The sequence below is a fragment of the Heteronotia binoei genome, chromosome 4 (assembly GCF_032191835.1).
Source record: "Heteronotia binoei isolate CCM8104 ecotype False Entrance Well chromosome 4, APGP_CSIRO_Hbin_v1, whole genome shotgun sequence".
Classification (NCBI taxonomy): Eukaryota; Metazoa; Chordata; class Lepidosauria; order Squamata; family Gekkonidae; genus Heteronotia; species Heteronotia binoei.
The window spans coordinates 118,079,440-118,151,528 of NC_083226.1; the positions used below are offsets into that span (position 1 = coordinate 118,079,440).

Below are 72,089 nucleotides of genomic sequence, written 5' to 3' on the forward strand. Positions count from 1 at the left end.
TGATATTCTTTAACTGCAGAGTACACCCAGTTCTGCAGGCTATTGCTGTTTAGCCATCTTTAGTACTAACAATTCTTCATTTTTAATCACCCTCTGTACCTTGTGTCATCATTGTCACAAAATATAAACAGTCTTTTATCCTAAGAAGTTAGTGGAGCACACTTTATCCAGCTATCAGGGATTGTTTAAGTCTACATTAAAAACCAGCAAGGAGAAACTGTACCTGACCCTGGAAGAATGGAGACAAACAGGATTATGCAACCATCTGTTCCAGCCTGCCACCAGATCATATCCTCTCTTTCTCAGCATGTGTATCAAATGCTGCTATGCACTGAATTTGTACTCAATAGAGTAGCTGGTCCTCCAGCTGTACTTATTGGTAGCTAAATATCTGCTTCCTTGCTTTGACTTTGGCCAGTATGCCTTGGTTTGTAAAACACAAGTATTGAAAAATATGGGAGTTGGAATAATGTAACACACTGAAAAATAATACTAGTTTCTGGAAGTCAAGTGTAGGAATGCCCAAATAACAAGTTAATACGCTAACCACTGGAAATCATAGAAGCAGCTTATTCACACTACTTGTTTCCAGATTTAAGGAACAAGTGTTTTTTTTTAAAAAAACATAGAGTACCCAATTCTGCAGGTTATCAGACATTTTTATTACCAATTTCTTTTTGCATTTTGATAATCATCTATGTCATTACTGTACCAAAAAATGTATGTTTTATTCAAGTGAATGCTAGAGAGTCTGCCATCTGGAGAGAGGATTTTAAAGTGTATACGAAATTTGGGATTTGGTCCATAACACCCATTCTGGCTTTATCCCAGATCGAAGGCAGAAGACAGAGCATTTTGTTTGCTTTTGATAACAAAAAAGAGTAGACCAGCTGTTAAGAGTAGACCAGTAACATCCTGCTAATAAAACTTAACTTGCAAGAGAGAGGAGATCAGTGAAAAGCATTTCAAAGTGACTGCAAACGAACTGGGCAAGAAGGAGATAGAGGGATTTGGAAATGTTCACATTTGTGAATAGTCTTAATACAGGAGAGAAAATGCAATTGCACAAATTGATTTAATTAATACTTGTGAAACAGTGTATGTAGAAGGAAGGGCAAAAGTACACACTTGTGGTAATATTTGCTTAACACTATTTAAATACCCTATCACATATGAAGTAATCAATGAAATACTTGTAAAACAGTGAAATAGTCAATTTACAATAAAAACAAAGTAATTGAGGAACTCAAAGCAGCTTCAAAAAGGTAAAAGATACTGATGAGCAATTTTAAAAAAGAACTGTAAAGCAATTTATGTTCAAATATGGTGATAATAAATAGTAAAATACATTATTTATTGCAGACGTTCCAAGACATGATCTTGAATGGAAGCTTCAAGCAAGCATATGGACAAAGAAGGAAACAGCTTCATGGAGGCACTTCGGAAGGGGGTGTAAGGAGAAGCACAAAAGGAAACATTAAAGACAGGAAGATGCCAAGCGACAGTCACGGAGAATGACACTCCGGAGGATCTGCAAGAACGGGATATGGAAACATTGATACCAGTGAGCAGACAAGGAAGCAGGAGGAGGATGCGGCAGCACCCATTAGGGCCGTTAACGGCCAAGGGTACATAATGACCCCACAGGTGACTCAATCCCGAGCGTCAATAATGATATAAACACGATTAAAAACCATCTGCGCTGACGTCAACCGACAACTCCACCCCCCCCTACTCTCTCGCTGACCTCGAGTAAGTCGCTTTCGCATTCACACTGGCTGGAAGGCTGGCCAATGAGGGAGGTCGGTAGGCGTGTCGTCTTCGCGTGGGGCGGCTTGGCCGGGTGTCTGTCGCGTGGGGAAAGGGGCGTGGCGGGGGTGTGCGAAGTGGGGCAAGGAAGGACGTTGTGCCCAGTGGGCGGGGTGTCGCGGCGGCTGCGCGGTGACGAAGCTGGCTGGTACGTCAGCGCCAGGATGGCTGTAGCTGCTGAAGCAGCGCTAGCAGCAGGAGCAGCCTCCGGTGGCGGCTTCGCGGCCCCAGCGGTGGCAGTGGTGGCTGTGGGGTGGAGGGCGGCGGCGTAAGATGGCGGCGCTGCAGGAAGGGAGAAGGTATGGAGTGTCTTGCGGCAGAATCACCCAGGACAACATCACGGTGCTGCATGTCAAGCTGACCGAAACTGCCTTCCGAGCGCTGGAAAACTACCAGGGCAGTAAGGTGAGGGGCGACCCACAAACCCCGGTTCTCCCACAGCAAAGGGGGGCGACACGCCGGTTGAGTGGCAGAGACTCACGGTGGGTCTCCCTGAGGGACAAGGGGAGGTCGTTCTCACGATGTCCCTCCTTATTCCTGCACTCGAGTAGCGAATGTCGCCCCTTCCTCCCTGCCAGAACTTGCTGCAAGGGTAGTTGATGAAGCTCGGTTGGGATCCAGCTGAGGTGAATGGGCAGCTTCTTCCCTTCTGGTATCGTCACTCTTTATGGTCTGCCTATTCATAGGATCACTTTAAATCAAAATTCTTACTAGACTCACCCCCCCCCCCCCATTTCCCGCTGAAGCTTTCTACCTCCCCCCCCCCCTCGGTTATATTTAAAAGTTTTAGATTTTGAAAAATGCCTAGCTACAGTTGGCTCTTGTTCCCCACTTAAAGGGAAGAGAGTGGCCGATGCCGATTCCTTTAAAATCGCATTCACAGTAGAAAGTCGTTTCTCTCGGTGTCCGTGCCAGCTAGTCTCTCCGGAACTGGCGGTGACCGAAGCCAGCAGCTCCCAGATGAGGCAGATTCTGCTGAGCTGTCATTTATTTATGAGCTTAGTTCTTCTCTTTGCTGATCTCTCTCTTTTTTTCCTCCTGGATGGGATAGTGTATTAGGCCTCACTTCTCAAGGTCTCTTTCCTGAAAGTGTTATTTTAAGTGACAGTGGCAACTATGACATTTTTATTGCACGTCTTTATAATGTGGCTAAGAAAATTGTTTCTTCTATCTTGACCAGATGCCCTGTATCAGAGTTAATTGTAAAAATTAACATTTAGGAGGGTGAAAGGAAAGCTTGTTGCTTTTGGTTAAGAGGAAAAGTTTTGTGAGTTTTATTCCCTTATGGGTTTCCCCCTTAAGCTTGCTAATGTTAAAAGAGGGGGTTACATCCCGGTTGAATAGAACTGGGAAAAGGTATATATTCTGTGCCAGGAAATGGAGGAATGATAGTCCTTGTTTCAATTTTTTTCTTGCTTTAGCTTTCCAGTAACTTGAGCCTTCACTTGTGTCTGTTCAGCGGACACTAGAAGCGGCCGTGTACTGCTCTCGCTCAGTGAAGATTATTAAGGTCTAATTGGCTAGTTCTTAACAAGGAATTTCAAATTAATTATGCTTTAATTAAAACGACTATTTTTGTTTGAGAAATCTAGAATAGCTGTTGTATTAGACTGCAGAAAGCCTGGAAAGATGAAAAGGTGCTGATGAAGCTTTAAAAAAAAAAAAAAGTAATAGTGTATGCCTTCCATAGTGCCAGCAGGCTTTCTTCCAAAAGTCTTCCTTTGACATGGTTTAAGTAGTAGTTCTGAAGATAAGCTAGGAATATACCAAAACCAAACAGAATTTAAATAACAGGTTCTTGACAGAAAGCAGACTCTATTTTCTGAGCCTCAGTGCTTTTCTCCTTTTGCAAATTTTCATGCAGAAAGATGACTCAGACGTGGTTTTCCCAGAATTGACCTCCAAATTGTGCCTTTTCCTATGACTAATGGTTGTTTCGCTTCTCTTCATAATAAGCAGTTGACTCTAAAATAGAGTATGTGAATAAGCCTCCTTCAGTGATCTTGCTTCTTCTGTGTGCTAACATGTCTGGCTCAGCATTCCCCCTGCCTCCACAGCCATTCAACAGTGTAGTCTCTGGATTTTACACTGCATAATTATATGTTTAGGAGCTCTTTCCCTTGTTAAACCGGAGTTAAAATCATTGCTTCTGCCAGATGATCCACAAAAGTCAACTTTATTTTCAGCAGTATATGCAGAAGAAAGCTGAAACTCTATGAAAGCTATAGTTGTTAACTACTGTGAGAACTTTTAAGCTTTATCAGGTGCTGCTTTAACCATTCTTTGTTCTCTCCTCCTGCTTATAATTAACAGAGGTTAGAACTCAGACGGAACAATGCATGGTTGGATGTGCAAGTGTTTCTTATTCTTCTTTGCTTTCAGAAGGTCATTAATTTCTGAACAAATTATAAAAATTCATCCGTGAAGTTTAGAGTGAATATTTTTTAAGAGTGGCTTTAGGTCACCTAAATTAAATGAAACATAATAATGTTACTTATGTATATGACATTGGAATTCTATGATTTGCTTATGATACTAAAGAATTTTCTAACCTATCTTGAAACTTACTTTGTGTATTATTATGGGAAAGGGTTTATTAAAAAAGAAAATGCAGTTATGCAGTGGTGCTATTCTATATACATGTTTAAAGAGACTATGAAGATTTTTTTGAGGTTGAAAGTGCATGTTTGTAAACTTCCATAATGCATTTTCAGTTTAAATAACGTATGACATTCTGCTTTGTGATACAGAAGAAAAGAAGCTTTTAAATATTGTTGAACTTGCAACATTCTCAAAATTAACTAAACATGAAATGCAAAATCCACACAATTATAACATTATACTTACCGCAATTTAAAAAGTTATTCTGAAGTTTCTTTGTCAATACTAATCCAAACATCATGATACTGTTGCATGTTATAGTACATCATTATTTAAAGTTTCTGCTGATTTCTGCTAAGCTGCTTTTGCAAGTAAATGTTTCTTAGAGGAAGACTTTAACTTTTTAAAATTAGATGTGATTAACAATGTCATTTTAACTCCAAAGATAGCTTTAAAATCAAAGATGTCTCATAATGCTCTGAAAAATATTTTATTAGAGCTAAATAATCACATTGTGTAAATGAATAAAAAGTAATAAAATTTCAAAAGATCATATGTTATTCATAACAAAACTGTGCTGTGTACTCCTGCAGCCTGTAACACACTTAAGAATTTTTGAAGAAAAAAATTTGGCCACCGTTTGAGCAGCTAGTTACAAAGCCATAAAGTAAGGTGTGTGGGGTGGGGTTTGTTTGTTTTTTTAGAAGGAATGCAGTTCGGGCTGACTTGGCATCAGGGGGTGTGGCCTAATATGCAAATGAGTTCCTGCTGGGCTTTTTCTATTTAAAAAAAGTCCTGTATAAACAATGGTGATGTTGGGGTGTGTGGTCTAATATGCAAATATGTTCCTGCTGGGCCTTTTCTACAAAAAAGGCTTGCATAAAGTAGATATTAAAGTTGGAATATTGTTTGATAAAGATTATCATCATCAACAACATCCAAGGCATCGGGGTTCATTTGACTTGTGAAATCTTAAAAAAAAAAGTGGTTTACCCATTTAAAGCTTTATATGGACACCAAACTTCTGTTATGCTTTCTCCCCAGTGAACTGCAGTGCTCTAAGTCACACTCTTCCATTCCCCCTCAGCCTTTTTTTTTAAAGTTTTTAGTTTATCAAAAGGGAAAGCAGGATCATTCTACCCCAATAGACTTGGCTTGAAAGTGAAAGTACTATACATAATGATAAATTGTGGCTTCTAGCAACCACAACAACTCCTGAAAATTGATTTCAGCACTGTTTCCATGTTCAAATAGATGAACCAACACTTATTATTTCTATTTTATAGGAAGGTGAAGTAAATAGTGAAAACTAAAATTTTCTCCATAATAGATATAAATAGATATAGACATTTGTTGGCTTTGGGGTTTTTACACCACTTTTGTATTTAGGGGTTGAAATTACCCCCAGGGAAACCAGTGTTTGCAACCTGAATTGTAAAGCATATAAAAGCCCTGTGTTTGTGCTCTATCAAAGCTTCCCTTATATTTCTAGCCACATGGAAAGGCTGAAATTGAATTGTCTTGCAGTTTTGGAAAATGGGGTTATTCTATCCCCCTGCAAGACAAGCCAGGGACCTGCCTTGCAAGCATCTTTTCATCCTCACATTTTCCAGAATTGATGGAGCCATTCAGCCTCAAACTTTAGATAACCTCTAGCCATCTGATTATTTCCCTTTGCTGTGCTAGATCAAAGTTCAAATTGAACTGCATTGCAGTTTTAGAAAATGGGGACATTCTGTCCCTCTGCAAGACACTTTTTTGTTACCTGTTTTTCCAGATTGTATTATTATTACATTAAGTTCCAATATTGTAATAGCTAAAATGATTGTTTTCTTATAAATAAACAGTTTGTAATTTTGTTGGATCTATCACTGGAAGCCGCCCTGAGCCACTTGTGGGAAGGGCGGGATATAAATCCCAAATAAATAAATAAATAAATAAATAAAATAAACAGTTTTACAGATTCCCTGTTGTGCCTTATGCTTTAAAACAGGAGTGTCAAACATGCAGTTTGGGGGCCGAATCATACTCCCAAGCAACTGGCTGTCATCTGTTTTCTTCTCCCTATGTCTTGCTTCCTTCTGCATAACAGCTTGGTTTGCCAGGCTTGCTCAATCTCATAGGAGCTTCAGAGAAAACCTGTATTTTCTCCATTGGTTGAGGCTCCTCCCTTGGGGAGGAAGGGGGGAGGAATAGCTTGCTTTGGCAGGCTCTCTCAATTGCACAGTGGAGCTACTGAGCCAAGCCTCTCTTCCTTCTATTGGCTGAGGCTCCCCTCCCCCGGTCCCCTGGGGGAAGGAAGGAAAACGCCAGAGCATCCTTTGCCCAGTTCCCTGTATCCCATAGGAGAAATACAAAGAAAGCATCTTTAAGACCAATGAGTGTTAACATTTTAAGCATGTTTTAAGTTTTTTAAAATATATATATTTGTGTTTGTCTATGTTCTTTATAAAATGTGTATCTCTGCTACCTAATCTTAAATAGGTAAACACATGGCCCGGCCCAACATGGCTCAGCCCAACCCGACATGGCACGGCCCAACAAGGTCTCATTTATGTCAGATCCGGCCCTCATAACAAATGACACCCCTGCTTTAAAAGCTGTGGGGTCAGTTTGACCCTATTTACATTTTTGTGTAGTTTTGATGTTTTCAATGAGGGGTATTTTGGACCCTGACTCCAATTTTTGTTCTTCTTTGTCCTTCATTACTGGAGAAAGTGGAAACGCCGCATAAATACGTTTTAAATAGAATTTTTGGTTGATTTCATTAGAGGTAGTTGGTTTTATTATGTGAGCCTTTAACCAGAATAAGGCATATAGGGTATGTTCACCTCAAGATAAGATGTTGAGAACAAGGGAGGTCTTAAAACCATCTTCTGAGTACTTCAGTAAGTGAGCAAATGCAAACATCACAAACCATAATTCATTGTGATGTGAACAAATTCAAAATCCTGAGCCTTCTGCACTCCTTCCCTCCACTAAGATTGATGGCTTCTAAATCAGTCTTTTCTGAGTACACAAGGGAAGTGGGTAGGGAGTGCATAAACTGAGGATTTCCATCTCATTCACATCACAAGCAAACTGTGGTTTGTTCATGACATCTGAATGCAGATGCCGTTACTATTAATCTAAACATCTTTATCCTTCAAAATACTTATGGTGTTAAGCTAGACGGACGTGCAAAGGTCACACTTTATATTTCTGGTGTTTCTTGTGAAATACCATGTTTTAAAATAAAAATGAACCTAATATAATCTATGTACCTTTACAGTTGGTCAAATTTGCAACCTGTTCTTTCCTTGCCTGTAAACTTTTCTAAAGGGAAGAATGTTTTTTCCCCTTCTATTTCATTAGTGATCTCAGGATAGTTTAATTGGGCGGGGGAGGGGGGAGTGGAAGCAGGGTGTTCACAGTGGGCCAGGTTGCCTCCTACTATGGATCTGTTCTAAATATGATTACACTCCTAACGGTTGGCTTCATAACTAATACTGCTGGAAGTGTGTGTGTGTCAAGGCTAGCTTTTTATGTGCCCATAAATAGCCAGTAAGAACATTAGGGTCAGGGTGGGTGTTCATATTTCTACTACTGATATTATATCAACAGTTTGATTTCCTTTCTCTTCTCCTACTGACATTTAAGAAATTTAAAAATTGCTTCAGAGTCTGAGCACTGGTGCTGATATCAGTCCATTCTTGTTTTGGGTTAAAATGTGGACAGCCTTTGAAGTTAAGCTGCGCCAAGCATGTTAGTGGGTAACCGTCACATACCATATTAAGTAAACCTCAAATCTAGGGTATGCATGGGCACTCTATATGCAATATTGGAATATGCTTTTTAAGTTTGCTTATATAACATCTATAGTATGATTGAAATTTTGCAAAAGACAAAATACGTCTGTGCCCAAAGCAGCTTAAAATCTAAGAATAAATGGAAACGGAGTAATAGAAAACTGAAAAAACAATAGTTGGCTGATAGGTGACATTTAGTCTGAATTGTTGTTCTTTCTGTCTTTTTACCATTGGTTGGACTCTTAATAGCTCTGTGTCCAGATATGTGTAGTTTAAACTACACTTTGTTTTGCAGTATGTAAAATAGCTAAATTTTGTCCAGCAGCACCTTAGAAACCAGCAAGATGTTCATGGTATGAGCTCCCTTTGTCAGACACCTTTGACTCTCAAAAGCTCATATCCTGAAAAAGCTTGTTGGTCTCTAAGGTGCTGCTGGATGCAAATTTAGATGTTCTGCTGCAGACCTGCACAGCTATTCTATGAAAATATATAAACATTTGTCTCTTAAGTATATCTCATACTCACACACACATGCACAAAGTTTTTCCTCCTGAAGTTTTTTCTTTTAAGATTTTTTTTCCAGAATCAAGTTACTAGAGATTGCAAGCAACTGCAGATATGTATCTTAAATGTTCATTATATATTGTCTAACATTAGCACTTTCTAATGTTTGTAATGCTTCACATTAATTATACACCAAAGATATTTTATTTTAGCTTATATTTGTATACACAACAAATTTGAAAAAGTTTTGTTGTTGTTCAGTTGCACAGTCGAGTCTGACTCTTTGCGTCCCATGGACAAATTCACGCCAGACCCTCCTGTCTTCTACCATCCTCCGAAGTCTGCTCAAATTCGTGTTTGTTGGAAAAGTACAAGTTCATTATTGCAAACATTTTGTGCCTACTGAGCATTACTTTGATTCACAAATATCCATATGATTTTTGGTCCCTTTCTCTTTATTTTTGGTCCCTTTTCTCATTATAAAATGCGTTAGTATTACAGTGTTACTTATGTGAGATACAAACAATATTGTTCTTAACCTTTCTTTGTGTTGAGAGATGGGTGGGGGTATGGAAAGAAAAAATGAAGATGGAAGCAGGTAGCTTCTTTTGGTGTATACAATGGTTTTCATCAGCTACCTTAATAAGATCTACATTTCTGAAGACTAATTTCAAATCACTGTGAGACTTATGCAGAAATTTAATATTAAATGAAAAGCACACATACTGGATGGGGACAGACTTCTAGTTAGCAGTATATGTGAACAAGATCTTGGGGTATGGGTGGACTGTAAGTACAGTTAGAGTAATGCAGCAGCAAAAAAGGCTAATGAAGTCTTGGGGATGTATCAAGGTATAACCTGGAGTACCATGTGTAGTTCCGGAGGCCTCACTTTTAAAAGAATGTGGACAGAATGGAGTAGGTGCAGAGGAGAGCAACAAAGGTTATCATGGACCTGAAGACCAAGCCCTATGAGGAAAGTCTGAGGGACTCTGGAATGTTTAATCTGGAGAGTAGGAGGTTGAGGTAGGATATGATTTCTCTCTTTAAGTTTTTAAAAGGCTGTCACTTAGAGCAGGGCAACTGCTGTTCCTGTTGGCAGCATAGGACTCACAATAATGGATTTAAATTATGAGTGAAAAGATACCAGCTGGATATTGGGAAAAACTTTTTTACAGTAAGAGCAGTTGAGCAGTAGAATCAGCTGCCTAGGGAAGTGGTAAGCTCCCCTTCACTGCTAGTCTTCAAGCAGCAGCTGGACAAACATTTGTCAGGGATGCTTTTGGTTGATCCTGGATTGAATGGAATTGGACTAGATGGCCAAATAGCCCCTTCCAACTCTTAGGATTCTGTAATTAGTTGTTCACCAGTATGTCTTATTGTGTGAACTGTTGACCTTTGCTATTATTTACATCTGAAAAGTAAAGTTTGCCCTAGAAAACAAAGAACCAAGAGGGAAAGAGATTGAGATTGAGATATGCACATACATATACTAAGTGACTGACTTCTGCAAAGTAAATAAAAAAGGAGATAGGGATTCATTTCTGCAGCACAAACTCATTTGTAGACCATTTAGTATTAATTGATGTGCTGGTGATGAAGTACCATAGAGGACTCCATCAAAAAGAATAAGAGGTGATAAATTAAATTCACATGCTGTTACCAATATCAAGTATGTTATACTGGGAGGAAATCAGTTACATATGAGACATTTGATACAGTGTGTTGGCCATAAAATATATTCTCTGGTAGATGCATCCTGCTTTAGTTTGGCCTGAAACTATAATTTTGGTGTAGAAAAACTGAATTTATCTTGTATGAAGCACCAAATAAGATTTTAAACAGTTAATTGGATATCACTTTTTGCCACTTTCTTTGTTTAGTATAAAGCATAGATTGCTTACAATAAAGCTATTCACTCAATTTTATTGTATTTGGGTCATTTCCAAGATTTCCATTCACATTCATAAGTTTTACTTGGGCCAAAACAAATTTAGCTAGCAGGCTTCTTTTTGTATTTGTGCATATTAAATCAGCCCATTAAAAGGTAACAAACCATTTCTTGTAAAATATTTTAAATGTTGCTTACAGTTTAGATTTTCTAAATTAGCAGTAATGGCTTTGCGTCCAATAACTATTTCAGCAGGGGCTGTGACTGCTAAATTGGGCACTTTCTTGTGGAAACCAATTCTTTTCACTGTCTTTTAACTAGATAAAATTACATTTATTCTACTTCAGTTTAGTAAAAGATAACTTGATTTCAGAGCTCAGATTCTATACATATCAAAGATTTTATATTTGGATCCTGAATTCCATTCTAATGAGAGGTCTCCTCTTCTTTTCCTTTAGAATTTGATTTCTTCTCGACCTTCCATTCAGTTTCAAGGACTCCAAGGGGTGAGTACTTATCTTTAAAATATAACGCTGTCGAAGTGTGGATAAAAATATGAGAGATGGCTATAATAGTTATCTCCTGCTTACTGCCAGATAAGAAACTTTTTCCAAGTCAACAGTCATGTGTAGTATGCCATGCAATTGAATCTCTTCTTCCTATTCACCCTCACTTGTTGAGATCAGTAGATAAGACTTCGTCTCCTGTTCTAGGTCAGGTCTGCAACTGTATTGGGCAGCGTTTTCTCTACAGTGGAGCTTGCATAGGTAGAATACCTTCCTTACCTATGTCTACTATGACACAGTTTTCAAAAGGACTTTTGAAAACAGGCTTATTGGGGTACTAATGTGTAAATAGTTGCCGATGTCTGTCTTGGTAATGAGTGTCATGGTAATTTTAGCTGATCTTGTTTAAATTTTGAAGTACTTTGGGTCAGAAAGGAAAGGTTTTTTTAAAAAAAATGCAAGTAAATTGCTGCTGGATTCCTGTGGTAGTGGTACTGTGTTCTGCCACAGTGTCAGAACATTAGTGGTGTAAAAACAAATGCTGGTTTCATATTTTTGCTGCTGTTTGATTACTTTAACGTTTACTGTTTTTTTGTTTTGCTCCTTAGTAATGTGTCAAGTAAAATGTATTTTAGCTAGTGTGCACATATATCACTTGGGCAGTCCAAACATACTTCATGTATTATGACGAACATATATCTGCTGTCACTAACATTTTTTTCTTGGAAAATTATGTATGCTTATCAGGGTCAAACAACCCACACTAACAGAATAGTGTGGGTGAATGTGAGTTTTCTTCATAGCTTACATAGAATGTACACAACCTTTGGCTCCTAGTCTTGTGCAAAAGGAAATAGAAACAATTTTGTCCAGCTCTCCAGGGTCTCTGGTAGAGGTCTTTCATATCACCTCCTACCTCATCCTTTTAACTGGCTATTGAACCTAGGACTTTCTGCATACCAAGAGGATGCTCTACCACCGAGCCACAACCCTTTGTAGTTTATGAGATCGGGATAGTCTGTGCTATTAGTGTCATGGCTTTACAGGCATAAGGGCTTGAAAACTGCTTTTTGAATGAAAGTGGGAGATTCGTAGGAAACAGAATTTTTCAGTATTTCCCTCTAGAATTGTGCCATATAAGCATACACAACTACATAATCCTCCCAAAAGTTAACAAGTTATTCCAGGAGATTTCAATGCAATCCACTGAGATAATTTCTCCATATTCCCATTGTGTCTATAATTCATATCTTAGGATAGTTTCAGAGGGTAGCTGTATTCGTGTGCAGAACAGCTAAGACTCAAGTCCATTGGCATCTTAGAGACCGACAATATTTTTGAGGTGTAAACCTCCCAGCTTTGATTCTCGAAAGCTTACACCCCAAAAATCTTATTGGTCTTTAAGGCGCTACTGGACATGAATCTAACCTTCCTAGAAATAATCACAACTGAGTAGAGTTCTACAAAATTCTGAATAGATCTGTTTAGGATTGCACTGTTCCTTACTTGCAGTGGATGCTGGCACCCTGGCAATTCAGTTGCGGCCAAGTTTCTTTTTTGGCAGTATTCATATATGCACATGTGCTGTATCATAAGGAGATGCAGCATCTGGGCTGACATCTTAGCAATCACTTGGGAGGCACTGGCTGCAGCAATGTTCCCTCCAAACTGCAGTCTTGAGAGCAAAAATTCTACTTTGTTAGCTACTGGCATTAAAGTTGTGAGCTATTGGCATTAAATTTGTGAGGTACTGCATAAATTATTGTGCTCTGGGGTCATCCTTCCTGAGCTAAGACAAAAATCTGTGAGATGGAGGCTAAAAATCAGTGAGCTTGCTCACAGTAAGTCAGTTTAGAGGGAACACTGGCTGTAACCCAAAAGAACTCTTAGCACAGGAATTTTCTTAATATAACAGCCACATAAAATAAACATCAGATGTCTGAGAACTGTAAGCTGTCATATATTTGAGAGAAGGAAGGAAGAAAGGAAAGAGAGAGAGATAGAAAGTGAAAGTAAGCAAGCAAGAAAATGAAAAGAGAGAGAAAGGAGGAAGAAATGAAAAGAAAGAAAGAGGAAGAAGAAATGGAGCCAAGCAAGGATTCCATGCAGGTGGAAGAGAGTCACCTGAAGTGCAATGCTGACTCTTCCACGGAGGAGAACCCAGCCAGCAATAATCTCGCTGCAGCAGCTGGGCCCTGAAAGCCTCCCAGCTGTCCAGGCCCTGGGAGGACATTGTGCAGTGCGGCTGGCCCGCCACAGCCCAGCCAGCGGGGAGCCGCAGAAGTGCTTCTCACCCCCCGATCTCGACCGGACATCGGGGACCCACGAAAATGCCACGGAAGTGCGACTCGGCCCCCTGACCCTGGCAGGACGTCCAGAACCCACAAAAATGCCGCGGAAGTGCAGCTGGGCCCCCCGACCCTGGCGGGATGTTGGAGATCTGCGAAAACGCCACAGAAGTGTTTCTCGCCCCCCCGACCCCAGCAGGACATTGGGGAGCTGTGAAAATGCTACAGAAGTGCTGCTCGGCCCCCCCCCCGACCCTGGCTGGCAGTTGGGGAGCCTTGAAAATGTTGCAGAAGTGCTGCTCAGTCCCCCGACCCCAGTGGGACGTCGGGAAGCGTGAAAATGCTGCATAAGTGTGGTTGAGCCCCCTGACGCCAGCCAGATGTCAGAAAGCCAGGATGAAAGCCACACAAGCGCAGCTCGGCCCTCTGACTCCGGCTGGACTTTGGGAAGCCAGAAGGCCCCCTGACCAACGCTGACCAGTGGGGGAAGCTGACTGGACTGAGGTGGAATGCTGGCATGGGCAGCTGGAACGCTGACCATGCCAGCCGGAACAGTGTTCCAGTGCATTCCGGCACAAAAAAAGCCCTGGTTGAATGTATAACTGGCCCAAGGTCACTCAGCAAGCTTCGTTGGTTGGGTGGGGATTTGAACCTGGTTCTCCCAGATCCTAATCCAACATTCTAATCACTGTACCCTAGAGTCTATATATTTCATAGTTTTGGAACATTGGGAAGATAGGAAGACAACCTTGGAGAGCAAGAATAGACAGTTTCATTTGGTAGAATGGAGAGAGGGGTAAAACTGAGCCTTGCGGACATAAAGTCTCCACTAAAAATGGAAACCAAAGGTAAGGGGAATAGAGGAAAAATGGTATTTAGAAGTGAATTTTTCTGCAAGGATGTTGAACTTTAGAATTCAAATACAGTGGGAGGGAGGGTTGAGAGTTTGTGTATGCCTGCCAGGAAGTCATGGTTGACTTCTGGTGCCTCCTACTGGGACTTGGATGTTCAGAGAGGTAGATTTATTACCTGCATCCCAGCTTTGATTTTCCTTGGCAATCTCCCATCCAGGTACTTGCCAGGGTTGGCCCTGCTTAGCTTCCAAGATCTGATGAGATCAGGCTTGCCTGGACTACAGAGCAGGTGTAGGTTTGATAATTTTCTTGATGGGGTTCCCACCTGGGAACCCAGTATATACATTGTGGACTCCAAGGAGGACAGGCAGTATAGAAGAGCAATGAATGTATATCCTAAATTTTGTATATACCTTATAGTCTTAAGGTTCTAAATCACCACTGTTACTCCAAATGTCACTTTGCCCTGGACTTTGAGATGCTAGCCAAGTTATATGAGAGCAGTTAGTAAATCATATAAAAAGAATTGGGGAAGATTTAATTTAAATGCATATCAAAGGTCCAGATTTAATAGTTTAATGTAGGGTTTCAGCTGACTTGACCTGTCTAAGCTGGTGGTTATGTGCTAGCTAAATAGTTGTATCTTTTCTTGTTGACTGACAGTTTTTGGAGTAACATAGATAACAATTTAAGGCCCTGTTATAGAGCATTAAGGTGTTATGGCAACAGCTGCTTCATATGGTCACCTTTTGTAATAGAATGGTCATTGAGAAAATAAAGTAATATATGATATCACATTCTGCATAAAAGGTTGTGGGAAATATGATCATGCATCTCAAATTGTAGCAGGTGAAGTAGACATCAGCTTGTACTTCAGTTAGTATCTACTGCATTATTGTTGGAAAGTGAGCCAGTAGAATGGTTAGGACTATCAAACTATTTAATTTTCTTTCGTTCCTGACAATTTCTTGGAACTCATTAGGGTTCACATCTATTGATGACTGCTTTGTGTCCCTTTTGCATATTAAGAGCTAAGTTGGCAGTGATATTTATTTATTTATTTATTTATTTATTTAGTGGACTTATATCCCGCCCTTCTCACCGAAGTGTCTCAGGGCGGCTCACAGCATAATAATTCATACAATTCGATTTAAAACATTTACAAATACAATTAAAACCATAATTAATAAAACAAGATAAGATAAAACCAGCGGTCTATAGGAGCATTTTGTTCCATCCAGAGATGTTCTCATTATCAGTTAGGTGTTATAGGCCTGCCGGAAGAGGGCTGTCTTACAGGCCCTGCGGAACTGCCCTAGGTCCCGCAGGGCCCGCACCTCCTCCGGCAGCTGGTTCCACCAATAAGGTGCCGCTATTGAGAAGGCCCGATCCCTGGTGGATTTTAGACGGGCCTCCTTTGGCCCAGGGACTACCAGCAGGTTTTGTGAACCCGAGCGTAGTACTTTCTGGGGAACGTGTGGGGAGAGACGGTCCCTAAGGTAGACAGGTCCTAGGCCATATAGGGCTTTAAAGGTAATGACCAACACCTTGTACTGGACTCGGAATATTACTGGCAGCCAGTGCAGATCCCGGAGCCCCGGCTGAATGTGCTCCCATCTTGGGAGCCCTAGTAGCAGCCGGGCAGCAGCGTTCTGCACTAACTGCAGTTTCCGGGTCCGGCACAAGGGTAGCCACATGTAGAGGGCATTACAGTAGTCCAACCTCGAGGTGACCGTAGCATGAATCACTGTTGCTAGGTCGTCGCGTTCCAGGAAGGGGGCCAACTGCCTCGCCCGCCTAAGGTGAAAAAAAGCGGACTTGGCAGTGGCTGCTATCTGAGCCTCCATCGTCAGAGAAGGCTCCAATATTACCCCCAGGCTCTTGACCCTGCCCGACACTGTCAGCGGCGCGCCGTCAAAAACTGGCAGGGGGATTTCCCTTCCCGGGCCGCAGCGACCCAAGCAAAGGACCTCTGTCTTCGCCGGATTCAGCTTCAGCCCGCTCAGCCTAAGCCACCTAGCCACTGCCTGTAATGCCCGGTCCAGATTTTCTGGGGCGCAGGCGGGCCGGCCGTCCATAAGCAGATATAACTTCAAATAATTAGTAGCTTAATTGTGTCACCCCACCTACAAATCAAACCAATTTTTTTAAAAAAATAACCTCAAGAAGTTGTTTAGTTCTGGGATTTGAGTTCTTAAGGGAGTAAGGGGGTTGCAAGCATCCATTGTTGCATAGAAATGGTCATCACAGTAGGGATGTTTGGCTGGGTAATAAAATGATAATCTTACCCAAATCATGTCTATGTTTTTTAATAGTCAGCAAAAATAATCTACCTACATTCAGTAATGATTGAGACTTTTCAGTCTGACTATTTAAGTGCCTTGCCATCAGCTTTCAGTTCCCTGTTCAGTGAGTGAGGAGAGTATAATTCAATAAATAACCTGTCTGGCGGAGATAATATCCAACCAGAGGAGTATGTGGATGATCCTTCAAAATAGGATAGCTCTCCATTGGCATTTTTATATAAAGCATTGCCACTTTCTACTTATTGCTTCAGTGGGTTTAAGAAGGATGTCTTCTGTATAAGCATTGATCCTGTTCATTATCTAGATTACTAGGTAGGGCAGAGCTTTGTGTATACTCACTGGTAAGCACCCAGGAAAGGAGAACTAGAGGCAGGACCATAGGCAACATTAATCCTACTACATCTAACAGAGGAGACAGAGGTAAATGGTTGTACTAGCAAGAAGGGTTGTGCAGTCTTGGGAATAGAGCAGAGGCAGAGACAGGTTTCACCCCCTCCTGTAAAGTAAATCTATGCTCCAAACCTGACAAAGACACATGAGATTTGAAAGTATTGGAACTTAATAAGAGAGAACTGTTGATTCAGGAAAATAGACAACACTCTGAAGTTCAGGATCAAATAGGGTAGCCATTGTATATTTAAGCACAAGCCTGCCTGTCAGCATGTAAAGTAGGAAGGGTGGTACAGGTCCTTTTTTTAAAAAAAAAGAAGCAAAAATTGGGTCAGTGAGGGCAGCTGAATCTTGTGCTTTCCTGCACTGTACCCTGGTATACGTAGAATCATAGAGTTGGAAGGAACCTCCAGGGTTATCTAGTCCAACCCACTGCACTATGCAGGAAATTCGCAAATACCTTTCCCTAAATTCACAGGATCTGCATTGCTGTCAGATGGCCATCTAGCATCTGTTTAAAATCTTCCAAGGAAGTAGAGCCCCCCTCCTGAGGAAGCCTGTTCCACTGAGGAACTGTCAGGAAGTTCTTCCTAATGATGAACTGGAAACTCTTCTGATTTAATTTCAACCCATTGGTTCTGATCCTACATTCTGAGACCACAGAAAACAATTCCACATCATGCTCTATATGGCAGCCCTTCAAGTACTTGAAAATGGTGATAATATCACCTCTCAGCTATAGCCTCTCCAGGCTGAACATGCCCAGCTCCTTTAACCTTTTTTCATAGGACTCAACCTCCAAACCCCTCACTATCTTTGTCACCCTCCTCTGGACCCATTCCAGCTTGTCTATAGCCTTCTTAAAACATGGTGCCCAAAACTGAACACAGTACTCCAGGTGAGGTCTTACCAGAGCAGAGTAAAGTGATACCATCACTTCATGTGATCTGGACACAAGACCTGTTAATACAGCCCAAAATTGTATTTGCCTTTTTAGCCACCACATCACACTGTTGATTCATGTTCACCATATGGTCCACTAAGACCCCTCGATTCTTCTCGCACATACTACTGCTAAGACAAGTCTCCCCCATCCTTTAACTATGTATTGACTTTTTCCTAAATGCAGAACTTTTACATTTATCCCTTTTAAAGTTCATTTTATTGGTTTCAGCCCAGTTTTCCAGCCTGTCAAAATCATCCTGTATTCTCTTTCTGTTTTCTACTGTATTTGCAACCCCTCCCAATTTAGTATCATCTGCAAATTTAGTAAGCGTTCCCTCTATTCCTTTATCCAAATCATTTATAAAGATGTTGAACAAAACATGTCCCAGGACAGATCCTTGAGGCACTCCTCTTGTCACTCCTCTGCAAGAGGTGAGGAACCATTCACAAGCACTCTATGGGTGTGATCTATCAACTAGTTATAGGATCCAAACTACATTTTACCTTGTCAACAAGGATACTATGTGGAACCTTATCAAAAGCCTTACTGAAATCAAGATAATCTGTCTACACTGCAGCATTCTACTGATTCAGCAAGGTTGTAACTTTCTAAAAAAAAGAGATCAGGTTAGTCTGACATGACTTGTTCTTGAGAAACTCTTGCTGGCTGTTAGTAATCACAGCCACCCTTTCTAAATGTTCCAGGAATGACTGCTTGATTATTGATTCTAAAACATTTCCAAGTATAGACATCAAGCTGGCATCAATAGTTACCTGGAAATTCCTTTTTCCCCTTCTTGACGATGGGGACAACATTTACCTGCCTCCAGTCTTCTGGCACCTCACCTGTTCTCCAAGAATTCTCAAAAATAATGGCCAGAGGCTCGGAAATTACATCTCTTTTAGTACCCTTGGATGCAGTTCATCTGACCCTGAGGACTTTGCTTCATTTAAAGAAACTAGGTGTTTATGTACTACCCCTATGCTGATTCTAGGCTTAAACTCTATACCCTCATTATATGTTCTTTTTGCCATCTTGAGCACTGTTTCCCTCAGAAGAGAAGACTGAAGAAAAGTAGAAATTGAGCAGTTCTGCCCTCTTTTAATCACCTGTTACAATTTCACTTTTCTGCCCTCACAATGGGCCTACCATGTCCATGCTCTTTTTCTTACTTTGAACATAGGAAAAGAACCCTTTTTTGTTGTTTTTAGCATCTTTGGCTAGCCTAAGCTCATATTGATCTTTAGCTTTCCTAACTTTTTCTCTACAAGCACTGGTGATTTGTTTATATTCATCCTTGGTTCTAAGGCCCTCCTTCCATTTCCTAAAGGAGTCTTTTTTATTTCTCAGGTCTCTAGAGAGCTGTGTAAAGCATATTTCTCCCAGCCATGGTTGGTTGCAGCTGCCTCTTGAATAAGCACTTAATGGCAAATGCAGATTTGCTTTTTTAGTCAGTATGAAATTGCATTAACAGCTGCAGTTCTGTACATTTTCTTGAACTTTATCTCACATAGTATTTTTCAATTATGGTTTCACAAGAGGAAAACCAGATTTAGATTGGATCCAGAGATCTGCCAAGCACAGGGCAATTTCATAAGTGCAAGAAGGGAGCTATAGTTTCTATGAGTAGTTGCTTAAATGGCAGTAATTCTTTCTACATCCCGTAAAATTATATAAAACCATCATTAAATTATTAAATCAACTTGTATTAAAATTAACGTTATGGTGCTATGACTCAGATCTTCTATAAAATTCAGTGGCTAAAACATATCCAGTGAATCTTTCTTGGCTTGGTGTTAAGTGAAGGCTATTTTAAAAAGGTAAGTCTTGCAGGCCCTGCGGAATTGGTCTAGGCACCGCAGGGCCCGCACCTCCTCCGGGAGTTGGTTCCACAATAGTGGAGCTGCAATGGAGAAGGCCCAATCCCGAGTAGTCTTCAATCTGGCCTCCCTTGGCCCAGGGATATTCAGCTGGTTCTTTCCAGCTGACCTCAGTGCTCTCTGGGGTTCGTATGGGGAGAGACGGTCCCTCAAGTAGGCAGGTCCTCGGCCATATAGGGCTTTAAAGGTAATAACCAGCACTTTTGTAACGAACTCGGTACACCACTGGCAGCCAGTGCAGTCCGCGCAGCCCCGGCCATATGTGCTCCCATCTTGGGAGTCCCAACAACAGCCTAGCTGCCGCGTTCTGCACTAGCTGCAGCCGCCGGGTTCAGCACAAGGGCAGTCCCATGTAGAGGGCGTTACAGTAGTCCAGTCTCGAGGTGACCATTGCATGGATCACCAATATAGCAATATATTGATACATTTGAAATGAATTAGTACAGTTATTGTAATAAGGGTAGGTTTATCTGAATGCTATTAATTTTAATTTATTTTTTGCGACTTATATCCCACCCTATCTTGAAAGCGAGCTCAGGGCAGCTTACAACATTAAATAAACCACATTAAAAAAAAAAACAATATCACAATTACAGGATTTTCAGATTAGATCAAAAACCAGGATCCATGTTATTGGCTACCAGTCATAAAAACTGCATATAGGCTGGTAGTATTCGGCATAAATTACGCACCTAGATAGAAAGGTGCTGCGGGAAGCAATGACTTCAGAGGACACTCGCTGGATCAATTAAAAGCCTGGCAGAAGAGCTCTGTCTTACAGGCCTTGCAGAGCCTGAGGGGGGGGGGGGCTCATATTGGGAGAGGCAGGCACCAGGACATAAAGGGCCTTAAAGGTCAAGACCAACACCTTGTACTGGATCTGGTACTCGAGGGTTAGCCAGTGCATTTCACACAGCACTGGGTGCATCTGCACCTGTTTAGGCATCAATGCTAATAGCCGGGCTGCAGCATTCTGCACCCGCTGGAGTTTCTGGAGTAGGGTCAAGGGTAGACCCATGTAGAGAGAGTTACAATAGTCTAATCTGGAGGTGACCATTGCATGAATTACTGTGGCTAAATCGCAAGGGGTAAGGTAGGGGGCCAACTGTCGGGCCCACCTCAGATGGAAAAAGTCAGCCCTTGCAGTGGCAGTAACCTGCGCCTCCATAGATATTAAAGGCTGTAGCTCAGGTCCATTCAGTGCAGTAGTGAAAAATGCCATCAAGTCACAGCTGACTTAAGTTTTGTAGGGTTTTCAAAACAAGAGAGGTTCAGAAGAGATTTGCCATTGCCTGACTCTGCATAGTGACCCTGGATTTTCTTGGTGGTTTCCCATCCAGATACTTACAGGGCTGACCCTGCTTAGCTTCCAAGATCTGATGAGATTGGACCATCCAGGTCCATTCAGTACCCCCCTATATTTATTGCTTATATAGAGAATTTATATGACTTTTTCATAACCTACTCAAGTTAGCTCACTAGTTAAAAACAATATAATAAAATTCATGAATATTAAAAACAAATCCAGAGGTATAAAAATGGCATAACACAATTAAGTAGCTTGAAAATACCCATCAGACATTCCTCAGACTAGAAACAGACAATAGAACAGCTTTAAAAGATAAACTTCATAATTAAAAGTCTGAGTAAAAAGAAATGTGTTGACCTAGTACTTCAAAGGCAGTAAAGTAGGTTACTAGGTAAGGCTCAACAGGGAGAGCATTCCAAAGGCATGTTCCTACCACTGAAAAAGCCTCGTCTCTAGTAGTCACCTGCCTCACCTCTAAATGTGAAGCACTGAGAGCCGAGCTTGGGTAGTGGATTTTAACTGGCTGGCTGAACAGTACAGAAGGAAGTGTTTTTCAAGAACACCCAACCCATTTATGATGTTAAAGTATTTTGAATTGTGCCCAGACCAGACAGGCAGCCACTGCAGCTCTTTCAGTATATAGGGGTGATAATGATCCCTGTAACCATTCCATTATAATAACCTAGTTGCTGCATTTTGGCCCAGCTGTAGTTTCCAGAAAGTTTTGAAAGGCATCCCCCCACACAAGAGAGCATTACAGTAATCTTGTATGTTATTAGATCATGGATCACTGTGGTTAGATCATAAATCATGAAGAACAGCTGAAGCTGATAAATGGCACTTAATAACACAAAGGATACCTGAATTTTCAACTGTAGGCTAGGATTCAGCAGCATAGCGAGGGATTTAGATAAAAATATGGAGCACAGGTCCATCAGTGGCTATTAGCCACAGTGTGTGTGTATATATATAAATTTTTGCCACTGTGTGACACAGAGTGTTGGACTGGATGGGCCGTTGGCCTGATCCAACGTGGCTTCTCTTATGTTCTTATACAGGAGGTGGTGGCGGCCACAAGCATCTTACACACCTGTTCCTTCAGGGGAAGAGTAACCTCCCCTCCCTCCAGGCCAGGTTAAATCCTTGAGCAACTTTTCTTATTGACTAACAACACCCCAATCTTCTGTGGATTGAGGTTTCAGTTGGCCCTCATCCATCCCATTACCTGCTCCATGGACCAGGATTTATGGGCCCACCTGTCACAGTTTTGAAGGAGAAATAGTGGTGGATATAATCAGTGTATTTTTGATACTTACTCCAAAGACCCAGGAACCTATTTCAGCAGTTTCATGGAGATGTCAAACAACATAGGAAACTAAAATAGATGCTTGCAGGACCTTTTAGTATAAATGCTATGGTGCCAAGCAGCAGTCCCCTAGCACTGTCTTGTGGAATTGGTCAGTTTAGGTATGTTCAGAACCACTTAGGCACAGTGTCCCTTGCTGCCAATCCAGCCAGCATGTCCACAGCAGTTCCATGATCCAGGAGAATTAACAGGGGTGCACACCCTGTGTCACTGTCCTATAAAGATCATCAGTTAAAGTGAGTGACCTTGTCCCAGATCCAGGCCTGAAATGGGTCTAGATAATCCACCTCCTCCAAGACTTGTCTGGAGCTGCATCCACCCTCTGCTCAAGCAATATAACACAACATAAAAAGTAGCAACATCATTTTTAGTTTTCCTGTAATAAAAACAGGATTTTTTGGAGGAGAGGGGTGAGGGGAGTACCTTTGCAATATGAGCTACCATGTAAAGACCTCAAAGCAGGGAGCCCAAACACAGCAGAAGGCAGTTTGTACTACTGTGCTAAATAGGTTGATGCTGGAGTGTCAAAGCCTCTCAAGTTCTGTTCAGCCTAATCCAAAATAGTAGCTCTTCACTATATAGGTATTTCTGAAGGAAGCTTTTCATAGCACTAACCACAGGTGAAACAAAACATGGGAAACACCTAAATTCAATCCAGAGATCCTTTCCCACAAATTCTGCCTTGCCTGACAACTGGGCTTGAGTGCACACAACTGGCTGACAATCAGTATGGGTTTTCCTAGCCTAGCAACCCATTGGTACTTATGTGCTGAATCTGGTTTCCGAGTATAGCTTACTTTGTTGAACAAGATAAATTTAATAATGTTGCCCAAGGGGAACAATTTAACAAATATAGAACATTATACTCATCTAATGTTACTTACTTTGTCTCAAATGTTTTTCCACATGATATATTTTTATGCAATAAATCATGTGGCAGAGCTTGTTTCTCTCTCCTATATACATTTGACTGTATTTTTGCACAGTACAGAAATTACTGTGTTATCGCAGAGATTATAAAGTGCTAATTGCTATCACAGGAACAGCATAGCTGCATTATGCTGGTGCCTTTGTGTATTTGCACAAAAGCTATTAATAGAAGCTGCAGAGTTTTAAGTATGATATTTTGTGACTCACTTTAGCAGTAAATTAAGTTTTACCTACTTAAAAATAGTTAAAATAGTCTGAAATTTTTGCACATCTAGAAGAGCAGTAGTGGGAAATTATAGCTAAAACTTCTGGTCACTTCATTTGAAAATACACTCCTACTTGCAATAGTGGAGAAAAATTTAAATAAAGTAATTTATTAAGTTACACCAGTCAGAATTTGTACCTTAGATTGCTTCCATGCAATTGTAATTCTCCATATAGCTCTCATTCATTCTCTGCAATGGAAAGGGCTAAAATTGATACTTTTGTTTCTGAATGAAAGCTGGAATTCAGAGAACCTGTTTATTTTATTACAAAAGAACAAAAAAAACCAGAACTTTTAAAAAGTAGTAGATTGTAACATAGCAGTCTATCAAGTGCTAGTTTAAAAAGTGAGAAAATTGTGGCTGTAAGGCACCAAGGAAAGGAAAGTGGCTCTGATATGGACAGGCCCTTGAATAATGCACACCTTCCCTTCCAAACCATCCAGTAACACTCTTTCCAAGCAAAGCAGTTTTGAGAAAAGACATATTGATGATGGGGAAAGAACGACTGGAGCACAATTAAACCACAATATCATGTGAATGCTCTAAAACTGCTGGAGTATGGTAATGGAAGCTGAGGGAAAACCTCTGCGAGGAAGTGGCCTTAGTCATCTGTAATTTAGCCTATGGTTTAAGTAATTAACAGTGCAGTGCTATGCAGAGACAGTTCAGTCTAAGCCTATGGGATTTTACTGTAAATTGCCTAATTATATTTTCAAGCTTTATAAACAAGAGGTTATAGCCTCAGAAAGCCAATGTTCACAGTTTTATTTTGAGGCTTGAAAACATGTGCAGTATATCATCCTGACAGAGTTCCTGGGCATAAATGAAGGAATCAGGGTTTATAGTATGCTGTGTTTCCAACTGCATAGTACCAGTGCCACTAAAATTCTCCATCCCTCAGTAATGGATTGCTAGCTGTTTCCCTTTCCAAAACCAAAAGAGAGGGGGAGAAATGTTAAGAATATACATTTTGAGTTGTTGTAGGCCGGGCATTTGTAAACTGTAAATTTTTTCTCCTCCAGGGTATCAAAAGAACTGTCAAAATTCTACTTTTGTTCCTCGTCCAGGCAGGCACTTAAATAATACTAGAAGCATCTCTAAATGCAAAAGCAGTGTGACTAGTGCCACGATGTCTCAGTAAGGCAGTGTTTTGAATGTGAAGTTCATGGACTCATTTGACTAGTGCCACAGTGTCTCAGTAAGGCAGTGTTTTGAATCTGAATGTGAAGTTCATGGACTCCTTTGGACTCTGAGGGCCTTTCGCCATGACTTTCTCTCTGTCAGCTCTGCCTGTTACATACAGTTAACAGGCCACATTCAGAACTAACAAAATCTGGTTTGTGGGGAGAAAGCAGATTCCAGTTTCCTGAGGTACTTACACTGTATTAGCTTAGCAACTTGGAGCTTCAGGGAAGATTTCTAAAACCAAGATGACCTTGAGTGTGCCCCCCACATGAGAAGGGCAAAGTAGGCAAGTAAGGCAAGAAGCCAAGTTTTATGTATCTCAATGTAACCATAGCATTCTCTGTTAGAAAAGTTCCATTGCAGTTATTATGAACATTAGTAACATTGTATATAAACTTTTGTGCCTTATTCTATTTTTCAGCTTGTTAAGATTCCTAAAACTGATCTCCCAAATGAAGTACATACCTTTAATTTCTATTTGTCAAATGTTGGTAAAGATAATCCTCAGGGAAGCTTTGACTGCGTCCAGCAAACTGTTTCAAGGTAAGCAATAATGAAGTATGTTCTGGTGGAGAAGATCTGTTTATGGGAATCATCTTGTTTACCCTTCATTGTGTTAGAGCTGCATAAGCCACTAGCTGTCCTACTTGTGCTGTCAGGTATGAGATTCCATTCACTCCTGTACAATGTACATATGCCAGATTATTCTTTCCGGTTACATTACAAAATAGCACCTGTTTTTGTAGCAGGAGATCAAACATGGTTTTTAGAGTTATTCTATAAGCATTACACATTAATATTATTATTATTATTATTATTATGTATTGCATTTGGTGAATCTCCATATCCCAGCTAGTGCCAGACTCTGGACGATGTACAATATTAAAAAATACATGCATATATATATATATATATATATGCATGTATTTTTTAATATTGTACATCATCCAGAGTCTGGCACTAGCTGGGATATGGCGATTCACCAAATGCAATACATAATATATATATAATATATATATAAAAGTTACATTAAAAAGATTACAAGCCCTGATGGTGTCTTTAAAGTGCTCTTATTCAGTCATTACATCACATTCGGGTGGGGGGGCACTCCCCCAAGAGGGGGTGGAAAGAAAAAAGTGCCACAACGGCAACCATCACTGTCCTCATGCAAAGGCTTGGCAGAACATCTCTGCCTTACAGGCCCTGCAAAACTGTTAAAGCTCCCGCAGGGCCCTGATGTCTTCTGCAGAGTGCTCCACCAGATCAGGGCCAGGACTAAAAAAGTCTTGGCCCTTGTTGAGGACAGCTGGACTTCTTTCAGGCCAGGGGTCACCAGCAGATTTCAACCAGTGGAGCGTAATGCCCTTCCAGGGACATAGTGGATGAGGTGGTCCCATAGATACATCGGTCCCAGACCACTCAAGGCCTTAAAGGTCATAAGCAAAACCTTGAATCTAACCTGGTACTCAATCAGCAACCAGTGTAGCTGGCGCAGCACAAGTAGAATATGTGCCATCCGTGGTGGTCTTGTCAGGATAATAGATAAAGAATAGGCAGGAGGAACTGTTTACCTTTATTACTCATGTGTTTTTGAAAAGGGAGAATATATCCAAGAAACCAGTTATGAATCATGTCTTTGCTACAGAATGTAAGAAAAGGAATGTTACTATGTATTTTTGGCAGAAGTGCATTGAGGATATAGGAAAGCATTTATATGAATGATAGAAGGTTCTGTAGCCTCTTGGAAATTAATGGTTTATTGTAGCTTTAACTACAATTTGTAATCATGAGAGTACTTCTGATGCACAGGAGAGGTTGAGAAGGTACATACACTTAGAAGAAAAAGTTAAACAGAAAGCTGAAATTTTCTTTTAGTTTTCTGTAACAAATATGTTTATTCTGTAAGTCTCTTGGAGCACTGGATGTTCCTTCTGAGCTATTTTACAGGATACAGGTTACACTGCATTTGACAGTCTTTCTTCTGAGCAAAAATATTTAGGCTCTGGGTTGCAAATATAAATGTCAAATCTAATTAGTTTTTCATACAAAGAAAAAGTAGTTCCAAAATCTTCCAGCATATTTTTTTTCTTGAAGAAACAAGGCCATTTAATGATGGCAACAGGTAACTATATGTTGGACACGTTTTAATTGCTGAGCTTTAAATCTATTTCTAGGTTGCTTTAAGACATCACAAGCACAGGTTTGTTCACAATGTGCACAAAAGCTGGTCATTGCCAAGTTCACTCCCTTTCCTGTTTCCTAACAGGGAGCACAACTTGGGGCTTTCTGGTTTTGGAAGCATTAGTCAAACTTCAACTTGACATGACATCCAAGTGTAGGAACCTAATAGCACATTGATATTTGTTTCTTCCCCTCAAAACAGGATTAAACATTGAACCTCAAAATGTTGGAAGACTTCACTTAGCATATATACGTGCTGGCTTCCTGCAGGCATAGGAATGATGGATGGAGTGCATGAATATGGCAACAAGCCACTTCCATGCCCACTGCAAACAAAGCTTTGTTAGTCTGAAAGCAGTCTTATGCACTACTTTCAAACAAGTGAATGGAATCTTTTAAATTCTTATAGTTCACAGTTTAGGTAAAAAAGGTTGAAGGTAAATGTAATTGTATCTCTTAAAATGGGTTTTGGTCTGCATTCAAAAGATGCTTATATAGTTTTTTGCATTGTTGTTTAGTACTGGATCCTCGCAGCTCAGTTGCCTGGGATTTATACAGGATAAAATTACAGTGTGTGCAACAAACGATTCTTATCAAATGACTAGAGAACGCATGACCCAGGCAGAAGAGGAGTCTCGCAATCGAAGTACAAAGGTCATAAAACCTGGTGGACCATATGTAGGTATGGTTGTATTTTTTTCCTCTCAGTAACAGTTGAAAGCCAGCTGCTGTAACACTAAAGTATAAAAATTAAATCCTCTGTTGATGCTACCTTACTTTAGAGAATTTTAAAGTTTTAACAGTGCCTATTGTGTAGGGTCTGTTTAGGACCCATAGATTGCCCAGTCCATCTATGTATCTCTGTGCCATGGTGGTTTACCACCACCTTTATTTATACTTTCAAACACATCATGTAAATATCCACTCAGATCTCAACATGCGACAGCCCTCCAAACTTACCTGGGGCCAGTTTTGCAGCTGTGGGGCTGGGGAGCAATCAGAAGGAAAGAATTTCTCCCTTGGCTCTTCAGTGGCTGCCTGGAGCTGTGGCAACAGGCTGGAGGGGCAGCATCAGGCTAGATCCAATTTTGGTGGAGGCCGAGCCTACATCCATGCCTCCCATGGTCTGAAGACCCTCATAAGGGGTCTTGAGTGTGGAGTTGTGCCACTTTATGCCCAGCTTGTGGGCCCATACCCATCTCTAACCCCTCAGGTGACAAGGGAACCAGACAGTGGTGTATGCCCATGTGAGATTCCTGAGCTTGCCCCAGCAGGCAGTCTGGACAAAGTACTGGTGTCATCAGTCACCCAAATCTGGATCTGTGCTCTAGCTGGTGTTCTAGCCGGTGTTCTTACAATTGTACTTAATAAAAGCGGTGACTGTTTTTTCTTGGAGTTAATCATGGTCTGATTGTTATTCTGAGCATTGTGATCAAATGTATAGATGTACTGTTGCGTAAGTACCATAAAAGCAAGTTATGTGATACTGCAGATGATGATACTTTTAGCAGTGAAAATGTAACTTTCAAGGCAGTGCTTTCACTTATTTTGAAAGATTATTTCCAGTAAACTAGATTTATAGAACGATTTTTCCTGGTGCAATAAAGTTACTGTCAAGCTACTAAAATATTGCTTAATATTTGGAAAGCATTAAACAAGAAAATAAGCTACTTTTAGTTTATAGTACGTTTCTTGAAGCATTGTCACATGATGGCTAAAATAGGGTCATAGAGGATGGAGATCATTCCTGGCTTGAGCCGCAAGCCATCATATTTTTTTTTCAAAAATGATAAATATACTCAAAGGTATAGTATGGAGTTGGAATGTAAGGATAATGAAATATATAACTATTAATATAATCATCTAAAATGGAAATGAATCTGTAGTATGAATATTACATATATTTTTTTTAAAATCTGTAGTATGACATAAACTAGAGCTTTTCCTTCCTGATGTTCAGTTTGGAAGAACTTGCTTTTTGTATGAGATGGGAATGGATTAAAATAATCTTGTCTGTTATGGAAGGTAAACGAGTACAAATTCGGAAAGCACCACAGAGTATTCCAGATGCAGTGCCTGAGAGGAAAAGATCAACTCCCATCAATCCTGCAAGTACAATACGCAAGACCCATGTAAACAACAGTATTTCTCAACGGCCGTATAGGGATAGAGTGATTCACTTACTGGCACTGAAACCTTTCAAGAAACCAGAGCTTCTTGCTCGGTTATTAAAGGACGGTGTTAGTCAGAAAGACAAGAATTCCCTTGCAACTATTCTTCAGCAGGTGAGTACATCTGTTTTAATCTTCTCCATCTTACCTTTCTGTTGTATGAAACAAGTTATTCTTATTGCCATATTTAAATAGCAGACAGTACTGGTTTTTCTTTCCCAGTGACCATTTTTGTTTGATCTTTGCATGGCTTAAAAATGTCTCTGGGTTTGTAGACACCTGTATCAAAATCTGTTGCACATTTAGGCCTGGATCTAAGGAATTATGCATCTAGTTCCAGAAAGCAGATTGTGATGTTGCATTAGGGGATTTATTGTTGAAAGAAAAGTTTCAGACACAGTAGAAGTGGAGATCTGAGTCCTTTTATTGTAGTCAGTGGGAGGATGCTTGTAAGGGATGCAAGGTACAATATATATTGTATAATTAGCTTGATTAGAGCAAAGGGGAGATGCCTGGGAGCCAGAAATTATCATCTGTATCAGTAGGGCTCAAATCTCCACTTCTGTTCTTCTGTATCTGACTAAGAGAACTTTGAGTCTCAAAAGCTTACACTCTGAAAGTCTTGTTGGTCTCTAAGGTGCTTCTGTACTCAAATCTTACTGTTCTCTTGTTGATCAACATATGTCTACCCTTTGAAATGATATTTATTAAGAGCGTGTTCTAAAAGCCTCTTGCCAGGTTAGTGTAGTGCAATTTCGTTAAAACTGTAGTTTAAAATTCTTCGTCAAATTAGAGCTATTTGCCCCAGCTACTTCTGAAGGTCTGATCTATACCCATTTCTTAATACAAAGTTTGGTTTATGAATCACTTGATATGTAGCATAAATTGGTTAGTATTTTTTTAAGAGAACAACTAGAATAGCTTGGGAGAAGGCTAGCTTGTGATTGGTTTTTTGATGCATCTTGTGTGAGGGAGAGGGACGAAGAACTGCTATAATTTTAACTACAAGTCTGTAAATTAGGATGATAAAGAAGTTCTGCTTTTTAAAAAACCCAGGCTCCTTAGTTTTTTAGAGAAAGTAGGATAACTGAGATCTAAGTCTCAGAAATCTTACAGTGGAACTTCTGAAGCAATTTTCACCTTTTTCCCTCTTATAGCAGTTCTTACTGCAAGCTTGCTTTTAAACTGAACAGCAGTTTGTTTTTTTCAGTAACTGCTTTGCCAAGAACAATAAGCAAAGCTCCAATTTCATGTGCACCTCTAGCAGACTTAAACAGATCCTTTCTTTGGATCCTGTTTGTAGTTCAGAAAATCAGGGATAGAGAAATTTACCTCTATTTGGATTATGTTGGTGATATAATTGAAAACTTTAAGACACTTAGCAACCATTTTGGCATGAGTAAGAAAATCAGCTCTGGTCATGTAAATGCAAGTATATGTGTATACACATGTACAATTTAAACTATTTTTAGCATAAATTTTCACATTCATTTTAAGAGTGGCTCATAAGAATAAGCCTGTCTGTGGTTTTTATGTTTTGAGGGTTTTTTACACCGTGGATATGATGACTGTGGGTTTTTTACACTGTGGGTCAGTTTTGGGCACCACATTTTAAGAAGGATATAGACAATCTGGAACGGGTCCAAAGGAGGGCGACAAAGATGGTGAGGGGTCTGGAGACCAAGTCCTATGAGGAAAGGTTGAAGGAGCTGGGGATGTTCAGCCTGGAGAGGAGGCGACTGAGAGATGATATGATCACCATCTTCAAGTACTTGAAGGGCTGTCATGTAGAGGATGGTGTGGAATTGTTTTCTGTGGCCCCAGAAGGTAGGACCAGAACCAATAGGTTGAAATTAAATCAAAAGAGTTTCCGGCTCAACATTAGGAAGAACTTCCTGACAGTTAGAGCGATTGTTTGGAGGAACAGGCTTCCTCAGGAAGTGGAGGGCTCTCCTTCGTTGGAGGTTTTTAAGCAGAGGCTAGATGGCCATCTGACAGCAATGAAGATCCTGTGAATTTAGGGGGAGGTGTTTGTGAGTTTCCTGCATTGTGCAGGGGGTTGGACTAGATGACCCTGGAGGTCCCTTCCAACTCTATGATTCTGTGATTCTATGATTCTATGACTCTATTTTTATTTGAATTCCTGTGGTCCATTGAATATGTATTGCATTTGAAACATAAAAGAGTGCATACCAAGATCTCTGATCAGTAGGGCATAACTAATCTGCTTTTAAGTGATCCCGAATGTGTGTTTTGCTTAAGTCACTTGCTATGTTTAATCAAGGTCTATCTAATCTTGCAAGAATTCTCTTCTGTCCTGTATATTCCAGCACTAAGACAAAAAATTGGTCTAGATGTGTAAAAGCAATGTACTATCACTGTATTTTTGTTAATAATCTTACCAGTTATAGTTGACATAGTTCTCCTTGAGGATCATAAATTGGCAGGTTCCATATATACCTTAGTAACTTTTTAATGACTGTAATACACCATGTTTGGGATGGTGCCTGGAAATGGCAACTAATACAGAATGCAGCTCCACCTTTAATGCAGGATAAATCATACCTGTGCTAAGACTATACTAATTGCCAGTTAGTTCCAAGTCCTAAATTGTCCAGGTCTGACATGTCTTAAAGCATTTTTCTCCCATATCACACACACACACTGGACTCTTGTAAAGATTGTATTTTGGGGTCTTGTACCACATGCGCACTTTAGTCAAAAAGGGAGAGGTTCTTTTCAGTAGTGGAGGCATCATAATTGTGAAATCCTGAATCCTATCCTAGTGGAAGCTCGCAAAATCAAGTCCCTTACAACTGGTAGGAGGACTTCAAATACTTTTGTTTCACCAGCACTTTGGGCTTCATTGTCTTCATGCTGCTGTTTTGTTAATATTCTTTTTAATATTGATTGTTAGCATTGTGGCAAGTGTTCTTAATGAGTAGAAAGATGAAGGGTAAGTTTTAACAAGTGCCTGTTACTGCGTATAGCTCAGCATTTATGGGGAAGTGTTTGTGAGTTTCCTGAATTGTGCAGGGGGTTGGACTAGATGACTCTAGAAGTCCCTTCCAACTCTGAGTCTAATAAGAAATGCTTTTAGATTTCTTAATCTCTTCAGATTTGACTTGTGCATAATTTTTAATATTTGTATTTTTAATTTTTATCTGTAGGTAGCCAATTTGAATCCAAAAGACAATTCTTATACATTGAAAGAATTTGTTTATAAAGAGGTTCAGAAGGACTGGCCTGGATACAATGAGATAGACAGACAGTCACTGGAGTTGATACTTTCTAGGTAAGCTTAGTCCATTTTTTTGTATAAAGCAGACTAGAAACAGTCCACTTGTTTCTAAGAAATAAGATCTGCTACTGTATCTTTAGTGTGACTTTCCTTATAAACTGAAATTTGTGGGGTTTTTTTTTTTAAACAGAAAGCTAAATTCATCTCAGCATGCCACCAGCAACAGTCACTTGGAATCTCCTTTGAGTACTATTAAAGATGGTGCATCTTCATCTCCTCAGGTATTTAATTTGTTGTTCTTTATGGTGCAGGAAGATAGCATGTGACAGATGTGCATCCATGTTTGGAGGCATCAGTTGACGGTATGAGATAGGAATAGCATATGTGAATAGGAACACAACAGAGGTTTTGAACAAGCCTACTTTAGTGCAAGACTATCTCACTCTTTGCGGATCTGTAATGATTTACTGCACCTCCTTCAGAATCCTAATTGTCAGATCTCAAAAGTCACTCATTTCTGAATGTTCACATGTAACTCAATATTTGGATATCAGAGAAGAGATGATATTAAACAGTATATTGCAGAATTGCTCTAATTCCGACACTAAGATTTCTGAATCCTGGCCTGCTGAAAATTATTGTGCTCATTATAAATAATATGCTTATCTGTAAATCAAAATGGCACAACAAAATGGATTCTCTTATTTCAGATGAATTTGCAATTGGGTTTGCTATTCCATGCATTAATACAGTTTCTGAAATATATATTTCAAAATCCTATGATATGGTTTGATCTTGAGCTGTTTCATTTAGCATTTCATCCCATTGCTGCTGCTGATTTCTCAGCAATTCTCTAATTTCAGTATATAAACAAGACAAAGCTCCATCCTAGTCTGTACACAAAGCATCACCTCGTGTGCCATTCTCTTCAGTGTCAGAGGCAGTGTTTTGCATATTGTGATGTTGGGCAAATTGACTCTACAGAGAATTAGACAGTTCTGTTTTCATGGTCACAGCCCATCTGACTACTTCATGCAGCTGGTGTTTGTTGTCTTTCCAGTTTGGCAGTCCCACAACCCCAAGCCATGCTTGAAATTCTCCAAGAACAAAATACGGCTTGCAGCGAACTGCTTATTCAGGGGGGGAAATTGTATCTTGGGTGCATTAGTGTATGCTGGGGCTTAAGTTTCGAAAAGTCCACTATGCAGCAAAAAGGACTTGGGATGCAATCTTTCCCTCATCCCATTTGGACATGAGAAATTAGAATAAGCAAGCTGTATATTAAGCAGTGATGTAACACCAACAGTACTATTAAAGGAACAGTTTTCTTACCAGTAACTTATTTACTGCCTTTCTCCCTAGTGGGGACCTGAAGCAGCTTACATCATTCTCCTCTCCTCCATTTTATCCTCACAACAAAACTGAGGAGTGTAGGTTAGACTGAGAGAATATGACTGGCCCAAGGTTATCCAGCAAACTTCCACAGCAGAGCAGGGATTCAAATTTGCATTTCCCAGATGCTTGCCTGACACCTATACTGTATTCACTACACCTATACTTCTTATCACATTATGAGCAAGGCTTGCTTTCTTAGGGAAGTGTTCTCATGGCATTGTACATTTCCCCCCCCCCCCAACCTTGGAATAGGTCATTTATTTTTAAGTGCAATAAACATGTATCTTCTACATGGCAGCTGCATAATAACTACTACCATGATTAAAAAATGGTATGTTCTAGTGGTCCGCAGACATTGTGAAGCAGGACTTCCCTGTGTCATATTCCCACTGTAGACCAATGAGCCCTCTGGAATTTTGTTCCTGGAAGTCAGTGGACCCCTTGGAATACCATAATGGCAACGTGCAGATCTGCAGTAGAAGGGGGAAATCAACAGAAGTCAACACTTCTCTCTTCTAATTAAGTCTTCATAAGTCCATGATTAGATACATGCTGATGTATATATATGTTCAAATTATATCTCATTTTTATTGCAGAAACGGCTTTTAGATTCTGATTTTATTGATCCTTTAATGAATAAAAAGCCAAGGATATCTCATCTTACAAACAGAGTTCAACCAACATTAAATGATCACTTGACTAATTCTGGTGAAAAAAATGCTGAAGCTTCACCCCCACCTCCTCCGCCTACAGCTGCTGCAACACCAGCTGCTCTACCACTTCCTCCAACTTGCCTTTCTGTTTCAAATCCTCCTAGGACTGTAAATTCTAACTCTAATTCCCCTAGCACTCCTGAAGGCCGGGGAACTCAAGACCTGCCTGTTGACACTTTGAGTCAGAATGGCAGCATTTTTGAGGACCAGCATCAAAAATACACTACTAGGACTCCATTGGAAATCCCAGCACCCACTGAAGATCTGTCTGTGTGCCCAAAATCTACAGAGGAGAAACGTTCATTGTTGCACAAAAAATCCAAGAAGAAGTCAAAGAAGCATAAGGAAAAGGACCAAATCAAAGAACATAGCATTGGGAACATTGCAGAGAAGGCAAAAGACTGTGAAAGCAAAGAGATTGCCAAGTTAAAGAACTCCAGCCTGAATTTTAGCGAAGGTATTGTAATTTTTCCTGTGTTTGGTCAGAGCAACTGTGTACATTCTTAATCTTTGAATTTATTTTATTTATTTATTTATTTTTCATACTTATATCCCGCTTTCCCTGCCAAGGCAGGCTCAGGGCAGCTAACAACATTTTAACATCAAACAATAAAAACAGTAAGCAAGCAATTACAACTATGATCAGTTGTCAATTAAGCAGTTAAAACAATTTAAAACAGTTTAAAATTTTTAAAACAATTTTTGGTGCTAAGGTTGGTACAATACATTCAGTGATGTTAGGGAGTGATGAATGCAGTGTAGAAGCCATTTCCCCATGGTAGGATCCCATATCTCACCAGTAAAATAAGCATATTTGATCCATGTGGGACAGGCAGCTCATACCTACCTTATCTTCCTTTCCTACACCTCACCAGTAAAATAAGCATATTTGATCCATGTGGGACAGGCAACTCATATCTACCTTATGTTCCATACATTAGATGCATGGGATTAGAACATATGCAGGTGACTTTCTGCCTGAATTTAAGTGAATACCGATATAATGAATTTTCACAAAGTTTACATGAGCAAAAGGCATATATAAGCAGTCGTGCATCTGATTAATTTCTGTGTTCTATTGTAATACTGTAAGGTGGTTTTTGTGAGACTGATTTTGTTTGAATTTGCATAAACAACTTGTAAATGGGCCATATGGTAAAGCAACTATTGCAAAAGATGATAATATGCCTCAGTATCCATAATCTCTTATTCTAACATGGTACATCATTCAATAGGCATCCTGTGTTTGAGGGGTGCATTCTACAGTAGTAGAAATGGAAAGTGTAGTAAGATGTGCAAAAAAAGCTAAGTACAGAAAGAGCTAAAATGCAGTATTAGTGTACTTTTTGGCATGCTGTGTCACTGTTGCAGTGTTGAGGTACATAAGTGGGGGGCAGTATATGTACACCGTAGCCTATGGCTGAGTTAACTCTATATCCAACATGTTTCCAGGCAAGCCCTGTCAAGAGTCTTTGTCCCTTGTTCATTGTGCATAAGGAACCAAACCTTAGTCCATTATATGCCATGCAATAAAAAATAGGCCTTGACTGCTAGAAGGAGGTGAAGCTTTTGGCTGAAAAGGGAATAGCACCAATGTAAAGCTCAAAGCGCCACGGCTCAGAGTAGTAAAGCTGCAGTACTGCAGTTAAACTCTCTGCTCACAACCTGCGTTTGATCCCAGCGGAAGCTGGGTCCAGGTAGCCGGCTCAAGGTTGACTCAGCCTTCCATTCTTCTGAGGTCGGTAAAATGAGTACGCAGCTTGCTGGGGGGAAAAGTGTAGATGACTGGGGAAGGCAATGGCAAACCACCCTGTAAAAAGTCTGTTGTGTTGTGATGCAACGTCACCCCAGAGTCAGAAACAACTGGTGCCTACACAGGGGACTACTTTTACTTTTACCTTTTTAAAGCTCAAAGTGGTTGAGCATGTACTGTCCACACAGAAGATCTCAGGTTCAATCCTCAGTTATCTTCAGTTTAGAAGGATCTGGTAGTAGGTGATGTGAAAAGTGTCTGAGACTTTAGAGAGCTGCTGCCAATCAGAGTAGACAATACTTAACTGAATCAGGCAATTGGTGTATTAAGGCAGTTTTTGGTTGTTCAGTGTATTAAGATGTAAACCTCAAAATCTGCTGAACAAAGTAGTTCTGTTTTGTGATGGAAGCATTCAAAAATATGCCTGGCATGTTTCATGTATTAAATATTCATCAGAAGTAAGCTTGACAAGAAGGTAAATTGGAGAATATGCTATAAAATTTAAAATCCTGAGATTATATACAGCATCTGTACCATCTAAGAGAGTATCTAAAATGGGACAATAAAAAACTTGAGCAAATCTACTTAAAAAATTTTTGAACCTCTATTATGTTTTGGGTATACTAGTAAAAATTTAATCATAATAGATAATATGTTTGGCATCTTTATGCTGTGTACTATATTGTGCTACATCCACAGTGGTGTTACAGCAGAGTTTGCAAAACTGATTTTTCTAGCTTCCTTCCCTTGCCTCTGGTTTCAGGCCACTGAGCTCCCTGAAATTCCTTTCTGGGTATCAGACTTTCATAAACAGCATGAAAGGAGCCAAGGGATCTGCAGTGAGGGGAAATCAGCCAAAATTGCCTGCCTCTAATCAACTAAAACTTTGTATTCCTGCTATTATCATAATGTTACCTTCTGTGTATGCTATGTGCCTTCAGGTCACTGCTGACTGATTTATAGCAATCCTATGAATTAATGACCTTCAAAATGTAACTTCTGATAAAGAGTATTTAAAACTTAATGTGTTTTATGTTGCTATAGAAGTGCTTCTGCGTCTAAATATTTGGTCCTTTAAAAAAAAAAATCTCTACCCCAAAATGCTGTGCCCCATGTTTGAGGAAATGTATAAACACAACATTAATAATATTATACAGTCAGTTCTGAAACTTTGAACTTTTCATCACTGTCTGATGCATTTCGCTCTCACGCTGTCTCTCACTCACTCAGACACATAGTCTTCCAAAAATCTGGACAGAACAGACATGCTTGACTTCTTCCCTTGGGTCAAGATTTTCAGCTCTAAGGGCCTGAACAGTTAGGAACAGGGTTTACAACATTGAGCATCAGGTGAAAACCTGATTTTTATAAATAGTTAACATGCCAGGAAAAATATTGGATATGATTATACAACTCCGTATGGCTTTTCCATAGTGTCTTGCTGCATAAGAATTATATGTGAGAATTCTTACATAGGAACTTAAATAGGAGAAACAATTGTGTGAGTACTGGTAGTCGGGTTGTAAAGAAGTGCATAAATAACTGAGGGTGTTGTGAGGGGAAGAAGAAAAGAAATGACATTACTTCCTAGCAGTAAGATTTAAAGGTACCTGTGAATGTTGTAGATGAGAAAGTGACAGTGGTCACCAAATGTGTAATTGCTGTAGCTATGTCTGTATCTCAGGGTTGTCACTGGTTTTTCAGCTTTATCTAGCACTGATTCTCTTTTGTAATCATGAGTTAGTTTTGGGATGTGTAAACCATGGGGGATCAAGAAATAGATAACATACCTTATCAATACACTGCTGCTTACTAGTAAGTAGTAGTTAAACTAGTAGAGGTGATAAATGTGGTGGGAGTATTTTACCCCAAATATGACTTCTTAAAACTCCAATATGGGAAAAATAAGAGATTATAACAGCATGAGATTTTCATCAAAAACGGACATTGAAACACTCTCCTGAATAAAACTCTTCCCAATGCCAGACAGTGAAAAATTGTGCAAATGAATTCCCGAACTCTTTCGAAATTTGATCTGCAACAGCACACAGGCACTATTGCCCTTAGTTTGGCAGGGTATTGCTAAACTGTAGAACGTTCAAATATTTCATGACATCACAGCTGTTCTATCAGTGGTTGAGGAGAGGAGGGCAAATGTTCATCAAATTGGAGCTAGAACACAGTGTTTATGGTATCTTAGCTAATTAGCCAGAGTTGGAAAGAGTTTGCATGCTAGTAGAAATAGCCTGTGTTTTACTTTTGGTTTTTATGCATTTTCAAGATCTTCTACTTTTTCTTTAGCCAATCTAATTTTTTTAAAATAAATCATTCACGTATTAAACCAAAAATGGCATCTGCAGTGAGAGAACAATCAAGATGTAATTCAGAGCCCTGGAGCTTGATATAAATAACTACTTAATTACTTTTCCTCTTGATTTAGCCCCAATGGCACTTGTTTGCTCCATTGATTTATAGGGGATATATCAGTGCTTTAGCTATACCTCTAGCCCAGTTTAGAAACACAGCTAAAATTGACTAGCAGTCATGACTGGTGACTAGGGATCAACCTAATCTCGTGAGCCCAAATTCAACATAAACTTTAGACATGAACTGATGTTCAGGGAAAGGTGCCTTCCCTGAACATTTACCCAATTTTTAGCCTGTTAGGTCTGGCTGGTCCCAAATAGCTGAACCAAACAGCGGAACGGTGCAGGGTCTGCTGCTCCACCATTAGGTTTAAATGGCCAGCTGACAGCCATTTAACACTTTGATTTTGATCCCACCTCTTTGAAGGGGGGAACTGAAGGGTTAAATGAACTGCAACTATTTAAACCTAATAGCTCAGCTGGTCAGTTGTTAGATTTACATGTCTGCCAGCAGTTTAAACCTAACAGTTCAGTTGGTTCCCACCTCCTTTCTCCTGGCCACAGCAAGCCATGGGTACCTCTTTTTCCTGGCCCTGGTGAGCTGCAGCCAGGAGAAAGATAGAAAGGAAGTCCCAGGGTGGTCCCTGCCCCCTGCCATGGCCAGGAGAAAGGAGGACAGTTTGGGCAGGGTCTGTTTGTGTCTTTGTTTGGATTTGTGGGCTGCCCCACTCTGAACCACCCTTTTTAGGTTTGTGCCCATCCCTGCTGGGGACATTAAAGTGGGTAACTAAGTGGCCAGAGTAAATTAATCCATATTGTACAGCTGGAAACAATTCTGTATATTTAGTTATTTGCTCATGTTAAATCTAGCCTTTCACGTTACATCAGTGTGTTAGCTTGAATTTTGTTAAGGCGCTGGCTTGAATGCGCAGTTCTGGGCTTTTGCCATTAGTTGTAATGACAGCTTCTGGGTAGCCATGAAGTTGCAGGCTGTTGTCTCTTCAGTTTTTTGAAATGATATAGAGACCATTATTGCATCTGGAGAAAACCTCTGACTAATACCTTTGAACTGTTTCTAAAGATAAAGTTAAGAAGAAGACTGCAGATTTATACCCTGCCCTTCTCTCTGACTCAGAGACTTAGAGCGGCTTACAATCTCCTATATCATCTTCCCTCACAACAGATGCCCTGTGAGGTGGGTGGGGCTGAGAGGACTCTCACAGCAGCTGCCCTTTCAAGGACAACTCCTGCGATAGCTATGGCTGACCCAAGGCCATTCCAGCAGCTGTAAGTGGAGGAGTGGGGAATCAAACCCGGTTCTCCCAGATAAGAGACTGCACACTTAACCGCTACACCAAACTGGCTCTGAGTAACTTAACCCAAGTTACTGAATATTAACAAGAGTGTTTTAATAATTTATTATTTTAGTCTTTTTAAAAACCAACAAAATGCTTTGTAGACCCAATGTGTTGACGTATTTTAAAAGATAATTGTTAATCAAAAAGGTGATCGAAAAGTTTACAATGTTGTAAGTAAATCCATGCTTAAGTATACCACTGGCTAGATAAAATACTGTAGATTTTCAGAGGCTCTGATATGGTTGTTCTGCTAGGAGCTTGGGACAGCTTTAATTTTCTTTTGTTTAGTAATATAAGGTACCTTTCTGGATTCCTGTTCTTTTTAGCAAGTCCAGCTGTATTCATTTAATTTCTATCAGATTCTTAGTAATATTGTTCCCCCAAAATGTTGATTTAATCTTAATCAGCACACGTTTTGCATTTAAGAATGCAACAAAGCTGTAAACTAATATGATGCAAGTTGGATAACTTTAATTATAGCCACAAAATATCAAGGCTCTATATTATAAAATACTGTGATTGCAATATGAGGTTTAATGTATTTGAAATTTGCTGACAGCAAATGAAGTAAACACCTTCAGCATTACTTACAAGTATTAATGCCTTTGGGTTCATAGTAAGAGGCCCCATTAATTTAAACCAAGCTGTCTGGCTTATTCACACTACCTTGGAACCAGAGTGTTTCAAACAGATGTCTGCTCATTCAGCATGGCTTTCCTATCCCCCTTTGTGCTGCAGTCCATCATGCCCTGTCCAAAAGTCAGTTTGGAAGACCCAGGAACATCTGAAATGGTGCACAAAGTGGCATGGAAGGCTGCTATGGGATGCCACATGGAAATCTGCAATGCACACAATACTTCTTGCACAAGCAGAAGTGACTTCAAGAGACATTTCATACCAAAGCCATGTTTTAACCTGTTATCCAGAGGAGCACAGTGTGCAAATCATCAATTCCATAACATGAATGATTATTCTTACTGTTTACTTGATTTTATGGATTCCCTTTCTTCTGTGGGATTTATTTGCTGCTGAATTCTGTGAGCTTTGCATGCCCTTAATTTCATGTGGCTAGTGAAGGGAAAGGAGTTGGGAGAAAGAAAAGCACTTGGTGTTCCACTCCATTGTCCTTTATTTCACTCTGGTTAAAACTGGAGGTTGATGTAACACTCCCATCGCCTATTGTGTGCTGACATCTGCCACGGAAATTCTTGAATTGCTGCACAGATGCCACAACTTGTCTTGAAATAATAGAAGACTGACCTTGGGTTAAGACTAGACTGCTTTTATTGTATGAGGTCTGAAGTTGCTTTTTGCATTTTAAATTCCTGCCATTGGCTGTTAAGAATTTGTCAGACAGCTTCTATTATAAACTTTCAATAGCATGCTTTGCTCTTAATTGTCTCTTGAGACTATGAAAACTAATCCTTAGGAAGGAGCACTCTGTTTTGGCACTTCAAAGTCAGAGCAGGTTTGCCTTTAGTACAATCTCTTATCAAAATATCAAAACTTGTATTTCTTTATAGGTGTTAAAAAGACTTGCACTGCTTCTACAGATCCTTTGTCAACAAGTGAGCTACCAGACTACTTTGTGTAAGTAAAATAATGCTGGAGCAGCCGGGTGGGGTAGGGAGAAACCTTTTTGTGTAACATTACTTGGTGACAAAGCATTTAATCCTTGAAAACTGTTGTTCGGTTACAAAACAGGAAAGCTGCATGGCAAATGCTGCAGTGTTTTAAGTAAATTTCCCCTCCTACTTGTCACCAACACGGAAGAGAAAAGCTTTCTTGGTAAAGCCACCTCAGACTTTAGGATGTAATTCTTGCTTGCTTCTACCTTATTATGAAAAGACCAAAGCAAATGAAGGGATTGCCTAGGAGACATGTTGATTTGAAAATCTTGATCCTGGGAGAGATACTCTCCATTCCCTCTTCCTAAAGAGTAGCGTCCTATACAAAAGTCTTGTTGGAAAATAGCCTTAATCTAGTTTGTTCCCCAAAATTTGAAGACAGATTATTCTTGGCAATTGCATGGGGAAATATTCAGAGGGAAATCAGCAATACTAAAGAGTTACTGAGACTGTGGACTGCTCGGGTGAGACAGAGTCTCTTGATTCCTCTTGCTTATGGTTTCTAGCCCAGTCTTTTTGCAAATCTCATATGGCGGCAGCACATGATATGATAGTGGCTAGCAGCAAAGGTTCATCAAATTGTTTATTCTAAGGCATTCAATGGCTGCTTTTCCTATGCTCTTAGAAGTTTACAAACTAAAATAAAATATACTTCTGGACAACTTTGGCTTTCATAGCTGGAATGTAAGTGTTGAAAAGTACCTGCCATCTATCTGCAACTTCTAATACTAGATGCAAATGTGTCTGTTTTAGTAATGTTCAGCCCTTTTGTTCTCTTGGCGGCAGCTGCTGCTTAGCGCCTTTTATTTCTTTGACCTCACTGCCATTTAATCTGGCTGTGGTGACCCATGTGATTTGTTTCATATCAATACTGTAGCTGTGTCAGAGATCATTGTGACACCATCAACAAAACTGCCTAAGTCCCTGAAAGATTAAGTGGCGGCACTAGCAATATGAAGGATAACACATACATCCCAAAAAGAGAATAGCACAGAGCAAACTGCAGCCAGGAGAAAAAACTATGTAAAAAGCCCACAATAAAAAGTGAATGTTCGGTGAAGTAAGTATTCTGTTTTAATGCAAGTTAGTCCTGACTTTTAAAAAACCATTTTTATGCAGAACTGTAAGCAAGATATTCATTATAAATACACATGCTAAAAATTTTAAAATTCTTCATGTAAACAAGTTGCTCCCTTTCTTCTGTCTTACAGAACTAGTATCTGTCTTTGTAAGACCAATAACAATTTTTGCTAGTTGCTTTAATAGATTTTAAGAATTCACTTGATGAAAAGGGTGGTAAATAGTCATGGAGGAGTGCTATTTCAAAAATGTTAATGGATTTCTCTTGTTCAGCTAAGCATACTTGGAATATATTTTTCAAGTATCAGAACTGGGCATTGTTTGTATATAGTATGCATGCCTGATGTTGCTCATACAACCTAACTATTTTTAGAAATCTTTCTTATTAATTACCACAGCAAGTTGTTGGAGCTGTTGTAGGAAACCCTACAGAAAATTAGCTTATTTTGGTGCTGTTTTTAGTGTGTTCTGTTGAACATTTTTTCCAACAAAGAGGGAAGCGAATGACACTTGTATGAGGTGTTTGGAATGCCTTTCCATATTGCCTTTTCTGGGCATCAACAGAACACATTGCATTTTGTCTGAAGAAGTGTGCGCGCACGTGAAAACTCATCCCTTGAATACAACTGTGTTGGTCTTAAAAGTGTGACTGGACTCTATTCTATTACACTGCACCCTATCCAACTGCAATGTAAACCTAACAATTAAGAGCAGTCTGGCCATTGTGAACTGAAACTATGACACACAACCTTGCATAGTAATCAAATGTGCTACTATAAAATAAAGCAGTGTTAATGCGACTCTAACCATGTCCACGTGATCCTTGTCCCTGAAATCACACTGCCCGCACATGTCTGTGGCATTTCAGCTGCAGCTGACACAAGCCCTCGTTTGTCCTACTTGGACAGTGCGCTCTCCTGCTACTGTACAAAAGAATCCAAGAGAATGCAATCTTGCATTTCTCTGTAAGGCCATTTGAGAGTATGATTAGCAGTTGCTCACCCAAAAGTGCTGTTAACTGCTCAGTACGTGGGACAGGAAAAGGACTCAAGGACCAGTGGGCATATGCTTTTCTTTCAGGCTCTCTTTCCCCAACAAAATTACCTAACTTTACCCCTGTTAGTAGCGATAATGCAGTAGAGAAGAACAGTGTAACAAAATAGTAGGGGAGGCTGTGTGCAGTGCTGCTATTGCTTTGAAAGCTAGCTTTTGGCTTGCATAAAATGTTTTCCCAGCAAAATAACACTTCCAGTACAGAGAAGGATATTTTGTCTTTGTCTTTATACCATTGTAGCTGATTAAAACTTAATCAGGTACAGTGATCTCATAAGAAAGACAGACAATATCCTTCTCCCTACAGAAAACAATATTTTACTGGAAAGACATTTTATGCAAGCAAAATGCTTTAGAGCTAAAATGGCTAAGGTTTAACTTCCTTTGTCTGACATCTTCAGAACAACTCCTTTTCATCAAAAGTTATGGTGATTTATAATTCACTCTTGGCATTGTAAACCTAATCAGATATTCACAGAAGAATTCAGATATCCATCATATTTAATTTTAATACCCTTTATTTGGATACAAATCCTCAAGGTCATCTTTTTAAGGCATACTTATTGAATAACATGAAAATAACCAAACATGAAGTGTGACTGGCTGTAACACTTGTAGGTCAAGCCACTATGATAGTCCTTGGAGGTGGGACGGAAATAAGAAACATAAATTGGACAAAGTTTTAAAGGAGTAGGTAATAAAGGTTTTAAAAATATCTTGTAAATTGAAAATAATGGGAGTGCTTTCTAAGCGATCTCTTTTTTTCTTTAAAAGAAAATATATAGCAATTGTCTCATATGAACAAAGGCAAAATTACAAGGATGATTTCAATGCAGAGTATGATGAATACCGAACATTGCATGCAAGAATAGAGAGCATTACCAGGAGGTTTATGAAATTAGATGCACAGCATAAGCTGCTTTCTCCAGGATCTAAAGAGTATCAGGTAAAACTTGTTTTCCACCATATACTTAGTTTGGTGTAATGCTGTTTTTCTGGATACTTCAAATAGTATTGCTGGCATAGTGTTATATCATTACCCCAGTGTCTGGTCACAGTTCTGACTGTTTACTAGAGAATTGAAGAATTTCTGACTGGACCATATGTGTGTCAAGTCCGTGCAATGAAGGCTTATAAGACAGAATTTTTAGCAAGTGTTATCACAGTTGGAATACTTCCTGCCCTAGAGACTTAATGAAGCTTGGTGGTGGAGGTCGTTTTTTTGGAAACACAGCAAGATCTCTCTCACACACAGGTTTAAATGTGTATTGGATTATTTTAGGAAGATTATTTATATATTACTTGTGAATTTGGATTAAATGGGGGGGACTCACAGAAGAAGTTGGTAGTGTGGCTCTTTCCCTGCCTGCATCCTGCTGCTTATCCCCAAAAGCCTCTCTGAAGGTCAGGTGACCCTTATAGGTAAACTGCACTTGTAGCATGAGGGCTAGGGTGAAGAAGGGGAATTGGAGAAATCATCATGTTCTTCTTGACTCCTTACTGCCACCAACAGGGGGAAGAGACACCTTCACTGGGTTCCTTATTGCACCCCCCCCCCTTATGGTGCATTTTAATAATGAAGGTCTCTTGTCCCAAAGAGACAATTTTGGGGACAAGCAGCAGATAAGAGGAAGGCAAGTTTTTCTGACAGATTCAACCCTTTGTCTCCCCCACCCCCAGCTTGAAATATTTTTAGACAGCAAGTAGACATCTGAATTGTAGTGATGACTGCTTATTCCTGTTTTACAAGCAATATGATGGCCTGATGAATAGGGTAGAGTCAGTTGCCCCTTTAGATCACTTTCCGTTGAATGAGAAGTAGTGCTTGTTGTATTTTGATCCTGAGATTAGTGGAAATTCTGTAGGAAGGGCATAGGATCAATCCAAGTTTGTATAAATTCTTCAATTCTCACCCCTGATCCTAGAATTGGAACAAATGGAAGGGGCTGGGTGTGTCTATTCAGACAGCTTTATGTTGTTGCAAGGCATTGGGCTCTCTGTGACCCTGTGTTTCCTGACGTTCTGTAATAAGGGTATATTTGTTATTTCAACTAATATAAAATATTAAATTTCCTATTCGTACATTGATAGAATAGCAGGAAAGAATTTGAAACATGCATCATTGATGTTCTTATTGTATTGGGTGCAGTGTGGTTCTGCTCATTGTCAGAGTAATTGTTAATCAATAGCTGTATTCTGTAGCCTTTAAGTTATGCTTGTTCCAACTTTCAAATTTGTAGATACTGCATGAGGAAGTCTTACAAGAATATCGGAAGATCAAACAGGTTAGTATAGCTTATTTTACTGTATATTGTCTTCTCTCTTTATTCCCCCTCTCCAGTAGCATTAATGAACTCAGCATAGGCTGTGCCTGCTTTCTCACTGAGGCAGGCTTCATGGGACTTAACCCTGGTGCTTGTTCAGTTTGCTTGCTTTAAAAACCTGAATTGACAGATTCAAGAACATGCTTAGGCAACATATTCCATAACATTCTTTACAATTAAATATAGATGTATAGTTTCTAAATTAGTAATATTGGATCATTGCCTTATCTTGGCAGATGAGACTGAAATCACATTGCACTTGGCTGTTCTTTCAATTTACACAAACTCATTATTTGGCCTGATTTTCAACACTTCTCCTCCTCCATCCCTCATTTCCCAAAATTGGGCTCAGGACAGCACACAGTGTATCTCTTCAGTACAGAGTAAAAACATACAATACAGCTGTACCCCGTCCAGAGAGGGAAGCTGAAATCCCACCCCACCCTGGCCACAGGACCTCTTCCTTGCTGGGTTCAGCTTCAGGTGGCTGTTTTAACCAACCCACCATGGCTTCCAGAGAACTGGCCAGATCTTCTGGGGCAGTGTTGGGCCAGCTGTTAACAGATATAGCTGGTGTCATCAGCATATTGATGGCATCTAGCCCAAACCTCCTGACTAACTGGGTAAGAGGGCACATATAGATATTAAAGAACATCGGGGAGAGAATCACCCCCTGGGGGATGCCACACACCAATGGGTGTCATGAATAAACCCTCTCCCCAAGTGCCACCCTCTGTTGCTGCCCTTGGAGAAATGAGCACAGCCATTGTAAGGCAATCCCATGTGTTCCAATGGCAGTGAGGCAGTGGGTCAATAGGTCATGGTCCCTGTAGCAAATATTTTATTTGACCTCTGAGTATGCTGAGTCTATGAATGGTCCCTGAGCATTCATTGTTAGTGCAGATCACCAGCATATGGCTTTTTCTGCTGCAGCATACCTTCATAGTGGCCAAGACTTGGCGTTATATTTACAAATGGTGGCCTGAAAATGGCGAGGTTTAAAACCTGGCTTTGAGACCATAATTGACCATATAGTTCCTCCTTCTTGGTATATGATTTAACATGAAAAATGATGTCTACATGCTGCTCACCATTCTAATCCAGAACCCGTTTCTAAATATTTTCTAAGATGAGGGATGGAGATTTTGTTCTGGATGACTCTGGTCAGGCTTGATTCAGGTATACGCATGCCCTTAGGAAGTCCTAGCTGCCTACTTAGGTTTCCTGTATCAGAGCATTGATCATTTGGCAAGAGCTACACTTGAACATTTTTTGTTTGTTTGTTTTGGGTTGCAGTACACAAGTAAAAATATTGCTAGAAAACTGTTGCTTTTTAAAAACTAAAAAATTATATGTATATATTAAAATTAAAGTGATAAATACAATTACATCCATTGAGTTTACATGGATAATTAAAAACAATTACATTAGTCCTGAGCATTTTATCTTACCCAAATGAAAGCAGATCACAAGAAAAGAAGACAGTCCAGATCAGTTCAGCTTCCCATATTTGCAGGTTTTCAAAGTCATCTTCCAACCATAGCTACTTGTCTCACCCAATAAGGGCTCATGTTCTTGGCTGACTGATTATACTATGACTTCAAACACTATACAAAGTTAGCTGTATTCATATATATGAAATCTGTGTTAGTGCATTCTTGCTACTTTTAATCATAACCAAGAATATAATAAATGATTAAAATGAATCCCAACTAGTATATCACATTTTTAAACTATACCTTTATTTCTGTCATTAGTTGGATATCCTTGCCATTCTCAGATGCTTCTTGTAGCTGGGCCCAGACACAGTACTTCTTTTGATATCAAGTATATTCCATTTCTTAAATCTTCATTCGCGAAGCCAAGCCGAGAGAGAGAGACTAAAGGCCATATTAGTCTATTACTCCTTTGTCTCCCTCCAAGGCTATTCCATTGTGGGTGTTTGGACTTCCAGTTTGGCATTAAACAGAGAGACTGGGCCAGCCATGACTGTGATCTGCAAAAGCGTCTTCCATAATCCTTTTAGTCAAGACCAGCAATTCTTCCGCTGTATTTCTGGCTGTAGCCAGGACAGTATGGCAGGCACAAGGGCCCTGTAGGAATCAGATTATGCAGAGCTAAGCCAGCCATTAAGGATTGGACTGAAAAAGATAGAAGGGGCCTAAAGAGGTCTGCCAGAAAAACAAGAACTCTCTGAAAGGTTAGCATGCCCCTCCCTCACGTTAAAAGTAGAAAGTGAGAGAGGCAGGTGAACCAACCAACAATAGTTAGCCAACAGTACACCAGGTGACTAGTAAAGAGAATCCCCGATGCATAAATTAGAGGGGCATTAGTTTAGACGTTTAGCCCTTGCTCTCAGTGGGATTTCAATGTAATTTACATGAGCTGTATTGTGTAGTATACAGTAACTTTTGGTAGGTTTTTGTGTTCTTGTAAACTTCTTCATGCAAGCAGCCACAAGGACACAAACATGTGAAGGAAGCTATATCTGATCGGGTTTAGCCAGGATACAGCCAGTGTTTCTGGCACCAGTATGCATGAGCACAATGAGACACGTTTTTTGTCCGCTGCCACAATCAGTAAATCACGGTGGCTATGTCTGCAGACACAGTGAGTCAGACACTGTTGCCTTCTTGAAGCTTCATATGAACATAAGAAACTGCCTTATACTGAATCAGACCCTTGGTCCATCAAAGTCAGTATTGTCTTCTCAGACTGGCAGCGGCTCTCCAGGGTCTCAAGCTGAGGTTTTTCACACCTATTTGCCTGGACCCTTTTTTGGAGATGCTAGGGATTGAACCTGGGACCTTCTGCTTCCCAAGCAGATGCTCTACCACTGAGCCACCGTCCTTCTCCAAGGCCTTCCCACATAAGGCAACTTACAAACTGTTCAGCTGGTCCTATGATACACCAAAATGGTGTGTTTCCTATCATGCAGAATCAGGTTGTACTGTAATTCCTATGTCCTTTGGGCAACTGTTATTGACTATACCTCTAGCCAATATTTGTCATTGGAACACAGCACTAAGCTTTGGCTAGTCTTCTCTAAATAGTATTATTTAAACATTTCTTTGTGTGCATCAGTGCTCCTATTTTCCTTTTTTTAAAAAGAAAAATGCTAGCTTTCTTCAAAGTTAATTATGTAGGGTTAGATCCAGACTAAATTTTCCAGTGGCAGAATGGAACTTTCTCTCCACCACACACACACACACACAGCCCAGTGCTAATTGATCTCTGTGAAATTCTGCTTTTTGGGAATAAGGAACCATGAGAAAAATGGCATGAGGTCTGCAGTGGAAAATGGAAATTATTGAAGATTGCCAACTTAGTCTGGATCCAACCCATAAAGTGCATGGGTATCAGTTGTACAACTTACAAAGTCAAGATGTCTTTTTAAGCTATAAAATGTGATACATTTGGTAAGCTTATTTTGTTGTTGTTGTAGTCTAGCCCCAACTACCATGAAGAAAAGTACAGATGTGAATATCTTCATAACAAGCTGGCGCACATTAAAAGACTTATAGGTGAATTTGACCAACGGCAAGCAGAGTCATGGCATTAGAGCTCTGGACCAGAAGATGTGAATAAACTAAAGATTATTTATTTAAAATTCCATATGACTTGCTCCAAGGTTTTAAAAAACTGAAATTTCTCTCATGCAGAAGTTTCAGCATTTGCAGACTGAGTTGCTGTTTTTGTTGATGGTTGAAGATGTTGCTTTCCTGCATAGCTGAAGCTGCTTTTTTTCTGGTCCCCTTTTCCTTAACACTTTCATGGTTATCAGTGGAAATCATTTTACCATTGGGTATTGGGGATTCAGTCTTTCTAGTTCCGAGGTTGTGCACATTTTTTAAAAGAACCTGTAGCAAAAAGAGGAGCTTTTTGGATGACTATAAGCCTGTTTTCTGACTTTTAATGCAAAAACTATTTGCCTTAAATGGTAGAAAGTGTAAAACTTTGCACAAAACTTTTAAAAAGTAAAACATTGTATTGGGAGGGTTAAGAGGTGTGTATATAGAAGTTATATACAACCTGTCTGTCAACAACAGTAACTCTTCATGATTTCAACCCCCATTGCAATGGTTGCCTTATGGTGTTTGCTTATGTATATTGATTGTACTTAATTCATTGCTCCATAGTCACTGCTTCCCACTTCATCAAAGCAATGGGAGCATTACATGGCCTAGTAGTGTCTGAAGTGTGTGTGTGCATGAGAGAGAGTGTGTGTTGTGTACATGTGAGCATAATCAAGTTGGGAGAAATCTGCTTTATAGGCCAAATGTTCAGGTTAAAACAGCTGACAAGTTTTAGTGCAGGTTTTTTCCTATAAAGATAAATATTTCCATTTCAACTATTTGTCAGCTTTGTTTATTGGGAAAAATTGATACCTTACAAAAGTTAATTCTATAGTTTTGGGACAAAATTATAACATGTAGGTGACCTATTTATATTACTGCTATAAAAGTATTTTTTTGAAGAGAAAATATGCAAAGAAGCTATTGCCTACGTAAAATGTATATTTAAAGATTGTTTTTCCTGGGTGCCAGGAATATAACAAAGATGTATTTAACTATAAAATACTGTGATCATCAAACAGCACAAACTTTCATTTCATGCAGTTAATTGGTTTAATTTAAACCATCACTTTATCATGTGGGAACATAAGTTATTCGTCACAAAATTGAGTTTTTGAATTATATTTGTCTTTTCTTTGTCTTAATATATTTTTCAAAGTGCTGCCAATTGAAAAGGGAAGCATTATGTTTACAAGTCTGATTTTTGGAATGTTTGCCAAAATTTTGGTAGTATCTTTAATAAACTTGGTCTCCGGCATCAACCCAGTTGTCATGTATTCCTGTAGAACACAATATGTACAATGGATAGAATTGTCATAGATTTTACCCTTGGATAACTTCAAAAAAAAGGATTCTTTGTTTTTCATAATGAAATCTTTGTTTTTTGTTATGTAAGAGGAAGAAAAATTCCTTGTAATCAGTGACTGCATCAAAGAATTGCAAGTCTTTACATTATTTCTGTATAGAAAAGATCTCATTGACGTTCTTCATGATGGATTGAATCCAAAAGTGCCACTCTGCTAGCATAACAGTGGTTATGACAGCAGGACAGAATGTTGATGAGGAAAAGGTGATTTTTGTCCCATTCTCCACTCTACTGCAGATCAACACTGCTCTCCATCCTGCCTTGGCTCTTCTTCTAACAGTTTTATGGATTCATACAGAGCTGAATTGAACTGGATCATGTTTGGCACTGTCTGCTTTAAGTTGAAATTGCATAATGAACTTATCAGCTGTTTATCTTGTACATTTTTATCATATCCTTCCTTCAAGGAGCTCTATGGATTCCCCCTTCTCCTGTGAAGTTGGTTAGGCTGAGAGCCAATAACTCGTCCAGGGTCACCCAGTGAATTTCATGACTGTAGTTTCAAACTGGGTCTCATAGATCCTGACAGTTCTTTTCCTTATGAACTGTACCCTGAGGTGTGGCTAAAAAGAAGGATAGAGGAAGCCAGGCCTCAGATTCAGCGGGAGCTCACAGGAGCACAGCTCCTGAACCTTTCGGAGAGTTTCACCTCCTTCTTCCCACCTTGTCCATTGAATAGTAGGTGCAGCTGCATAACAATCCCTGGATGAGCTACACCACCTATTTTTCTACAAAATGACCCTGGAGGGAGGATTGTTTGAAAATGTTATTTGGGGAGGGGGAAGTACTGGAGGGCAGAGAGGCAGTTGAAAAGGAGGTGATTGTGGCTGAAGAACCAGGTGGGGAGATTGGGACTGGTTTTTGAGATTGCCATCTCAAGCATACATAGTAACACATTTATGCTTGTCATACATGTGTGCAAGTGAAGTGCACTCCCTACTGGATCTGGATGAATTCTGTGAATAGCCAAGTATAAGAAATCTCTCTTTCGCTACATCTCACTCCTGTTCCAGTGGAAGTTATTCTATCCAGGGTCAAGTTCTTCTACTTTCTCAGCCCCACTCTCTAATTCTACTTCTCTTTTATTGTAGTATTGTGATTTTAGTCATGCCTGATTTCATCAGCCTCCCTCTAAATTTTCCACTGAGCCAAAGTTTATCTTACCTGGATTTATGTTCTGTCACATGGGGCATCAGGGTGAGGTCTGAGGAAGTAGGCAGAATGTGTCCACCAAAAGAGCAAAGTGCCATAGTCACCTTCCCCTTGTCATCCTCCCTTCCTCCTTGCCTGTGCTATGAGATGGTTTTTAGGGGCAGGGAAGCAGCCTGCATATTGTCTGAATGAATCATTCCTTAATTGCAGTCATTTGTCCCTTTGAGAGCTTTGATTTGGAATGTCCCAAAGTTTACTAAATGATTTACTGCAGGGTTTCCCAAACTTTTCTTTCCTGTGGCCTGGTTATTTTTACATTTCGCCTTCATGGCCCACTAAAATTTGGGGGTGGAGCCAAGAGACTTTGGGGGTGGATCCGGAAGACAGGAATTATGTCATTTCCTGTGGTGTCAAGGACCAAGTGATGTCACGTCCGGGGCGCACAGAACCAAAACTCCACCTTTTCCTGTGATGTCACTTCCAGGGCACTCCCCCAAACCTGCCTCTTCTTCTGAAGCAACTTCATTTTCAGAAGAATCTCTCTGAAATTCATGCTGAGCCAAAATGGGGCTGGAAAGTGGGCGGTCCTCTTTCCACTCCCACACCTGCATGCACCTATTCGTTTGTGTGTTTTTCAACAGCTTGCAAGCACTCCTGATGCCCATGTTCAGTTGCCTGCACCACCTACGCACCCCTTCCTCAACAGCACTGGCCAGTGTATGCAGTTGGGAGTGCTGTTGCCATTGCCATCAGGAATGACGGCACTGTGTATCACCCACACTGGGCCCTGGCAGCTGCTCTACCTCAAAATATGCTGAAACATTTAGTAGGCCCTTCAGCTGCTGCTACTGGAACCCTGACACAAGCTATAACCAAGCTTGCTTGGTTTCAAGAAAATCTTTCGACAGCTATTTTTCATACTTTTCTTTGGCTGAAACACTGGGAAATTGCTGTGAAAGGTAGCAGAAAATTGTACTGCAATTAATGAATTAATTTCCAGTTATATGAAGTTCATACCAGCTTTTCCCAAAAGGGATATTTATGAGAAGCCTGCAGCTTTTTACTGGCTGTGTTTCCCATGCCTTTAAAAGCAACCTGTTTTGCAGATATTTAGCCAGTGAGCTTCTTTCATGCTTTTTAATATCTACAGGAGGAGTTTAATTTTAGTGTCAGCCATCTGTTAAAAGCAGGACCAGTAAAATGGTGCCAAGTTCATAGTATCATCACTTCTAGTGCTGTTGAGATATACTGCAGTAATCTCCAATAATCTCTTTCTGCCCCACACCTGTCTCACACAGAAATCTCAGAAAGGCCAGTTGGCTACAACTGGGGGTGCCAGCTTTTCATTGGCAGAGCTCCTATGTCTGCGACAACAGTATGATGAACAGAAAAGTTTCATCCAGTAAAAATGGAAGGAAAGAAAGAATGAACTGGAAGGAGAGAAAAAGAAGACATGGAAAGAAAGAACATAAGAGGAACTATGTTGGATCAGGCCAGTGGACTATCCAGTCCAAAATTCGCTCATATAATGCCCAAAAAGCACCAGAATGTTCACTAGTGGGCCAGGGCACTAGAAGCCGTCCCACTGTTGCTTCCCCCCCTCCCAGCACCAAGAATACAGACAGAGCATCACTTGCAGGGAAAGAAAGAAAGAAGGGGGGAGGGGGGAAGGAAAAAAAGCCTTTCTCATTATCAGATGACCACAGCCAGCAATAATTCTGCCCAGGGGTCGTTTGGTAAAAAAAAAAAAGCTACTGGAATGCCCACTCCCCACCCCTCCCAGCTGAAAAAAACATACACACCCTTCTTTGCTGCCCAGGCCTCCCAGGGAAATCTCCCCAAAAGAGCATACTGCAAGGCATATGAAAGCTCATACCTTGAAGAACGCTTCATGGGTCTAAAGTGCCAGTGGACTCCAGCTTTTCTCTTAAACACTGGGAGGGGGGAGAAGGAAGGAGAGGCAGCCCAGCTCCTCTCTGCACAACACAGAGTCGGGGGAAGGAAGGAAGCCAAACAGAGCTCAGGCTTTGCAGCCTGTGTCAGTCTTCAAGGCTAGCTTTTTTCTGCACAACAGAGAGGTGGGAAGGAAGGAAGCAGAGCAGAGGTCATGCTTTGCTGGGGGCAGGGCTAGCTTTGGCTTTTCTTGTGACTTGGTAGTGAGGCTTCCGTGGCCCGATACCGGGTCACGACCCTGAAAAATGGAAAACACTGACTTACTGTATTCTAGGATCCAGGATCACAAAACCTTGATGTTCTGAGAAAAGTTAAGCCACTTACAGATTTTTCTGTGCTTCAGTAAGCTTAGGTTTTAAACTGAGCCAAAGATTATTGTTTACATGGGAGAGAAGCTAAATGGATTGTACAATCTCATGTACTGTGTGCACTTACAAACTTAGATGGTATGTGCCCACACTTTGGCTGGGTCTTTTCAGCTCACCATTAAGCTTGCATATGAACACACACATGCCTTACACTGAATCAGACCGTTGGTCTGTTGAAGTCTGGATTGTGTACTCTGCCTTTCCAGGCAGAGGTCTTTTGCATAACCCACCTAGAGATTCTTTTAACTGGATGCCAGGGATTGAACCTGAGACCTGTATGCAAAGCAGATGCACTGCCACTGAGCTACAACCCTTCTCAAAGAGGTGAAGTAAGCTGGCAGAAATTCAATGGGTGTAGCTTTAGAACTTCCTCTGAAATTTAATGGGCTATAATTTAATTTCATAAACCTTTTGATAATGTTTTAAGATGAAAAGGAATAGGAAAAACTAGGATTTGTCCTTTTTGGGAAATTGAATCCCTTCCTTAGCAAAAACTTCTGGTGGATCTAAGCCATAATTTAAATTTTGAAACTTGCTGCCATGTGATGTAATGGCCACTAGCTTAGACAGCAGGAGACGGAAAGCTTTGGCCTCTATAGACGGAGCTCCTGACTTTGTCACTGGGCTGCTTAGAGGAAGGGAGGAGGAATTGAGATAAGATTGCACAGCTTCTTCATCACTCAAGATCTACAACACAAAGAGATGATGCAAACATTTAAAGTAACCAGCACAAACCACTGATAAAACTTGATGCCATTGGGCATTTAATGGAAGCAGACCATGTTCATCCTAAAATCAGTGCATGATTTCATTAATGTGTGATAGACCTGCATTTGTGTATGAATTGGCCTTCAGAAACCCTGTTGTCACTTATATTTGGCCCTCTGGATAGTAGTCTTGAGATTTGCTTATAGTCTGCTGTTTACCCAGACAGCCAAATTAAAAATTTAAGTACATTTTTTGACCTATCAAGGGAAAGCCTTTAGATACTCAGTATACATAGACCACATAAAAGTGACAGGGCTGTGGTTCATAATCTCGTTTAGCCATAGATTTACCCTAGCTGAGTGACCAAGTCACTACTTCTGTCTTGGGACCTGTACATGTAAAGCAAAGGAAGATGGTGATGATGTAGCTCAAAATGGGGTAGTTGTTCAGCACGGAAGAAAGGTTGTAGAGCATAAGGAGCCTCAGAGAGCTAACCTGGAGCAAAGCAGAGCCTTCCTTCTGCACCCATTCCCCAAATGCTGTCTGTATAAGTTCAAGGACATGAAATATAATAATGTAATTTATAGTTTAATGTGTACTAGTTCATGATGATTAACTATTAATAACCATGAATGTTAATTCACTAGACAGGCAAATAGGCTTCCTATTTGATTCTTTAAGCCACTGCCCTGAATGTCACAGGTCAGATGGGTGCAACCTTATTTGTTCACTAACCTGGAACAATACAAACAAATATATTGGAGACAGTCAGATTATCTGGCCCTGGGCCAGTTTGCCACCCCTTTCTGCACCTTTCTTTAAAATGTTGTTTTCCTGGTATTTGCAGAATAAGGCAGAAATAAGATTATAGCAAAACTGGCTTTCCTATACAGTCATGCCTGCTGCTTCTTCATATTTCCTATAATATTAATAAAAGAGGATAATGTAACTTTCTAACTAAAAATCCAGTCATACCTCCAGAGGAAAAAAGCATGGAAAGATTCTTTCCCCCTCTTTTTTTGCATAGGTGAAAAAACTCAACAGATTACCCTCCCCGCCCCCCCAATCATGTCCTCATTTCTTTGATTTTGGGGGGGCAGGTGGGGAGGTTTTAAGAAATGTCTCATTGATTCAGTCCGGTGAAATTGTTTACCTGAATTAGTGAGATCCTCCAAGAATATGCATATTTCCAGGTTGCATTTAACCTTTTCTCTAGTTCTTTCATGTAAGTGTAAATTTTATCCTCTGTACTTTTAACTAGGCTGTGGTGATTTTACAGGGCTGTTTCTTTCTATAATTAACTCAGTATCCCTATTTCTTCAGGCTTAGTACTTCTGCAGTACAAATACCAAGAAGTGAGCACCAGAATACTTCCATTCACTTCAGCCTGAAGGAAGCATGTTCTTATACAAAATCTATAACTAGCAGAACCTGATTCTCTCCTCCCACTCCAGACACACATACCATTTTCTAAGACATCCTTATAGCTTTTGAGTAAAGAACATTTCAAAACTAGCCACTTTTCCAGTTAAACAGGAAGTGCTGATGGTCAGGCAAATGTCACCAGCACAAATACTTGTCAATTGCTGAAGAAGTGTATCTGGATCCCATGGAAGCGTGAAATATCACAAATCCTATCCATTTCAGTAAATGTTTACCAAATAATGTGCCACTTCACAAAAGGCTAATATTGTGTGTGGACATAATCCACTAAGGATTTTGCCTGTGGAAATGAAGTCATAGAAAACAGTGTGAGGAGTTGTTTGTTCAGTGGAATTTATGTGCCAAAAATTCCACCTGGGTTGTGTTCTTTGTTAGGTTAATGCTGTTCTACTCTTGTGTTTTGTGAAGATTTCAGTAGGCCTTTCTAAATAAGTGTTTCTTTGCTTTTCCTGCAGGCAATGCAAGTTAGAGGTCATGTGTTTATTCTAAAGGTAAAGGTGTGCAAGCACTGGGTTGTTACTGAGCCATGGGGTGACATCACATCAGGATGTTTTCTTGGCAGACTTTTATAGGGTGGTTTGCCATTGCCTTCCCCACATGTGTTTATTAGAGATGTCCAAAAAAAAATCTGTATACTTAAGTACACAGAACCTGAAAAATATTGGTATTTTCCAATATTCCCAAATCCTAATACCAGCATGGTATTTAGATTCAGGATTTTTCAGAAATCCCAATTGTTTTCTGTCTCCATTATACACTATGGGGACCATTATAGTCAATGGTCCCCATAGGATGTAATGGAGAATCAATCTGGGGCTCTGGGAGCAGGATGTTTTTTGAGATGAAGCCACCAAATTGGTAACATAACTGATTGTGCAGCTCCTAAAAAAACAACCAAGTTTCAAAAAGATCAGACCAGGGGTCCAATTCCTTGAGCCCCCCAAAGAAGGTGCCCCATCCTCCATCTCCTTCAATGAAGGGTCCCTTTAAATGCTTTCTCTAAGCCATGGATGCACTTCTAAAGGTTTGTGGTCCCTTTAAACACCTTTTCCAAGTCATGAGTTCACCTGGAAAGCATTTAAAGGGACTGCAATCCCTTTAAAAACTCTTTAACTTCAACTATTTGGGGACCCCTGAAATGGCTTGGCCAAAAAAATATCCAAACCTATATCTGTTCGTTTATATTATTAGATCCATTCTCTTCTCCTAAAATACTGTTATCCAAATCAGTCTACATATGCTAGCATGGAGCAAACACATTTATTTGGGGTGTTTTGATATACTTGGGATCTAGCCTGTGTTTACCAAGATCCAGCTCAATTCTCAGAAGAATAAGGGGGGAAAGACTCTTGAACAAATGGGGAAGTATTTTATAAACATAAAATAGATCAAATTAATCTATGTAATATAGAACAAGAAGCAATGAAAATTACATAAAGGGAAAGAAGCAAGGTGGTAAATAACACCCCCCCACACAACAAAACCCCTTTCATTAGTCTAAAACTAACAATGGGGAAGCGAGACATATGAGCCTGATCCTGGAAAGAAGGGAGGGGAGGTGTTCTCAGCAGTGATGAAGGAGCATCGGGATAAAACTGACCAGGTGATGAAAGGAGATGCGGAGATGGGCCCATGAAGTAAAAAAGTGAGAGGCCAACTAAAAGGCTGGGGTAGCAGGATATGTTCCAAACTGGCTACACATTTGGACTGAGGGGTAATTCTTTATACCATTTTGCTGAGACTAAGGAGGGGACGGAGTGCTGGCCTCAGAATGTGAAAATAATAAAAGTGTGGTCTTTTGGAGACAAGCCAGCCTGAAAGGAAATCATTTGCCTGTATTGAGGAGGGGAGTTTTCCGCTTGTGCCTTGAGAGTATCAAAAATGTTCCCTTGGGGAGATTTGTAAATTAGATAGGTAAGTATCTATAGCCAAGTGCTTGTTATGATTAGGGAAGGCCAGGAATTTTCCTGTCCAACTGGTGAGATATGGAGGAAATTGCTGGAACTCGTCCGTCGCTTATTGTTTGGGATATCTGTGTGGTCAGTTAGGATCAAATGAGATGACCCTCAACTGAATACATCTTAGGGTGTGTATTTGCATGAGTGATAGAGGAGTTGCACTGCTTTCATTTCTTGGTGTGATTTATTGCCTTTTGATTATTAATTTAATTCAGGCTTCTTCTATCAGTCCCAGGCCCACACTCAGATGTACAAATGTGCAGGAAAAAGGGAAACATATGACATTGTGTCCCAAATAGGAGAAACAAATTGTTTATTGTTTGAGGATAATGAAACCCCTGCATGCCCATGCATGGAATGCCCATGTGGATTGTGAATGCTGCTTATTTTACTTTCCAAAAAATGATTTGCAATTTTCCAATGAAGACCAAGTGCTGATTGGTATCTGTGCGATCAGAACTGTTCTCTGCCACAAAAAGCTATTTTCATGGAAAGTTTTCCCTGGAACTGATGTTTTATTCCATGAGTCATTGCTTTCTTGAAATGGCTGCCAAACTTTTCACAAAGGTGCAATAGTATGAAATAGGTCAACAGCTCTTGGAGATGTACAGTGTGGTTTGTTGACTTGAGGTCAAAAGCAAATGCAGACAGTTTTCTGGGCTTTGCTTATTTGCATTTCAAAGTTGCAATGACTACTTATGGATCTGAGAGACAGATATTTCCAATATAAAATGAGTATTTGGGAACTTTTGGTGGTGGCTGTGTTGACAATGCAAATTAAGGTGTACACGGAACATTTTATAAAACCAGGCAAATGGCAGGTGTCTTTGTTTTATGGAGAAACTGATATTTGATAAGTGCTTCTTAATTCCAGTTGCAATTTCAAGACAATTAAACACAGTTTGAGATGCTGCAAGATCAAAGGATGTGGCCAAACACACGGGCTATATTCCAGAGAAAATTATTAGTATGTAGCACAGTCCTAAGCAAGTTTACTCAGAAGCAAGTTCTGATGAGCTCAATAGGATTTACTCCCTAATAAATAGGTTTAGGTTTCTCATCTAAGAGCCTAACTACATGTTACAATTTCTTCAGGGACTTTCCAGGGTCAGGTGGAGCAGCACATTCTGAAGTTTCATGCTTTTCAACTGCACACATACAAGATTTGGATTGGACCAGAGAATGCAGGAAGAGGGAGCTTATACTCCCCCTGTACCATCTGCCCGACTGAAAATGCCTTTAGGGGTGCTGTTAGCCCCCTTATGGAAACATTGATGCATATGAAGACTCCAATAAGGAAAATAGTTCCCTTGGGCTATATCAGATCAAGAAATTATCATGGGAGGAGGTCTAAGTTCCCTTTTTCTGGGAGCTGTGGTCCTGAGAAGCACAGAATGCCTCTCGATCTCACGCAGGAACTTTCCCAGGGAAATTCTTAACATGTATAAGTCCTATCCAAGACAGTGGAACCTGGTAAACATATGCACAAAAAACCAGACCTTGTGTTCTGGGCTATTTTTCAGTTTTGACCAATGGAAACAGTAGCTGAAGTGTTTGATATAATGTGTTATATTTAGTGCTTGCTTTGGATCGAAGAGATAGAGGAACTGTCGGCCTAGAGGCATTGGAAACACTCAAACCCTTTGCTTGGAGAACCCCTGGCTTCTCCCACAGGATTCTCACCCACAGTGTCCTCGAGACTTGTATGGGGGTGGTCTCCATATGGCTGCCTGGTTAAGAACATAAGAGAAGCCATGTTGGATCAGGCCAATGGTCCATCAGTGGCTATTAGCCACAGTGTGTGTGTGTGTATGTATATATATGTATATATACACACACACACACACACTGTGGCTAATAGCCACTGATGGACCTCTGCTCCATATTTTTATCTAAACCCCTCTTGAAGGTGGCCATGCTTGTGGCCACCACCACCTCCTGTGGCAGTGAATCACTCTACTTTTACTTTTACGGTGGTTCTGTAGAGTGGGAGAGTATTATTGGATGAAATGATATTACAGATCTGTCCAACCATTGCCATGCATTGTTGGTGATTTCTGTGCGTGGCCAATGTGCAGGTATCGTCAGTGTGCAACATCCTTCTTGGTGAATGACAGCAGAGACTTCAGGAGTGTTGCAGCAGTGTCTCTTTCACCATGGTATCTTTCATTTCCGCAGTTATTGTGCTGTCAACCCTGCTGCAAACTGAACATAGGGTTGTGCCTATCTTCCATTCCCATTGGTGTGAAGATCAAATGTAGGAGAGGAGAATTATGTAAGCCACTCTGGGACTCCTCTGGGGAGAAAGGTAGGGTAGAAATGAATTAAATATATAAAACAAATATGCTTGTAATCTCCCTTTACTGTGTGGCCACTGCAGAAGAGATAAACTGTTTCTTAAAAGAAAAAGATTTAATACCCTTTGCTTCCAGTATTTCAGAGTAGGCAGCCATGGCTGTATACAAAAGAACAGATTTGTTGCATTAAGTAATCACTCAAAAATACTTTTACTGCTGGGAAATTATTTTTCCCCCCTAACAGTAAAAGTAGAGTGATTTACTTTTGCCTTTGAGATAATTTTAGGGAAGTTTTAAAGAGTCCCTTGTTGAAAATACTTTTGTAGAAATGATCTTTTTTGTTAAAAAAAAATTTTACTTGGATGCTTGGACAAATGTTACTAAAAAGGTGAAGAATGTGTCTTCTGAATGATAGCTTCCCAAAGGAACAGTGGAGCAAAACAATATTACAAGACCTTATAATTACTACAGGTATTTAGGACCTTGAAGTTCCATCTTATTTTCCAGCCTTGATTTCCCGCCCCAAAGGAGGAGGAAGCATTGCAGTGTGCTGATTCATCAACAACACTACTTCCTGCATTCATGTGGAAGCCCTGGTGCCAAGTGGGTTTGATCATGACTCTGCTGATTGGAAGCTTCAGAATTACATCAAGAAGCTGGAGGCCACAGGTGCATGTGTGGGAAATGGTGAAATATATTAGCATGAGGATGTTTATAAGGAATGTGGCTTCTCAAAGGAGTATCAGTCCCAGTACAGAGCACATATTTATTATTTATTGAATGTGATGACATCCCCTAATGTGTTCCTTTAAGTAGACCGCAGCAGCCCTTTGTCCTCCGTAATGCCTGTATTCTCTTGTCCGTGGCAGTTGGCAGTGGAAACAAACAAACAAAAAGAATCTAAAGACATTTTAATGACTAACACATTTATTGCAGCATAAGCTTTTGTGAGGGTCAAAATCTGAAAATGAAAAATCTATCACACTTGTTAGTGTCTAACTATAGAGAGCCAATGTGGTGTAGTGGTTAGACTAGGCCAAGTGTGGGCCCACGATACTGGGGGTGGGGTGGGAATTCCTCTCCTCTACTTTCTTACTGAGCCCAGCAAAACTTCCAGGCTGTGCTGCCATCCCCATTGGACCCAGTGCATTTCCCCAGTGATGACTACTGGAAGTAGGTGCATTCTCTGTGCTTGCGCTATTTTACTTTTGGGGGAATTTAAAAACCCCATGTGTTTTTTGAAGATCTCAGATTTTTCTGCAAACTTGGGAGGTTATCCAAGTGTGCCAAAAAAATCTGTTTAGTGCAAGTGTGCCCCTAATCCATGAATTTAGGTATCTTCAGATGGAGGCCACACTTGGAAAAATAGTATATAGATTTTGGACATCCTGGTCTAAATTCCCATTCTGCTACAAAGCTCTGTGGGTGACCATGGGACAGTTACTGTTTCCCAGCCTAACTTACCTGACATGGTTGTTCTTAGAATACAGTGGAGGACAAGAGAACAAAGTATACCAAAGCTGAACTGCTTGGAGGAAAAGCAAAATGAAAATGTATTAAAATTAATAAATTAAAAAGTTCTCTATAGAAAACATATATTTCTAATTGAGATTAACAGTACAGATTGTGTGGGGTGCTAAATGCTAAGGAAACTTTTAAAAATTCTGAAATCCAGAAAAATACCCCTCAAAGATCATATGACTAACTGTTGGGTGAGGTTCCTTCCTCAGTGAGCACTATTTTGTGTCTGACTTTGAGTCTGAGCTGCTGGCCACCTCCTAGGGAGGAGACCAGTCACCACCAGTCAAATTAGACCTACAGCTCATTAAAAACAAGGAATCACAACAGAAGCAAGGATGATGATAAATACTTGAGCAAAACAGCTTATTAAAACCCTGCCTCTTCAAGGTATTCAATCTTGGTAGGTCAGGAAATTTCACTGACTGGGTAGGTGGAGATTGGGAAGCCTGTATGTAATTAGCAAGGTGATTTCATACAGCCGAAACTCTCCTTCTTCCTGTGCCATCCTAAAGGCTGCTGCAATTATGATCCCTTTTAATACTGCCATTTTTCCAGATTATGCTGGGCCCATAGAGCTAAATGCACAATCCCTTAAAAAAAAAAAAAAAAAAAAGCTACAAAACTGTAAACATTCTGCCTTCCGTGCCTTTTTGGAGTTTGAGTGTGGGTTTCTCCTAAATAGCAACTTTTCCCTATCTTGGACAATTGTGACTGGAGCAGCAACTAAATATCAACTAAAGCTAAATTTTGGGTTTGAAGGAAACATTTTTGAAAGTTCAAGGGAGCAAACATTTCTTTAGATTAGAAAAATATGGCTGCAGTATTTCTGTGTGTCAGTTCAGCTGGTTGGTTAACCTATACTGTGGGCCTCACCTGTCTGTTACCAGCACTGGGTGCTCTGTAGGAAAGGCTGACCTGATGTAGGAGCTGTCTTTCTGAAGCAATTAACTAGGCCAGGAGTGGGGGAAATCCTCAGCATCAGCACCCAAGCATGGGTATTTATCACATTTTGCGAAGTCTTGCAAGCTAGTCTGACCTCTTTGAAATGACTGAGCAACATCCTGTTGCATCACTATGAATATTTTCTTTGATGAAAATTCTGACTTTCAAAACCACTTAATGCACTTACAGAGAAAAGTAGATATTCAGCTGGTATGAGCAATGTCTTTTTTTCATTGTTCAAGGTTAAAAGGAGTTTTCTATCTTAAAATACAGTGATAGCTAAAGATTACTGGTGTCAAATTTTGGATTTACATGGTGTTGTAAAATGTGGAAAATAATCCCCATAGTTTAGAACCTAAATCTTATTGTGAATGGAGATACCAAGCCTACTTGGACTGTTTTGTTTATTATAAACAAGTATTTGCTCCACCCCAAAAAATACTGTTCTGTGCTGAAGAAACCGAGATTCTTGTCCCAGGTACAATTAGGCACACTATGTAAGTGGATTTGGATATTTTGGATAACTTATTTATTATAAAAATTCCTGTTTCCTAAGAAAGTTTTGAAGGAGGATCATTTTGAAAGCAGAGGCAGTAAAAGATAAAGATAGGTAAAAGGGTGAATACCATAAGTGTGGAGGGTCAGAGAACAGGAGCCATGAAAGTGGGACAGGAAGTTATATGATGAAATAACTCCTTGTACTGACAATTGAAACCACAGCCCAATCCTGCCCTGCCCTGCCAAGGTTAGCACTTATTGTTTAAAACCCTGCCTCTAAATTCCACAGAATTGTCCATAGGCCTTGCTAACTGATTTACCTTTAGTATAGCATTTTCTATCATCAGCTGTGTAATAAATGCTAGGACCCTCTCTACTTTATGCTGGTGATGACAGCTTTCTCTAATTCCAGCCAGAAAATGTAAACTACAGCTCTTGATTTGCCTTGGGGTCATGCAAGACAAGGGGGAAGAGGTTTAATCCTTCATCTCCACTCAGTTTTGTTGCTAGAAACTGTTTCCCACCTTTGTTGTTTTTTTAAAAAAAAATTGAGGGGAGTGCATATGTTAGTGTATTTTCTACTTTAAAATGTCAAACTGAGGGGAGGTTGAGGGGTTAAATTGCATCTCTTCATGATCCAAGGGCAAACTGAGGCAGTACAAGTGTGTCCTTTATATTTTATAAATTGGATGATTTTTGTCTTGTTTGTTGAAGTCTCTGAAAGTCTTAATTTTTTTAAAAAAGCAAAATCTTGTTTTTCTTCAAGGAAAACTATATATATACTTTTAGTGTTCTTGAGTTAATTCTTGACCCAGACCATATATTGAAGAAGCAGGAATGCAAAAAACAACTTGAGTATCTGTTATAGTATCTGTTCGCATAGCATGGTATACTGGTTAAGAGCTGCAGATTCTAATCTAGAGAACTAGGTTTGATTCCCCATTTCTCCACATAAAGCCTACTGAGTGACCTTGTGCCAGTCACAGTTCTTTCAGAACTCTCTCAGCCACTCCTACCTCACAAAGTTCCTGTTGTGAGGACAGGAAGGGAAGGTGATTGTTAAGCCACTTTGAGACCCCTTAAGGTAGAGAAAAGTGGGATATAAAAACCTACTCTTCTGGACGCTGGTCCATTTTCTAAGTAGGTCACAGATGTAAATGTTTTAGACACACTCATTTTCTGAAGTAAGAAGTTAATAGCAACCATCAAGGAACTGCAGAAATGTATCAGTAAGGCAAAGAAATATCCACAAATCCCTAGCTTCTCCAGACTGACTCCAAAGAATAGACATCTTTCCCAGTAGCTGTTTACTAGCACCATTAATTAATGACCCATGGCTCCCCCCCCAACACCATAATTTCTTCTTTATTCATATTCCATTTTTTTACAACAATAGCATATATATAATGTGAGGAAGCTCTTCCTCATTCCCTTTATACATTGGTGTCACTTAGACATTGACCACACTGATGTTTTCTCCTTTCTTTATATGTTTGGAATAATGGAGACAGGAAATCTCTGGCCAAATGGCAGATCAGTAACTGGTTTCCTGACACAATAAGAGAAGAGTCACATTCAGTATCTAGAAACAGTCAGTTTTTCCAAAGGAACAAATCATTTTTAAAAATGTAGGTAATAGTTTAAAACAGGCCTGCATAGCTTCTGGCTCATCAAATCAGCCTTGCATGACTGTCAGTATATCTCATTTTTGTTACCTGCCTGGGACTGCAAAACCACAGGCCCAACATGCATTTTATATTGAGGTTAATAGGAGCCCCGTGGCGCAGAGTGTTAAAGCTACAGTACTGCAGTCCTAAGCTCTGCTCACGACCTGAGTTCGATCCCAGTGGAAGCTGGTTTCAGGGAGCCGGCTCAGGTTGACTCAGCCTTCCATCCTTCCAAGGTCGGTAAAATGAGTACCCAGCTTGCTGGGGGGAAAGTGTAAATGACTGGGGAAGGCAATGGCAAGGAAAGGAAAGGTCCCCTGTGCAAGCACCAGTCGTTTCTGACTCTGGGGTGACGTTGCTTTCACAACGTTTTCACGGCAGACTTTTTACGGGGTGGTTTGCCATTGCCTTCCCCAGTCTTTTACACTTTCTCCCCAGCAAGCTGGGTACTCATTTTACCAATCTCGGAAGGATGGAAGGCTGAGTCAACCTTGGGCTGGCTACCTGAATCCAGCTTCCGCCAGAATCGAACTTAGGTCACAGAGTTCAGACCACCGTACTGTAGTACTGCTGCTTTATCACTCTGCACCACGGGACCGCAATGGCAAACCACCCCATAAAAAAAATCTGCCATGAAAACGTGAAAGCAGTGTCACCCCAGAGTCGGACCTTTCCTTTCCTTAATAGAGCAGCAATGGTGCAAGTCCTGTTAAAAATATACTCGGACACACATTTATCATCAGAGCTTATGGCCTGCAGTCCTGCCCCTTTCTTTTGAACATGGATGCCACAGATTACCAGAAGGGTTGTCTTGTGTTGACTGGGGGTGGAAGATTGCCTGCCCTCATTGGGCCTTGTCTGCCAGCACCACAGCAGCTGGGAAGAGAAAGAAAAAGATTACAATAGCCATCAGTAATGGTGTGTTGTCTTTGCCAGGAAAACCTGAAAATGAGATCACATTGCTCTACAAATTCCTAAAGGTGTCTGATGTCACTTTCAGGTTCCCTCCGACAGTGACGTTACACTGTCACTGACAGCCAGCTCCCATGTCCCCTACCCACCCTCATCTCCTGCTGGGAGACCAGAGAGGGGTGAGGGGGACTCATTGAATGGTCTGCTCCTGGCTAATGGTTACTGTTGGAGATGGAGAGCTGGACTACATGAACCATTAATCTGATCCAGCAAGGACATTGCTACATTCATATTTCTAGCCATGATTATGACTCAGTTTATGTAGCATTTGCCTAAAAGCTGTGTCAGGGAGGAATCAGAGAATTCACAGGTAATAGAACTTAACTGCTGTGGAAAGGCTTGGCACAAAGTGATTTCTCTGATCCCTCTGAAGAAGCTTTTACAGGGAAACACATAGGGGCTTTGTATAATAAGCTGTCACCTAGCCCCTTGTTTTTTCTTGGTTTGCCTTCCCTAAAGCAACTTCTGTGCCAAAGAACTGGAACTTATTCAGTATAACACTAGGCTTTTAACAAATCATGAAGCATACAGAGCAATCCTAAACAAGGTTAATAAGGTTCACGGTATTCAGTGTAGCTTGCTCTAAGTCAGGTGGGGAACCGTTTTTCTACCAAAGGCCATTTAGAAATTTATAACATCATTTGTGGGGCAGCAGGAACTCATTAGCATATTAGGCCACACATCCTAATATTAGCATATTAGGCCACAACATCTGGGATAATCAAGTGCAAGTTGAACAGGTAGTAGCTTGCTCCCACCACCCCTGCCACCCCTCCCTCCCTTCATGCAGAAACTGCAGTTGCTCAACCAGACCCAAGGCACCCACATTCCCCACCAGCCAATCTTCATAATATTCACCATTCAGGCTCCAGAGAGAGAGCGAGAGAGAAAGAAATAAAGAAATGTGGGGAAGAAATGGGGAAAAGGGAAATAAAGAAATGGGGGAAGAAAGGAAAAAAAGGGGGCAAGAAAGGGAAACAAAAAAGGGGCAAGAAATAGAAATAAAGGGAAATAAAGAAATGAGAGGAAACTTACTTGAACTGCCACAGTGACTCTTCCAGGCCCTGCAGTGATCCAGGGAGGCTGCCACATGGCACAGCTGGCTCCCATGTTCCCAGTCAGCTGGCTGGCCCCGGGGAGGCCGCTATGCAATGCAGTCCAGCCCAGTGACCCCCACCAGCCACCCGGCCCCAGGGAAGCCGTCGCACAGCCCAGCGATATCTGCCAGCCAGCTGCCCTGGGGAAGCCCCCACGTGGCGCAGCCCATCAATCTCCACCAGCCAGCTTGCGCCATGCAGTGTGGCCTGGCCCATTGACCCCCGCTGGCCAGTTGGCCCTGGGGAGGCCACAGCACAGCCCATTGATCCCCCCCTGGCCAGCTGTCCAGGGGAGGCCATCCGCAGGCCAGACCGAGGGATCTTGTGGGAGCCAGAGGTTCCCCACCCCTGCTCTAAGTGAAGTGCATAGCACTGAAAACTGGTCATGAAGACAAATTGGTAGTAATTGGAACATGACAAAGGTAGCACAATAATTTATGTAGACAAATCCATTGCCAGCAGTCTGTCTAAACACCATTGAGACTGGTTCAAATCCCCACACTACCATGAATCATGCTGCTGGGTAACCTTAGGCCAGTCACTTTCTCACAGCCTCACCTACCTCACAGGATTGCTGTGAGGATAAAGCGGGAAAGGAGAGCAATGTACAATGCCTGGAGTTCCTTGAAGAAAAGATAAAAATATGGCTAGATAGATATATCAGAGCATCAAGGAGATTAGTCCTGAAATGGAAACCTTAAAAAATTATCTCTTGCTACCCAAACTCTAATTAGAGACTACTGTGGGAAGCTGATGGATGATACAAAAAATCAAATAAACTCTTGTTTATATCTTCATGTCTCACTTGAAGCCAGCGCCCTAGCTAATACTTCAGTAAGTGATGCAGTGTGTCATGATAGCCAAGCAAAAGAGTACTGACTCAGCTGTTTAACCAGAAATTTCAGAAGCCAAAATTGCACAACAGAGTCATGAACGCACACTGTTGTAACACATCCAATTTCTGTGCTACAGTAAAGGGGTGGCTGGTGATAAACTTCATGTGTGTATGCATGCGGGGGAGGGAAAAAAAGAACTTCATTTTGATCTTCATTAGAATTGTAATCAGCATTTTAAAAACATCTGCAAATTGATGGTTAAATAGTGTAGTTCTGCCCTTTTCAAAACCTTATCCAAAAATTCTAGAAGCCATTTCAAAACTCAGTGGTGTTTTGATGCATCAACTTCAGTAATATGTGAATGAGCACTGTGTCAACAACCCTAGACATTTGTTCCAGTGGCTCCTTTGAAATGAAGCTTGGCGATGGGAGACTCATCTCCAGAGGTTAACTGGAAAGGGAGGGAGGTCTTCTGTCACTTTCACAAGATAGGGAAGTCATTTTTTTTTTAAGTGACTACATATGTACCATGAATTTCATCTCCAGATTACGCATATTTAAAATTCAACAATTTCAAAAGACCATGCTTACAGTGTTTTCTACTGTAGGACAGATTGTGTTCCCAGAAGAAGCTGGAATACAATGCAAAAATGGAAATTTAGTTTACATCGCTACAACTGTGTCAAGAAGAACAGGACTGTGTACATTTTTAGACATTTCATATGCAATAACCCCTAGAAATATGGCTATTAGTAACAGAGAGAGGCTGTGGCTAAGTGGCAGAGCAACTGCTTTAGCAGGCAGAAGGTTCCGGGTCCAAGCCGCGGCATCTCCATTTGAAAGGATCAGGCAGTAGATGATAAGAAATACCTCTTCCTGAGATCCCTGGAGACCAGTTGCCAGTCAGAATAGGCTCATTGGCCTTGATGAACCAAGGGTCTGGTTCAGTGTAAGGCAGCTTCATATGTTTGTTTAACATATTATATCCTCCATTAATAGTCACAAGTTTTATTTTAAAAAATTGTTTTTTAACTATTAAAAACTGGTGGGAGGATCCTGCTGTGTATTCAAGTGACTATGTGGCCTCAGAGCAGAGGTAAATGGGTACTGTTGGTGAAGGCATAAATCAGCAGGGCTCAGAGAAAGAAGATAATCACAGAGCTGAGAATCTGACCATGCACTGGGCAGCCGCCCTGAGGATGACAACCAGAAATGATGGATTATACCCTTGGCTGGAAATTGACAGTGTGGAGAACAGCATGTGGGGAGATCACACATATTAGGGAAGGGCCTTAAAAGGGTGGCCCACTGGGAGATGTTGTTGGAGCTTAACGGTGGGGGGGGGGGAGTGAATCAACTTTCTCTGGGGACAGACCTAAAGACTGAAGTAACTCCCCTGGGGGACATGAAGACAATACTTTGTACCATTCCACAGGGGATAAATGGTGGTGCTTGTTCCATCTTTCTGCCCATTTCCACCTGTTCTACTAGATTCACCTCCTTAATTCAGAATGAAGCTGAAACCTTTGCATAGTCTCCTGAGGTCACCTCTGTTAATTTCCCCCAGTGATGGTGTTAGTCCTGATCACAGAGCAAAAAAAGATCAATATTGAACTATAACATGTTATGGATGTGCAGACAGTAATCAATCAAGACCCAGCTGAAAACTCTGTTCACTCGTATAGTTGTAATGACTCTTCCCAACCGAAAAAATTAACAGTCTGTAATATTCAAAAATCTTCAATGTGGCTGTTGTTCTGGCACCTGGTTGTCTAGCTGCATATAGGATATTTGTGAGTTGCTGGGTTGTGTTGCTTACAGTCTTGGGGATGGGGATCTAGGCTGAGCTTTTCCACCTGCTCAGCCCTACCCCCTGACTGCTGATGCCTTTAAAAGGAGCTGCAATGTGGAGATGCTGCCTTTTAACAGGGGAGACCTTGTGAGTTAATCGTTATTACAAGGGGGGGGGGCTGCAAGGACTTTCAGGGAGCATCTTCTTTCTCTGTCCCCCACTATTTCCTCCTTCCCTTTCCTGAAAGTCCCTATAGTCACTCCCATTTTCCCACCTCCTCCTCTCCTTACGTTTTTCTGTCCCAGTCTTCAGTTTTCCTTCTTTCCCTACCACTTTGCAGTTTCTCCCCAGGAAAACTGTGCCCCGGTTACATGGTGCCAGCAGAGCTAAGCCCATTTGCACTGGCATGGGGGGAGGGGGCCCTGAAAGGATTGGTAGGAAGCACCCCACTTTGTCCTGGAACCTTCCTCCACACTATTTCCTATTATTTCCTTACTACTAGCAATTCCCATATCCTCACCTTTCTCTCTCCTTGCCAACCACTCACCCACCTACTTTTTATCTACTCCATCTTTTTATTATTATTTATTCATTTGTACCATAACTTTCTCCACAGTAGGAGCCAAAGCAGCCAAACATTACCTAGTGAAACTGTATGGCAGACTGCTGGTTTGAACTTGAATTTCTCGTACCCTATTCTGAAATTCTAACCACTACACAGGGTGTACCCTATTCTGAAATTCTAACCACTTTCATAGGGTGGCTGTTGTTGAACAGTAGAAAGCAGCCAGGCCTAGATGAGTCATGCAAGTTGAGTTGTATCATTTCACCCAGAGATTGCTGCCAGACCTAGCTCTGATTAAAAAGGTAAAGGTAGTCCCCTGTGCAAGCACCAGTAGTTTCCGATTCTGGGGTGACGTTGCTTTCACAATGTTTTCATGGCAGATCTCTTACAGGGTGGTTTGCCATTGCCTTCCCCAATCATCTACCCTTTACCCCCAGCAAGCGGAGTACTCATTTTACCAACCTCAGAAGGATGGAAGGCTGAGTATCTCCCCTAAAAAGTCAAAATAGCCCTGGAAAGTGCCCTGCCCCTGCCCCTTCCCCTCCCCTTTTCCTGACAGAAACCAAGTCTGGAATGCTGTGGTTGCATAACAGCAGCCACTGAGGACACCTATTTCTTAAAACTATAGGGACTCCTTTTCTCATTTGTTTTTATTTTCGTTTTTGGCTTTTTCAGCAAACTTGGCACTGTTTTCAGGTTTGTAGAAAGATCTGTCTTGTGCATCCACAGTTCCAATCACTGTTTTAAGCATACTCAGATGTAGCCCACTTTACTATTAGAATATGTACAAGAAGAGAACTGTAATATTCATGGGAGGATCCCTTCCCCCTCTTAGCTTTAATCCATTACACTTATGGGGGATCCTTTCCTCTCTTAGCTTTAATTTAATGGGCCAACAGCCTGTTGTAGCTCCAATGCAGCTCCCCAAACTTTGCAGCTGTTGCCAGTGAGCCTGGCGTAGTTCCAGCCCCCCAGTCTCCCTGTCATCAATGCTGGTGAGCTTAGTGTGGTTTTTGGCTTCCTCCACCAGGCCCACCATGCATGAGCAGACAACATTTCTTTTGCATGGGGGAGTTAAAACCCCAGTGTAATTTTTTTTAAGGTTGTCAGATTTTTCTGCAAATCCAGTGAGTCACCCAAGTTTGGAGAATCTCCTTTCTTTCAATTTTGGCCCAATCCAGTTTTTTTATATCCACAAACTGTACCCCAAGAGAAAACTAGATATATAGATATGATGTGGTGTGATGTAAATAAACAGTATTGTAATTTGATTTCATATTTGTTTGCCACCTTTGGT

At 40.6% G+C, this 72,089-nt stretch overlaps 1 protein-coding gene across 2 annotated transcripts; it reads left to right on the forward strand.

The window, feature by feature from the left end:
• Positions 1–1,911: 1,911 nt before the first annotated feature.
• ELL2 (elongation factor for RNA polymerase II 2) lies at positions 1,912–50,919 on the forward strand. Of its 2 annotated transcripts, none has more exons than XM_060235665.1 (12): positions 1,912–2,214; positions 11,052–11,099; positions 25,241–25,362; positions 27,519–27,682; positions 29,026–29,285; positions 32,342–32,466; positions 32,603–32,693; positions 34,404–34,977; positions 41,521–41,587; positions 44,533–44,704; positions 45,999–46,043; positions 49,528–50,919. In XM_060235665.1, the coding sequence occupies exons 1-12, from the start codon at positions 2,083–2,085 to the stop codon at positions 49,642–49,644; spliced, it is 1,917 nt and encodes a 638-aa protein (XP_060091648.1). In that variant the 5' UTR covers positions 1,912–2,082; the 3' UTR covers positions 49,645–50,919. The 2 variants fall into 2 exon arrangements, with proteins under 2 accessions (XP_060091648.1, XP_060091649.1); XM_060235666.1 differs by having other exon boundaries at positions 1,915–2,214; positions 49,533–49,800.
• Positions 50,920–72,089: the final 21,170 nt, after the last annotated feature.

Excerpts from the sequence above, each read along its gene's own strand:
- ELL2 (XM_060235665.1), top strand. The coding sequence starts at position 2,083 with ATGGCGGCGCTGCAGGAAGGGAGAAGGTATGGAGTGTCTTGCGGCAGA. Across the intron at positions 25,363-27,518 it reads GTCCAGCAAACTGTTTCAAG|TACTGGATCCTCGCAGCTCA; the intron begins GTAAGCAATAAT and ends ATTGTTGTTTAG. Across the intron at positions 44,705-45,998 it reads CAGGATCTAAAGAGTATCAG|ATACTGCATGAGGAAGTCTT; the intron begins GTAAAACTTGTT and ends TCAAATTTGTAG.